Source organism: Lolium rigidum, chromosome 2 (genome assembly GCF_022539505.1).
Source record: "Lolium rigidum isolate FL_2022 chromosome 2, APGP_CSIRO_Lrig_0.1, whole genome shotgun sequence".
NCBI lineage: Eukaryota > Viridiplantae > Streptophyta > Magnoliopsida > Poales > Poaceae > Lolium > Lolium rigidum.
Window position 1 is genome coordinate 245,405,388 of NC_061509.1, and position 71,548 is coordinate 245,476,935.

A 71,548-nucleotide genomic window follows, 5' to 3' on the forward strand; every position below is an offset into this window, starting at 1 on the left:
CGGTAGCCTCCCTCATCGCGATACCCGCCTCCATCACGGCGGAAATCATCAGGACGAGGCCTCTGTGCTGTGTCTCGAGCAGCGATGTTGGCAGAACTCTGGAATACTGGAGCAACCTGAGACGCTTCAGCTAGTATCCCTTCTCTATCATCAAAAGCTTGAAGTTGCGAGCACATATCTGTAAGAGTAGTATTTGGGACAGCATTCATAGATGCAACAAACGGAGTATATGGTCCCTGAAGTCCTCCTAGGATGTAGCCCTTCAGCTCGTCATCGTCCACGGTCTTGCCCGCGGCTGCCAGTTCGGAAGCAAAACCGCGCATCTTAGAGATGAATTGTGCCACTGTCAGATCATTCTTCTTGGTGTTTGCCAGTGCTCCTCTTAGCATGTTCACACGGGAGCGAGATTGCGAGATAAACAGACCTTCAATAGTAGACCAGACTTGATGGGCATGCTCAAGGCTGATTACCTGAGAGAGAAGATCTTGATCGAGCCCCTTGACAAGGAAGCTCAGCACAGCCTGATCACGGGCAAGCCAGACGCCATATGCAGAGTTGGGAACAGCAGTTTTCTTGTTGTTGGTGTCTTCCACTTCGAGGGTTTTTGGCGGAGCTTCATCAGATCCATCAAGCAGCTCCATCACCTGGGCCCCACGAAGGGCCGGAAGAACTTGCGCTTTCCAGAACAGATGGTTCTGCCTGGTTAGCTTCTCCGTCGGGGGCGCACCAAGAGCGGCCGTGAGGTTGGCAGCAGCTGATGCGGACGAGGAAGAGGCCATCGGGTGTTAATCTGGTGTTGTGGATCCCACGACGTCGAGAAGCGGCGGCTGGGCAGATTTGATCTAGGTTCTTGGGTCTTGATCTAGGGTTTTTTTGGTTTTGGTGTCTTGGTTTGTTTGGTGTAGATTTGTTTTGGCTTTGGTTTTGATTTGATCTCCGACGGCGTGAGGCAGCCGGAGAGGAGTTTGGTTGTTTTGTGTTTTGGTTTTGCACGGGGAGAAGATCCTTCACCGGCCGATCGGCGGCGGCGGGGCGGCTGCGACGCTAGACGTCCAGGGTAGGAGAAGGCAGCTCTGATACCATGTCAAACGTTTTAGGGTTGAACCGTACCCTCTTCCTGGATCGGATTGCATGTTATATAGGTGTAGAAAAGCCCTACACGTGGCAGTACAGGAGGATACAAATACCAGGTAGAGTACTACTCTATACCAGTATTTGTACATAGAACTACAAGGTTTAACACGGTGAATGTTGGTATTTACCGAAAAACAAGGTTTGAGTAAGATTTTGTTAAATCCCAGCTGTACAAAAAGGTGTATGTTGCACTTTTCTGAATTCATTAAGACCTTTAATTTTTATTATATTGATACATACCAAAGCTAATTTCCTGTTTAGCAAACCACTCTAATTCGACTGGGTGCTACAAAAGGGGTGTGTGTGGGGAGGAGGATGGTACCAATGTCGCTGGATTTGGCTCCGGCGAGGCTCTCACCAGTTTAATTCGTCGGCGTCGAGATTGGGGATGATAAGTTTGGTGATGGTGGATGTTAGTGTTTTTTTTGGAAATTTTGATGTTGCAAAGGGTGTTTCAAAATGCTAAAGATGATTGTTCGTTTTAGTTGTGTGTTCACAAGTAATATGGTACAAGGATTTGTATTATACGAGGGATGTATCCGGTGCTACGACACGTGTCTGTGTGATGTTGGATGCGTCATGCGCATATGTTGGATGCCTTGGTCTTTTTTGTTACAAACGGGATAAGTTTTTATTGTTTGGTACTATCAGATGGGGATTTTTCTTTTGCATATGCCATTGCTGATTTTGGCAAGACGAGTATGTTTTAATATCGCAAAAGTTTGATCAACATTAGAGATCAATTGAAAAATGTTGCAAGCAATATTACACACACACTAAAAGTTGTTGCGCTCAGGAGGGGGTGGGGTGGGGTGGGGGGGGGGGCTGTTGCAAAGATCGGGCAATGTAGGAGGTACTCAATTCTCCCCGAGAATCCTAGCATCGGCCACTTCTTTTACATTGCTTTTCATTTTTTTTCACAAGCACAACTAGCCATACTTACATCACACCCCGATACCCAATTTGCGATCACCCCAGGAATAATACATTTACAAATAGATGATCCAAAGAAATATATTCGATCCCTAGCAACCTTCGTTGCAGGTTACCTACAAGCACGTGAGATTCCGGGACTGTAATCTAGGTAATTATACTATGCTTTCGGTTCGGTGCCTGTTGGAAAAACTTTGCCATGCAATCAAGAATCTCAAAATACCCGTCCTCCTGCGCGCCAGCCAGTGTCCTTCCGAAACCACGCACACAACCTTAATAAAAAAGGAACTTCAACGCCCCCTTTCTCTACAACAGATCGCTTTACAAAAGTAGAATGCCGTTGGCGATTCCCTCCGGATAAGAAGATTGTTCCTCTTGAACACGCCTGGCTGCTTCGTCTATTGTTTCTGTTTGTGTGGGCATGTAGTTCCTGATTATAGACAGTTAGTGCACGAATAGTTTTACAGTATATATAGTCTCCTGTTAACATCTCGATTGGAAGAAATGCAGCTTCTGAATGGTCGATAAATAAATAAATAAGAAAAACAGATTTCAAGAAAGCAAGCCAAATGAGGCGTAGCGAGATATCCAATATTTTTTAGCAGTCTCATCATCTTATCCTTGCACCTACCAGCGCGCCGAACTTGCTGGCAAACTAGATCGTAAGAAATTCTATACTAGTCCGATATCATCGATCCCTCCTCCGTGAAAGCTGGAGGATCCATAGACGGCCAAGGATAGAATAGCAGTGCACTACTACGCTAAGGGAGGTGGCGTTTTGGCTCATAGGAGCAAATGCTCCTATTATACAAAATAATTAAAAATTGATTTTAAAAACGTTAAAAAAATTGACATAACGTTTTTGGTGTACATTGTGATATTCTATGTTCGTACGCAAGTTTCCGTGGGAAAAAACATTTTATGTGGTGTGTACAAAAAACACAAAAAAATGTGATGTACGTAGTTGTCCTACAGTATCAAAAGTTATTTTTTTTACAGGAGCCACATAATTTTTTTTCTTTTTTAAAAAATTGTGTACCAACATAAAATGTCTAGATGTACATGTAAAAATTTAGTTAGAATTTTTTAACACTTCAAAATATCGATTCACACAATGAGAGCAAATGCTCCGAGTGTGCCGGAAGTGCATTTCCCTACGCTAAGCGCCTACTAAAAACAAGGTCACAGAGGAGATCGAGGGTGGGGCTGCTGCCCATAAGGCGCTCGCGTGCATTACGGCCGTTCCCCACGAGGCCTCTCGGGAATGGGTGTGGCAATGGATAGCTCTTAAAAAAAAGAACTGTAGAAAGTAGTAGCATGTTATCGTGCTCCACCGCAACCACCATGTCGCCCGTACAGTGCTGAAGGATGAAAATAATCCGTGGTAGGGCGACTAAGCTCCTAAAAAATAATGAAAAAACTCAAAAATCGTAATTTGTTTTTTTGAAAACTCCATATATTAAGCATGCAAGCCCGCCTCATTAAAAACCTTCCAGTCCCCTTCGGTACCCTGGAAGGAAAAGAGTGCGTCTGGTAACTTGCAGCTAAAGAAAGACAGAGTCAAGTTACATCGAGGGTGAGCAGCTCCTCCACGCAGGGAGGCCCAGCATCACGGAGAACACCATTGAAACCTGACTTGCCTAACTGAGCTAATACATGAGCTACACCATTACAGACTCGATCTATCTTAATAATAGAGATATTATTGAAAACACGGAGAAGATCACGAGCTTCCTGAAAGAGCGCCCAACCTCCCGAAGAGTCTCGCCCAGTGCCCAGAATTGTTTGCACCGCTTTGAGGCAATCCGACTCAACAACGCCCGGACCACCGCCAAAGGCCAGCAAATGCTTGATCCCTGATAAAATAGCCAACACCTCAGCTTCCTCTGCACTTGCACAGGATGAGACAGATTTCCATTCAGTAAGGATCACGCCACCACTATGATCGCGAATAACAATACCAAGCCCAGCCTTCTTAGATAAATCATCCCATCCTGCATCGACATTAGCCTTGAGAGATCCCTCCACAGGAGCTGTCCACGAGGGGAAACCAAGTGAACCCGCAGAACCATTTGGAATAGAAGATTTTGGGTGTCGAGTAGCCATGTAGGAGTTATGATAGCTGTTGATAAAGGTCGCCGATGCCACTATGGAGGCTTTTCCATCACCAAACACCACATTATTACGATGGTGCCAGACACGCCAGAGGAGGAACAGGAGTTTAGGTCTGTCCTCCCTCATCGTGTTGGACAGCAAGTAGAGAAGCCATTCTTTACCACTGACTTGGAAAACCTCCTCCGAGGGTAGCCGCCAGAATTTTCTTACTTCTTCACGTAGAGCTCGGGCCAGGGTGCATCTCACAAGTGCATGGTGGTCATCCTCTCTCTCCCGCCCACAGATAGTGCAAATAGGATCCGTCGAAGGTATGCGCCGATGCAAACCAGTGCGCACCGCCAAGGTTGACGTAGCAGCTTTCCAAGCGAAAACCCGAATTTTTTGGGGAACTTCCGCCTTCCAAACCAAGTCCCAGATACTGCGATCTCCACTAGCTTCGGAGCTCGACTGACCTTGCGCCAGAGCATCGATGGTTGGCTGCAGCCCAAGTCGGTATGCAGACCGAACGCTGAAAATACCATTGCTCTCTGCGCTCCAAGCAACAAAATCCTCGCTTGCTCTAACCGGGAGTTTTATCGATAAGATAGCCTCAGCATCCCTTGCAGCACAGCAGCCGCGGACTTCATTAACATCCCAAGTATTTGTGTTTGCATCAATAAGTTCAGAAACCCATTTCTTCCTGGAATTGTTCCGTCTACCCTCCACTTTCATCGCGCCAATCCTAGGTAACCAGTTATCACGGAATATTTTAACTTTCGATCCCGAACCAATTCTCCAGATGACGCCTCGTTTCAGAAGCTCAAGACCATGGACAACCCCCTGCCAAGACTGCGACTGATTTTGAATGAACGCTGTGTCCAGGAGATCACCCGAGGGAAAATAACGTGCTTTCAATAATCGAGCACATAAACTGTCCGGGTGCTGGATAATGCGCCACGCCTGCCTAGCAAGTAGTGCTTGGTTAAAGACACGGAGGTCCCTAAACCCCGCCCCGCCTTGAGCTTTGGGTCTGGCCATACGCTCCCAGGACATCCAATGCATTCTTCTTCTGTTCTCCTCATCACCCCACCAGAAATTCCGGATAATATGCGATAACTCCTCAATTAGACCCGAAGGGAATTTGAAAACTCCCATAGCATATGTTGAAATAGATTGAAGGACAGACTTTATGAGAATCTCTTTTGCACCCGAGGACATATATTCTCTGACCAATCACTAGCATGCTTCTGGAACTTCTCTTTAGTTGGCTTGAATTTGCCTTTCTTCATTCTCCCCTCAGGAACCGGGAGACCCAGGTATTTTTCCTCAAAGCAACTAGTCTCGTATTTAAGAATTCTTTTCAATTCATCCTGAACCTATAGTCTCCTGTTAACATCTCGATTGGAAGAAATGCAGCTTCTGAATGGTCGATAAATAAATAAATAAGAAAAACAGATTTCAAGAAAGCAAGCCAAATGAGGCGTAGCGAGATATCCAATATTTTTTAGCAGTCTCATCATCTTATCCTTGCACCTACCAGCGCGCCGAACTTGCTGGCAAACTAGATCGTAAGAAATTCTATACTAGTCCGATATCATCGATCCCTCCTCCGTGAAAGCTGGAGGATCCATAGACGGCCAAGGATAGAATAGCAGTGCACTACTACGCTAAGGGAGGTGGCGTTTTGGCTCATAGGAGCAAATGCTCCTATTATACAAAATAATTAAAAATTGATTTTAAAAACGTTAAAAAAATTGACATAACGTTTTTGGTGTACATTGTGATATTCTATGTTCGTACGCAAGTTTCCGTGGGAAAAAACATTTTATGTGGTGTGTACAAAAAACACAAAAAAATGTGATGTACGTAGTTGTCCTACAGTATCAAAAGTTATTTTTTTTACAGGAGCCACATAATTTTTTTTCTTTTTTAAAAAATTGTGTACCAACATAAAATGTCTAGATGTACATGTAAAAATTTAGTTAGAATTTTTTAACACTTCAAAATATCGATTCACACAATGAGAGCAAATGCTCCAGTGTGCCAGAGTGCATTTCCCTACGCTAAGCGCCTACTAAAAACAAGGTCACAGAGGAGATCGAGGGTGGGGCTGCTGCCCATAAGGCGCTCGCGTGCATTACGGCCGTTCCCCACGAGGCCTCTCGGGAATGGGTGTGGCAATGGATAGCTCTTAAAAAAAAGAACTGTAGAAAGTAGTAGCATGTTATCGTGCTCCACCGCAACCACCATGTCGCCCGTACAGTGTCTGAAGGATGAAAATAATCCGTGGTAGGGCGACTAAGCTCCTAAAAAATAATGAAAAAACTCAAAAATCGTAATTTTTTTTTTTGAAAACTCCATATATTAAGCATGCAAGCCCGCCTCATTAAAAACCTTCCAGTCCCCTTCGGTACCCTGGAAGGAAAAGAGTGCGTCTGGTAACTTGCAGCTAAAGAAAGACAGGTCAAGTTACATCGAGGGTGAGCAGCTCCTCCACGCAGGGAGGCCCAGCATCACGGAGAACACCATTGAAACCTGACTTGCCTAACTGAGCTAATACATGAGCTACACCATTACAGACTCGATCTATCTTAATAATAGAGATATTATTGAAAACACGGAGAAGATCACGAGCTTCCCGAAAGAGCGCCCAACCTCCCGAAGAGTCTCGCCCGAGTGCCCAGAATTGTTTGCACCGCTTTGAGGCAATCCGACTCAACAACGCCCGGACCACCGCCAAAGGCCAGCAAATGCTTGATCCCTGATAAAATAGCCAACACCTCAGCTTCCTCTGCACTTGCACAGGATGAGACAGATTTCCATTCAGTAAGGATCACGCCACCACTATGATCGCGAATAACAATACCAAGCCCAGCCTTCTTAGATAAATCATCCCATCCCGCATCGACATTAGCCTTGAGAGATCCCTCCACGGGAGCTGTCCACGAGGGGAAACCAAGTGAACCCGCAGAACCATTTGGAATAGAAGATTTTGGGTGTCGAGTAGCCATGTAGGAGTTATGATAGCTGTTGATAAAGGTCGCCGATGCCACTATGGAGGCTTTTCCATCACCAAACACCACATTATTACGATGGTGCCAGACACGCCAGAGGAGGAACAGGAGTTTAGGTCTGTCCTCCCTCATCGTGTTGGACAGCAAGTAGAGAAGCCATTCTTTACCACTGACTTGGAAAACCTCCTCCGAGGGTAGCCGCCGAATTTTCTTACTTCTTCACGTAGAGCTCGGGCCAGGGTGCATCTCACAAGTGCATGGTGGTCATCCTCTCTCTCCCGCCCACGAGATAGTGCAAATAGGATCCGTCGAAGGTATGCGCCGATGCAAACCAAGTGCGCACCGCCAAGGTTGACGTAGCAGCTTTCCAAGCGAAAACCCGAATTTTTTGGGGAACTTCCGCCTTCCAAACCAAGTCCCGGATCATCGCGATCTCCACTAGCTTCGGAGCTCGACCGACCTTGCGCCGAGCATCGATGGTTGGCTGCAGCCCAAGTCGGTATGCAGACCGAACGCTGAAAATACCATTGCTCTCTGCGCTCCAAGCAACAAAATCCTCGCTTGCTCTAACCGGGAGTTTTATCGATAAGATAGCCTCAGCATCCCTTGCAGCACAGCAGCCGCGGACTTCATTAACATCCCAAGTATTTGTGTTTGCATCAATAAGTTCAGAAACCCATTTCTTCCTGGAATTGTTCCGTCTACCCTCCACTTTCATCGCGCCAATCCTAGGTAACCAGTTATCACGGAATATTTTAACTTTCGATCCCGAACCAATTCTCCAGATGACGCCTCGTTTCAGAAGCTCAAGACCATGGACAACCCCCTGCCAAGACTGCGACTGATTTTGAATGAACGCTCGTGTCCGGGAGATCACCCGAGGGAAAATAACGTGCTTTCAATAATCGAGCACATAAACTGTCCGGGTGCTGGATAATGCGCCACGCCTGCCTAGCAAGTAGTGCTTGGTTAAAGACACGGAGGTCCCTAAACCCCGCCCCGCCTTGAGCTTTGGGTCTGGCCATACGCTCCCGGGACATCCAATGCATTCTTCTTCTCGTTCTCCTCATCACCCCACCAGAAATTCCGGATAATATGCGATAACTCCTCAATTAGACCCGAAGGGAATTTGAAAACTCCCATAGCATATGTTGAAATAGATTGAAGGACAGACTTTATGAGAATCTCTTTTGCACCCGAGGACATATATTTCTCTGACCAATCACTAGCATGCTTCTGGAACTTCTCTTTAGTTGGCTTGAATTTGCCTTTCTTCATTCTCCCCTCAGGAACCGGGAGACCCAGGTATTTTTCCTCAAAGCAACTAGTCTCGTATTTAAGAATTCTTTTCAATTCATCCTGAACCTCATCAGAGCATTGGTCACCATACATTATAGAGCATTTACCAAGGCTAACCAGCTGTCCTGTGCTCTGCTCATATTTGTCCAAGATAGATTTAACCACCAATCCTTGCTCAATCGAGCCTTCAAAGAAGAGGAGGCTGTCGTCCGCAAAAAGAAGGTGAGATATGCCTCGACGGCATATGTGGAACTCATGAAGCGAGTTATTCTCAATTTCTTTCCTTATCAAACAGGACAAACCATCAGCAACAAAAAGGAAGAGATATGGAGAAAGGGGATCACCTTGGCGAATACCGCGAGAAGGAGAAAAGGGGTCCAACATATGACCGTTAAAGCGAATCGAGTATCGAACAGTGGTAACACACGCCATCACCCACTGTATCCATTGTCTGTGAAAGCCCAACTTCGCTAAAACCCCTTCAAGAAATCTCCAATCCACGCGATCATACGCTTTGGCCATATCCAATTTATACGCACAAAACTTCCTTCTGGAAACCGAGCCGGTCTGAATAGTATGAATACACTCAAAGGCCATCAGAGCATTATCTGTTATCAGACGCCCAGGGATAAACGCACTCTGTGTTGGTGATATAATATCATGTAGGACAGGACGGAGCCGATTTACCAGACATTTAGAAACAACCTTAAAAATAACATTGCAGAGGCTTATAGGTCTGAAATCTTTAAGTTCCTCTGGGTCACTTTTCTTTGGAATAAGGACAATTGCCGTGTCATTGACTCCCTCCGGCATCACGCCATCTGTGAAGAAGCGCTGAACAGCCCTGATCACTTCATCACGTAGAAGGGCCCAATTCCGTTGCAAAAACCGAGCCGGGAAGCCATCCGGGCCAGGTGCCTTGAGAGGACCAATTTGGAAGAGGGCATCGCTGATTTCTTTCTCAGTGAAAGGGGCGCACAGCCTAGTATTTGTCTCCTCATCAATACGTTGGTCCAGAAGATCAGTGATGATTTCAGGATTAATGTTTTCATCCCTAGTATAAAGGTTCTGGAAAAAATCCATAGCCAAGTCCTCCATTTCAAAAATCGTAATGAGACATTAATGACATAAATTATTGTAACACAATCATTTAGAAAATATAAACCTATTTTATTTGATAATAATTAGAACCCACGGGCATACCAAATTGTCATCTGAATGGCAAAGCTTTACATTTTATAAAAAAATCTAATTTTATCAATTAGGACTTTTGATTATCTCTCGTTCGTTGCGTAACTCGCTCTTGACGATTTTTACCATCGGGAAATATGTTTTAATTGTTATCATCGCACCGGTAAAAACAAAGCCAATTCATTGAGCCGACAAAACCGTTGGAGGAAACATGACGTTCCTTTCAAATATCAAGAAATCTCTGAAGCCACTAATTCTCCACGTATGAATAACAAATAGCAATGTTATCTTGTATGTAATAAGCTTCGAGATAAATCTATGTAATTCAAGCAATCTTATTCACGTTGAACCTAGAAAATGAGTCTATATTTCTTATACCTAATTCTTTTTTTGGTTTGAAGTCGGTTTTACGCATTGTTCATTAAATAAGCATAACTTTCTTATACCTAATTCTTATTTTCGGTTTGAAGCTGGTTTTACACAGTGTTTATTAAAATAAACATAATTTTTTCATACGAAGTTCTTTTTAATGTATGACCACTTAAATCCACGTGCATCTAAATGTAGTCATCAAAAATCACGGAAGGGCGCCCTACCTTGCCGTAAGGGGAGCTTCGCCGTCACATATGGAGGCCGTCGGTCGCTAGCTTGGTCCGATCGAGCACCCAGATCTCATGCATGATGGGTGTTGACTCTTTAATGAGTGAGATCTACATTTGTACGGATATCGGGATATGATTGGTACAGTGTGTCCTTTTTGTTACGGGTTACTGTAGCTTTCATGTGCACAATGGGTACGCGGCCATGCCTACACTACACTGCTATTATAAGTTGCACAGACATTAATTCATTTTGGTTTACATATATCTTGCTTCCATCCGAGGGAGAGACGCGCACACCCCCTCCTCCTCCCAACCCTAGCCTACCGCACCCCTCCTCCCAACCCTAGCCTACCGCACCCCTCCTCCCAACCCTCCCGCCGCCGCCGCCGCCGGCAGCGCTGCCGGGGCAAAGATCTCGGGGCGTGGCGGCGGCGGGGGCCTCCCCTCATGGCGCGTCGGGAACGGCGGCCAATGGAGCCTCTCGCGCGGCGGCGGCCCTTCCGCCTCCCGGGGCGGCGACGGCCGGATGAGGATGTAGGGGCGGCGGCGGCCCTCCCGGGGTCGATCCAGCTGCGGGCTGCGGCCTCCCCGCCTCCCATCGGCGGCATGCCGACGGTGGTGGCTGGTGGAGGCGGGCGCCTTTCCCTCCGCCTCTCGCCGGTGAGGGGTGATGATCTTGGGCTTCTCCCGCGGTACGAGGACGCCCGGGGCAGCAGCCTTGGGTTCGACGGTGGAGGTGACCCTCTTCTTCGCCGGAGAGGATCGGCTGCGGTTGGTGGTGGTGGATCTATTGATCTATCACCGCGTTCCGGCGGCGAGATGGAGGGGCTTGGAAGCCGGCGATGGTGTCGCCGGTGGAGGGTTGGAGTGGCCAGCCCAGGGTGGTCGCCGACGTGGGGGTCCGACCTGAATAAAGACGGCGATCCTAGGGCCTCTCTTGCGTGAAGAGGAGGACCTACCGAAGGCCTGGACTCGTGATCTGGCCGGAGTGTTGAGTTCCGGAAGGCTCCGCCGGCGAATGTAACAGTGCTTTTGCCTGGAGTTTGCTGGATCGGTGGTATTCGGTCGTGCGCACCCATGCTTTTATTCCGACCGATTGGTTCTGGAGGGAGCGGCGCGAAGCTCTTTTTCTATGTTGACATCAAGTGACTATGGATCCATGATGAAAGTCGGAAGAAGAGAATTTCATGAAGGCTGGAGGGGAGGACTAGCTAAGGGAGGTTCAAGTCTCCGTGTTGTTGAGGGACTTGCTTGGTGTTCCGGGTTTCACAGCAGCGGCATGAAAGTGGGGGCGACAACACAGGTGAAGTTCAGAGTCCTACCTTTCAGGGTGAAAACCCAAGGTCTGGCCTTAACTGGTTGTGCCTGGCAATGATCTTGTTGGAGGCATTGTTTTGAGAGCGAGGACTATCTTCAGGGTGAAAACCTAAGATCTTTGATCGGGCGATGACGGTGTTAGAGCATTGTTCCCTTCTTGGAGGCGTCGTTTTTGGAGAGTCTGTTTTTCAGGTGTTGTCTTGGCGGTGGATGTATTATTGTTGTTAGGCCCGAGATACTGTAGCGGGACTTTTGTTTCTTAGTTTTCTTTTCGTTTTTTGGCTGTGTGCATCCGTAGTGCCATTAGGGTGGTGCGTTGTTGCAGAAGCTGGGTGTAATTGGTATCTTTTGATATTAATATATTCCCTTTATCGAAAAAAAATCTTGCTTCCATCCTTTCCAATCCAAACATGAATCGTATGTGCATACACACCACTAAAGCGTAGTAGGGATTGCATACCGTTAAGAGCATATCCACTCGTTTGAGCTCTCCGGGGCCAAATTTCAGTCCGGATGAACCTAATCCGGATGAATATTTGCACTAGGGAGGAGGGTTTTCTCAGCCGAGCCTCGCCCAAGCCTTCACTGACATGCGGGTCAGAGCGCGGAATTTGCTCCATCCAGAGCCCCCGGCAGCACCCCGGGAAACCGAGGATGGCGGGCCCAGGATTTCAAGGGTGTGTATTCAGAATTTGACAGGGTAATTTTTTTTAGAGTCTAAAGCCTAGTTTTTGGCATGTGCTACTATGATTTATGGCTCCGTTTTTATAAACTAGCTACTCACTTCAATACCTGTAATCTGTTGATGCTCACATTAACCAAAATGGTTGTTAATATGTTGCACCTACGGCCAGTTCATATTTAACTTTGCTAGCCATAACGTACTAATCAAGTTGTTAGTTTTTCATGGCACTTTATTCCATATTTTGTTTGCGCAAAAATCACTCGTCCGTATAAACCCAGCTGCACTGTACTTCCTAGAGGCGGCTAGTTTTTTCGTTTGAAAAGACAACTATCAGCTAGCATCCTATAGTTCTACCGTATAATATACATAAGATATGTAAACAATTTGAGCATAGTATCACAGATTCATAGAACATCATGACATGAACTTGGGGACGAGGAGGCATGTAGACGACGAACCTGGTTCTAGTCGATGGTGATCGATTGGCAAGGCGACGGAAGGTCTCGCGGTTGAAGAAAGCAACAGCAAAAGAGGTGTTGCGGCGGCTATGCTGGGCTTGGTGACGGCGAGACGGGGAGCCGGGGAGGCCGGGATTCCTTCACCACCGTTTCGCTCGACACCGTCGTTGAGGCCTCTAGGGTTTAGCTGATAAACGGCTCGTTGGGGATCGGGGAATCAGGGACGATCTGCCAACTGCTATCAGGAGAAGCCAGTTACACGAACGACCTGGAGTCTGGCGCTTGGCGTCCGCGCGTGGGCAGCGCTGGGCCTGGAATCGATCTGGGCCGGAGCTAGTTAGGCCACGCGAGAGGTTCGCTCGCTTCTGTTTTGAACACAAGTCGGAATATTGTGCTGTGTCTCTTATTTTTGTTTTTTCCCATACATATATACCTCCTATACACTATATATATGTAGTTTTTTGTCAAAAAATTTGGGTATGCATTTGAATACCCTTGAATTGAAGTGGGCCCGCCCATGACTCGCATGTCAGTCCTTTTTAAGGCAAGCAGTCGCAAGGCCACTGCCATTTCTATTGTCACTTCCAGCCCACCTTGCTTCCGAGAGCACCGACAATGGAAGCCTTCTCTCCCACCATCGGCATGGACAAGTTTTAGCTAGACTAGCATGAGGTCACCGAGTTTGCCAGCGGAAGCATTTGGCACGTTTTTTTTTATATTCATGTACAATTCCTCTTGTTTCTCCATTTAGTTAATAATTTTTTCCATCTTAGAATAAAAAACGTAAAGAATATATGCATCACGCCGTTCAGTTTGCCCATGATCCAAACGGTGAACGAGAAAGACATGTCTAATCTTTTAGACTAGTCATAGTGGGAAATTATATAGAGTAGCAACATGTGCATGTTACTATTCTATGTTACTACCTTTATAGTGGTTAGTAACATCAAAGTATTATCATAGATGTCTTCATTAATTAGCTTGTAGATTCATTGTATCTTGGAAAATGTGATGTTACAGTAACTAGCTATGTTACTCTATCCTCCTCTCTCCTCATTAACTCACTGCCACATAAGCAAATTTGTTGAGTTGGACACTTAGTTACTAGTGAAGTTACTCCCACTATGAATAGTTTTATCCACTGGCTGATCTAAACAAACTAAAACAAACATATGTTGTGTCCGAAATGGGTTGGACAGCTCGAGAGGCCTCGGAGAAGTTAATGTGCTTAATTTGTACAGACCATGTCTTAAAAGCTCAAGTTCCCGTGGTCTACCATGCAGTGCAGGAATTCGTTGCCTACGTCGTGGATAGGATTTAGCATCGCACTCCAGCTTGCTCTGGACGATTCGACGTCCACCTGATCGGTATGTTATCGTCACTTGTGGAAACAGAGGATAGTGTGACAAATTATTGGTGTCTGAATCAATCATTCATGCATTCATGACCATGTGGCTCTCCACAAATCGTGGATGGGCGCGACGATTATTGGTCCCTCGCCGACGAGGAGATAGCGTTGTTGCACGGAGTGCGTTTAGTCGTTCCATTTGTTTTCTCGTCACTGTGATTCTGCGTGCAGCGTGCAGCTTACCGCACTTGGTGTTTTGGCGGGAAAATAACAAAGCTTGGGCCCGCTGGACCGTGGGCACTGGCCGTTGTTTTTTCCACGGCCGAAAGCACGGCCAGCCCAGGCGGTTCCGCTGAGCCACATGGGCTTCTTCCGGGCCTAGGATGCAAGAGCCAGTTTGTCGGTGTGGTGGGCTTACATTTTTGTGCACTGCCGGTGAAAGCTTAGGGCCCGTGGCTTCTTTTGGTCCATAGTGGAAGTAGGCCGCCCCACCTGTCACAGGGCCTCCAGCGTGCATGCGTGCGAGAGGTGCAGCTGCAGGGACGACGACGCAGAAGAATCTCATCCGAGATCTCTCGGCTTCCGGTCGATGATTCATTGATTCAGGCGTTGAAAGCGCCCGTCCCGTCCCCTGCACTGCTGCCTTCGACCTAGCTTCAGTACATGTCTGGTTGGTCTGATGGTCTCTGTCCTATGCAAATGTTAAACCGAGGAGCCAGTATCACGGCAGCTAAAGGGGCCAATCCTCTTGTGGCTGACTGGCTGCACCGTGGATTCTTGCAAGCCTGCAAAAGAAACTTAAACTAGCACCCGAGGTAGGCTGTGCCATTGGAGGACGCAGCGCAGGATAAGGTTGTTGGAAATGGCATGGCAACAGGCGAGAGATAATGTAACATACTGCTGCCGTTGTTGGCCACTTACCGAGCAGACACCACCGTCCACCGGCACAGCAGCTTTAATCTCGTTTCGATCAAGCTTACGAAGCAATGATTAAATGCCCGTATAAGCCAGTAGCTTGAGAGTTGAGACTGCTTCAGTCGAGTAATTTGACTGTATGAACAGCACAATTAACCTGCATTTCATGCTGTGATCATTCTCTGTCAGGACCCAATGTGCCCACTTTGTCTCTGCTTTCCCTCGCATCCTATTTCAGACCGAACGCACCCGAGTTGCCCCGTCCACCCACTGGGATATGATCACTTTTTTCAAGGGACAAACTGTGCAGCCGCAGGTCGCGTCCCGTCCCATCCATTGGCCCGTTGCTCTAACTTGCACTTTTGCATCTTTGCGTGCTCATTAGCATTGCTAATACCTTTTGACAGTTTTATAGAGTAGAGATAAAACAAGGACTCAAGAGTTGGCACGCAACAGGACTCATTCTCTGTCAAAACAAACCTGTATCTTCGTTTTATGCGGGCAACGCCATGTCCATTCCTAGCTTAACGGCAAGCCTTCATCTGTTTACCTGTATATAGCAAGATTTGGAGTTCACGCAACTCAAAATCACTGGTTACCTCGCAGCTTACGGCACCGATGACGATGGATACCTTCTGCAACCAGGACTGCATGTTGGCTAAATCAAAGCGCAGAAAACGATATCTGCAGGTTAGATAAAAGTTGTGTTAATTAAGTGCAAAACATGTGCACCAGCCACCAGGTAGTACTTCTCTTTAATCTTGCAATTGTCTTTCGATTGCCTTTCTTTTTCTGAAACGAACTGATGAACAACCGTTTTAGGTTGGATGACCAATTGTTCAATGAGAAGCTCACACACACGAACATGTTACAAAGTTAAATGGGCCGGAAAGCAAATAGGGATTCAGCAAAGAGGAATCCCTTTGCCCGGCTACAAATTAGTGGCTGATGCAGCGGCGGCGGCAGGTTTGCATCCAGGGAGGTTGCTTCTATCTGCTCTGCACTATACTCGAACGCCACTGGCAACGCGCGCGCGCACTGCCCCCTGACTTGGCCTAAACCCAACCTAACAAATGGGAAATATCGATTGGTCCTGCAATCGCTTAGAAGAGGACTCTGCCATAATAATGCATTTTTTTTCTTTTTGCTCGTTGCTTTGCCTGATTGGGGAATGCACATTGCAGATAGCCTTTTCCTTTATTCCTTATACCGTAAAGAGATCAGATAACCCACCAAGAATAGGCCATGTCTTGTCATTAGATATTGTTCACGTTATGTTTCGTTGGTGGAGCCTGTAGCCATACTATAAAAGTTGGTCTCGCTACAGGTCTCGCTGCAATTGGTGTCTTGTTTTGAAATGCACGAGATTTATGAGAGCAACAACTTTAGCATGCGCCCAAAAATTTAGGCCTTCAAAAATGTCATGCACACTCTTCTTACAGTTCCGGGTTGTTTATACGGACTCTAAAACTGTGTGCAGAGTTAGATGCCCTAAACTAGGCCTCTATATAACTGTACCCGTTAGGGTTTCTGTTCTCCGGCCCGCTGGCGACCCAGCGGCGAGTCCCTGTGAATCCGATCTCCGATTGCAAGGTTCGTCTCTCCGGCTAGATCCCGTGAAGTAATCCGTCCCTAACTCTTCCTTTTGGGCTGCCTTGTTTAAAACGAGCTTGGCGAGTCTCGACTGGTGTTGTTTCGCGTTGGAAGCTAGGGTTTCTGGTTTGATCGAGCATGTCGGCGACAAAGTTAACCGAGAGTATTGGCTCTGATCGTGTTGGGCGGAGAGAAGGCATGGCCTCTGATAACTCTCCCGTGGAGATGGGTGCAGAGGCCTCGGCTAGTGCGGAGTCGAGGAAGGAGGTGGGGATCGACGCCATGTTCGACCATCTGGCCATTGATGAATTGGAATTTGACGACTTCGTCATTGAGGAAGACAAGGCTACCATCGAAGCATATACCAGGTGGATGGCCGTGGCTAGGGTCCTCTGTTGGAAGAAGTTCAGCCATGAGGCGTTGTTCCGGCAGATGCAGATTGCATGGAATCCGGCGTGTGAGATCAACATGCGGCCGGTGGGATAAAATAGATTCGTAATCCAGTGCTTCTGCCTTGGTGACTGGGAGAAAGTAATGGAGCGAGGACCTTGGCTGTTTAGAGATTGGCTTCTGATCATTGCTGCATATGATGGATTTTCTGACCCGGAGTCGGTGGAGCTGAACTTCTCATTGATGTGGATACATGTGCATAAAGTTCCAGAAAGGTTTAGGAAGGAAGAAGTGTTGAACCCGCTTATCACCCGTAACTGTGGGAAGATTGTTACCTTGGAGATGATACCGTCAGGTAGCTTCCGTGGCGATTTTCTGAGGGCTCGCGTACACCATGATGTTCGGAAGCCGCTAGCTCGTTTCGTTCCCCTTGTGAGAGGAGGGAAGAGGTTTATTTATGTTGTTAAATATGAAAAGCTTGGATTGATTTGCTATGCATGTGGCCTCATTGGCCATGATCATAAGGACTGCGGTATTGGGGTTTATGAAGAGAAGGAGCTAAAATATGGAGAATGGATATATGTTAATCCACCATTCTCCCGGCAGCGGGGATCAAGTGTGCTAAGAGGAGGCCTGAGAGGTCGACGGGCAGGTCCTGGTAATGGTAATGGAGGGCGTACTGGTGTCCTGGAAGCCTTTGGGCGTGGCCGTGGTGGTGGTACTGTTGGGGGTGGACGAGGTACTTACGTCGACTGGCATGATCACCCGGAACGCAACACAAAGAACAATGACAAGGATGATAAAGAACTGATGGACACTGCCACGAGCCCAGCCAAACCTGGCGATGTTAATATGTCTGAAGGTAAAAAAAGCGCGAAAAAGAGGCGTGCGGGAAGAGAATAATGCACTTGCTTTGGTTGCTCCTAATAACAATACAGAGCAGGGCAAGGAATAGGCTGGTGCAAAGGAAACTAAGAGGCATAAGAGAGATGATGGTACCTCATATTCTGGATCGGCGGCGTCCCTTGAGGACGACCGCCAGACCCAATGAATTGCCTAAGACTGAATTGTCATGGTGCCGGGAATGCTGCGACAATTCATGAGGTTGATGTCTTGGTTAAGACATATATTCCCAAAAATTGTTTTTCTTTGTGAAACTCGTCAAAAAAGTGAACGAATGGCAAGGTATAAAGGAAGGCTAGGACTAAGGGGCTTCACTGGTTTCGACAGTGATGGCATGAGTGGTGGTTTAGCCATGTACTGGCATGAAAGTTTGCAAGTTGAGGTGAAGGATATTAATGCACGTTTTATTGATGTTCTTATGCGGGAATCTGTATCTTCCCCGCAGTGGCATGCCACCTTTGTCTATGGTGAACCTCGTACGGACCAGCGTCATCTCATGTGGGACGCCATGTGTGACTTGAAAGCATCGTCGGCCCTCCCATGGTTTGCATTCGGTGACTTCAATGAAGCCCTCTGGCAGTATGACATCTCTCGGCCTCACCAAGACCGGAGGGATAGATGGCAGGGTTCAGGGATGCTTTGATGGTGTGCGAGTTGAAGGATCTGGGGTTCCAGGGCCTACCCTTCACATATGATAATAGGAGACGGGGGAATGCAAATGTTAAGGTCCGTCTGGACCGTGCTGTCGCGGATGATCGGTGGCGGGATCTTTTCTCAGATGCGACAGTAGTCTTACTCCATGCTCTGATCATTGCCCGCTCTTGATCAAGCTAGTGCGGGAGTCTCATATTGGGCAAGCTAGGAAGTACAAGCGATATGAAAATCATGTGGGAAAGGGAAAATGCTTTACCTGAGATTATCTCCAACGCATGGGTGGATGCTGGGACAAAGTCAGACCTGGGCGATATCAATAGTGCACTGCAGAAGGTTATGGATGTGTTGCATGCCTGGGGTGGAAGGAAATTCGGTAATGTGACACGGGAACTATCCCGGATGAGATGCAGGCTAGCTGTGTTGTATGAGGAGGATGCACCTGCTAAGGAAATCCGAGTAGCACTGGATGCAATGAATGAGCTACTATATAGGGAGGAGATGTTGTGGCTTCAACGCTCTCGTATCTCGTGGCTTAAGGAGGGCGACCGCAACACCAAATATTTTCATCGGAAGGCGGTGTGGCGTGCACGTAAAAACAAAACAAAATCTCTCAAGGACAAGGATGGAGTGGTACAGGATGTCCCTAGTGAGATGGAGAGGATGGCAACATCCTACTTCCGGCCAGTCTATACCCGTGATCCTTCTATAGTGCCAACCCATGTGGTCAATATATTCCAGGAGGTTTTAATAGATGAGGTAAATGATAATCTATGTCGGCCTTTTACGGAGGAAGAGATCTCTGATGCGTTGTTTCTGATTGGGCCACTCAAGGATCCCGGCCCGGATGGATTTCCAGCATGCTTCTACCAGAGGAATTGGGGAGTTCTTAAACAAGAAATTATACATGATGTCATAAAGTTCTTTGACGCAGGTGTGCTGCCTGATGGCATTAATGATACATCTATAGGGCTGATTCCAAAGGTTGAAAATCCTGAGTCACTAAAGGAGTTTAGGCTAATAAACCTCTGCAATGTTCTATACAAGATCATATCTAAATGTCTTGTGAATCGTCTTCGACCTGTCCTTGGTGATATAGTGTCTGAAAACCAAAGTGCCTTTGTGCCGGGGAGGCTCATAACGGATAATGCTCTTCTGGCCTTTGAGTACCTTCATTATATGGAGCATGGCACCACAGCACAAAACCCTTATTGTGCATGCATACAAGCTGGACCTGTCGAAGGCTTATGATCGCGTTGATTGGGTGTTTCTGGAGGAAGTGATGCATAAGATGGGCTTTTCTCACGTGTAGATACAGTGGATTATGAGGTGTGTTACCATGGTGAGGTACTCCGTAAAATTCAATGGAGCCCTATTGGAAGCATTTTCCCCCACAAGAGGACTCAGGCAAGGTGACCCTTTATCGCTGTTTCTTTTTCTCTTTGTTGCTGATGGACTTTCTGCCCTGTTGCAATCAGAGATTAGTGCTCGAGGTATCTCTCCAATCAAGATATGCAGGCGGGCGCCGGGCATCTCCCACTTAATTTTCGCCAATGACAAACTCTTGTTTTTCAAGGCAGTGTGTGGCCAAGCGGAGAGAGTAAAACATGTTATTGATACATTTGCAGATGCGACGGGTCAATTGACCAATGAGTCAAAATTCTCAATATTATTTAGTCCTTTGTGTAGTGATGAGGCGAAGAGGGGTATAAATAGTATCCTCAATGTTCAGAAAGATAACTTCGAAGATAAATACCTTGGGCTACCCACGCCAGAAGGTAGGATGAATAGGGGCAAATTCGATAGCCTCCAAGCGGACATATCCAAAAGGATCATGCAATGGAATGACCTGTCCCAGGGAGGCAAGGAAATTATGATCAAAGCTGTTGCCCAGGCACTGCCGACATATATTATGGGGATCTTCAAGTTACCCATGTTAGTTTGTGATGACCTTTCTAAGCTGATCCAAATTTCTGGTGGGGTGCGGAGAGAGGTAAAAGAAAGACACAATGGGTGAGCTGGGATGTTCTGTGCCGCTCCAAGCCTCACGGTGGCATGGGGTTTAGAGACATGCGCCTCTTCAATCAAGCATTGCTGGCTAGACAAGCATGGAGACTAATTAGCATACCAAATAGCCTTTGTGCTAGGGTCCTCCGTGCTAAGTACTATCACTTAATACAAGTTACTTTCCCCGCAAAAAAAACTAGGCCTCTATATTTCAACTGTCTTCATTTTTTATTTCGGAAATAAATTTGAAATGTTTTAAATATGTTCAAATTTTCATATGAATACTACTTCATTATATGGTCAATCATTTAGATAGGTTCTACCTTATATCCACCTCGCAACATTGCAAATATTTTTGGCAATTAGCTAAACAGGGTTGACTCTAGGTATAAAACACTTATCAGGGTGGGCACGATTGTTGTCTTATGGTCGCTTTGGCTATGTCGAAATGATAAGTTTTTTAATGAAAAAATTCTTCTCTGATGCAGGTTGTTTACCTCGCTACGACTTTGCTTCGTTCATGTTTGTCGCTCCAACATTTGGAGGATCGTGACCTCTTTACGTACACGATTAGAGAACACGGCAAAGGAGTTTATTTCCCAACATGGGTGGCTGCATAACAGGCGTATTGAGGCCAATGAAGCTTAGCTGGGATCGTCTCATGCTTTTTTTTATTTCATCTATGAGTGCTTTGTTGAACACTTTTTTTTATGAACGGCTGTGTGCATCTTAGTTACGCAGATGCTAGGTGTAATGCTTAAAAAATTTGAGCAATAAAGCACCCTTTATCGAAAAATGAATACTACTTCATGCAATTTCAAAAAAAAAAACTACTTTATGCATCCAGATAACCCTGAAATTATGATTAAAATAGAGACTAGGATAACAATCGAAACGAATGCACATAGTAGAAAAATTTCCTTCTTGGCGGCATATCTTTGATCTTCATCATCTTTATCCTAGTTGGCCTTCATCTTGTGTTGACGGATGATATCAGCCAAATATAGCTCCATTTGCATCTTTTCTTCTTCAATTGTCTTGTTTCTTCCTTGACCTTCTTCATTGCTTTGTTCATCTTCGAGGGTGCTAGCTCTAGCATCTCATCGGCCATCATTTGTGCTTCATCCGATTTCGTCTTCTCATTGATTGTGAAATACAAATCTTCCAAAATAAGCATTTTTTTATTCAATGCTTCCACTTGGCTTTAATACCTCAATTACCACATTTACGAGACGATTCCTTCAAACAAAAGTCAAATCAAGTCAACATAATTTTGCCAAAAATCCAAAAGCAAACATACCCTAAAACATTGTACATTGTCAGAATCAGAGGTTCGGAGTTGTGACCGGCCTTGTTACCAGTTGCATGAAGATCCATGTCGCTTCCATTAGGTCGATGGGATTGATCTTGGTGATGTGCTCCGACCTTTTCCGGTCATCTGTACTACCTTCTCGATGAGATATCTTGGGTTGCCCCTATCCCTCGCAAGACTAAGGAGGATCCATCTTCAATATCTCGAAGACAAAGTGGCTGCCAAGCTTATCCCTTGGTCTGGAAAACACACTACTATGGCTGGCTGAAATTGTCAAAGTGGTGCTCACAAAAGTTGTCATCTACTCCATCATCATTCTTGAAATTCCAGTGGATGTGCTGCTCAAGATTGATAGTATACAACAGGCATATGTTTGGTAGACTTGTAAAAAAGTTTCCAGAGGCAAGTGCAAAGTGAATTGGGACCTTTTTGCAAGCCAAAAGACTTGTAAAGCGTTAAGTAATGTAATGACTCGAGAGTAGTCTTGACGTTTTGTGTGTGTCTTAGCTTTTGTCATTGACGGTTCTCGTAACACTCTAAAACCTTCTTCTCTATCAATGAAACTTCATTTTTTTGCCTTTTAAAAAAGTCTTCATGCTGCCCGTGATCCTCTTGGTCATTCTACGCCCACTATTGCTGAAAACTGGAGCTCAGCATAGAAAAAAACAAGAGTTCATCGTGTGCACACCGAGGACATTGACCTAGCCGGATCATTTCGTGCGGCTGCTCCCGGTTATCCCACCTAGAACAGAGGTCGCTTTCCTGTCGGTACCAAACTACGGACCAGTCTATGGTCAAGGACACGTACAGACCATGCATGGTCCGCTGCTAACGGGGAGATGTTGCAGATTCAGAATCAATACCGATCATGGACTCACGGTGCTACTAAAGCATCAAATATTGATGGGCAAAAACCTCAATTTGATCATCTGACAGATCCTAAATAGCTACAGAAACACTTATTTTTGTAAACAAACACACAACCTCTACCTACAATCTTGCATAGATACTCTGGTTTCTAACTGAACTGGGAACCGAGCTTACTGACGGTCAGACAAACATCACAAACCAGAACTATCACATCCGGTGAAAATGTCAACTCACCACCAATTATCGCCGCGCATCGGCCGGACTCACTCGTCAGCAATATCTCGAGAGGATTCATGTCACTTTCACTTAAAATTTTCTCCTGGCCAATCACCACCCATCACATGGCCAGGCCAACCTTTCCTTCTCAATAGTTCCTACCCCCAGTATAAATAGCCAACAGTCTAGCTCACAGTCTCGTTCCACAGACGTACACACCACACTCTCCCACTCAGCAACACGGACACGAACACCTCCTGCTGCCGCGACGCAAAACGATGAAGCTGGACGCTGCGCCAAGGCAGAGGAGCCAAGAAGCAGAGCAGAAGCAGGGCATCGTCGCCATTGAGGTTGAGCTACGGAAGAACCACCCCAGAGAGCTCACCTGCTCCGTGGGCTGCGAGGAGGAGTCGCCGCTGGTGCCGCCGCTCAACTTCGCCATGGTCGACGACGGCATCTTCCGCTCGGGGTTTCCCGGCGCCGCCAACTTCCGGTTCCTAGGATCCCTCAACCTGCGCTCCATCGTGTGAGTCGCCTGCTAAAATTTGCCTGCGACAGACAGGTACTACCAAAATTCTCATCAGTTCTTAACGGTGGCGACGCTTGGTTCATCAGGTACCTGTGCCCGGAGCCGTACCCGGAGGAGAACGCGCGGTTCCTCGGGCGCAGCGGGATCAAGCTCCACCAGTTCGGAATCCAAGGGCGCAAGGTATGTACTAAATCCAGTGATCGAATGACTCTGTGGTTTTTCATTGACGCGGATGGCAAAACGATCTTCGCATCGAACTGCCTTCCTTTTTTCTTTGCCTGGTGGCATACGTGTGGCAGTAAATAATCCATGGATCAAAGCAGCTAGTGGCATGATCACCGGGTTAGTTACAGTGGATGCATAGGCTGCTTTCGGTAGAGATGCCTGCTGAAATAAATCTACAACCAGTCTCTTTCGCCTCAGTTATCAATTTTGCTAACAGTAGTAGTTATATGTATAGGTAGCCCACTATTTTGCATGTGTGTATAGGACATAACGGCGTTTTTTTGTTTCTAATTTTCTAGCCTTTCTCTAGAGCCACTACGATTGCTTAGCTCGACTTTTTACCTGCCATGCTACCTTCAACATTTGTTATCTGCTGGTGTACCGTAACTAGTAGTAGTATCCACTGCACCAATGACTCAGCAAGAACATATTCCAGTGTTGGCTCTTGTTCTTGAAGCTTTGACCTGCTAGCTAGTGGAATGCTAAAGGTCGTCCACACCGCAAAGTTGTCATGATTAACAATGTATATGATCGAGCTGACTCGCCATTTCCCGCGATCCTGATAACTCGAAAGCTAATGCTCTGTCTGAAGACATATCTGAAACGTGTCCTGTTGATGCAGGAACCCTTCGTCGGCATCCCTGAAGAAACAATCCGAGACGCGCTCAAAGTCATCCTTGGTATGTACTTCACAAATTAAGATATTTACTGAATGACACAAAAGAATCACACCAGAACACTCGAAACTGATCTCTAACACCTGCCCTTGTTTCGATTGAACCAGACGTAAGAAACCACCCGGTGCTCATTCACTGCAAGAGAGGCAAGGTACATAGGCATTGATCATTCTGCAGACATGACATTCCAGATTCTTATTACAAAATTCGACGGTTTCCTCATAATTATCATTATCTTCATGTTTCAGCATCGGACCGGATGCTTGGTGGGGTGTCTGAGGAAACTGCAGCGGTGGCGCCTGTCCTCGGTCTTCGACGAGTACCTGCATTTCGCGGCGGCGAAGGCGAGGAAAACGGATCAGAGGTTCATGGAGCTCTTCGACACGTCGAGCCTGGTGCATCTGTCGGCCTAGCTCACGATGTTAACGAGAGGGAACGGCCGTTTTTGTTCAACTTATCCCGGTCCTGCTGCCACCATGCGCGCGGCTGGAGTCTAGCAACCGGTTTTTGCTCTTGCCTTGTTGGTTGCAAAGATTCAGCAGAGAATAATGTTAGAACCACCATCATCAGAGAGATTGACTCATAGTCGAGATAACCTTTTGTCCTGTGACTCCGTGACCGTGAGAGCTTCGGTTGATTCGTATTTGAACAAACTGAGTTTACACACAAACGGTGCATGCATGAGTGACGAATCTCGCAAGAATCTTCACCGTATAATCATCTAAAATTCCGTTGGAGAAAAAACAAAGCTCGTTTCAGAAAAGAAAAGAAAAACAATTCCAAAGTTCTGGGTTGGGCTGGATAAATATGGGCCATTGCGCCAGCCTTTCTTATCCTAAGCCTCGAGATAAATATGGGCCAGATGGAGGATCTTCACCCAGACGACAGAGATAGGTTGTGACTCGGCCCATCCCGGCCCTGTAAGCCCGTAGCAGGTATCGTAGAGACCACGCGCTGACGCTTTTCTTCCCCAAATCCCTACTTTCTCCGGCAGAAAGCTCCCGAGTCCGCCGCCGCCGCCACCCACCCACCCTCTTCTCCGGAGGATTCAACCCTAGCTTCCGGCGATGGCCCCGAAGCGCGCCGCCAAGAAGGCGGCCCCGCCGCCACCTCCCCCTCCGCCAGCTGAATCCTCTGATGAAGAGACCCAGTCCCGCTCGCGCTCCGAGGATTCGGAGGACGAAGAGGCCATCGCCGAGTCCCCTATCCCCGCCCCCACCCCCGTCCTCAAGACCACGCCTGCGCCGGCGCAGAAGGGCGATGAGTCGGAGTCGTCTGACGAAGAGGAGGAGGATGATGATGAGGAGGAGGAGCCCGCCCCCGCGGCTCCCGCGGTCCCCAAGAACCAGCCTCCGCCGCCGCAAAAGAAAGCGGACTCCGACGCTTCCGGCAGCGAGGAGGAGGATGACGATGAGGAAGAGGAAGAGGAGGAGGAGCCCGCCCCCGCGGCTCCCGCGGTCCCCAAGAACCAGCCTCCGCCGCCGCAAAAGAAAGCGGACGCCGACGCTTCCGGCAGCGACGAGGAGGATGACGATGAGGAAGAGGAAGAGGAAGAGGAGGAGGAGGAGGAGGAGCCCACCCGCGCGGCCCCTCCCTCCGCTCCGAAGAAGCAGCCCCCGCAGCCGCAGAAACAGGAGGACTCCGACACATCCGGCGACGACGAGAAGGAGGAGGCGCCGCCGCCGCCGAAGCCTGCCCCAAAGAAGGCGGCGGAGGCCCCGAAGCCCCCGGCGGCGGCCGAGACCAAGAAGCCAGGCGCCTTCGAGCGCATGTGGTCCACCAACGACGAGGTCCGCATCCTGGAGGCCCTCGCCGCGCACCGCAAGCAGCACGGCGCCCTCCCGCAGCCCGACGCTCTCGTGGACGTCCTCGCCGGGAAGCTGGACAAGCGTGCCTACGGCAGCAAGGAGCTCCAGTCCAAGGTCAAGAGCCTGAGGTTCCGGTACCTCACACTCAGCAAGAGGGGCGAGGTCCCGAGCAAGGAGCACGACCGCCGGGTCCTGGAGCTCTCCAAGCTCGTCTGGACAAGCGACAAGACCTCCCCTGTTGCTGCTGCTGCTGCTGTGGCGAATGTGGCCAGCGGTCATGAGCCCAAGGGGTTCGAGGAGATGTGTGAGCTGTACCCACACCTAGCGGAGGAGGTGAAGGGGCTGGAGGCGGCGCGCCCGGGCATGTGCAAGAGGGAGTTCGGGAAGATGGACGACGACAAGGCGCGCGCCATGGACGAGAAGATCAAGAAGCAGAGGGTGATGCAGATAAAGGTGGAGATGCGCCACGCCGACCTCGTCAAGGAGGTGACCAAGGCTCTGGTCGACCTTGTCGATGCATGAGGAGCTTACCTGAAACCGGCTGATGAGAGCAATGCTGGAACTGCAAGTTGTGGCTGTCTTGGTAGTGCAGAAACGTATTATGCGTGACATTGGCGTATGGTAGAATGGCAAATTTCTCGGTGGTGCAAGGATGTTCTAGAGTTGCAATTGTGTCGATGGAGGTAAGGATGTTTTGTCGTGATGAGAGCATTGCTTGAATTGCAAACTGTGGCATCTTTATGGTGTAAGATTGTTTCTTTATGTGATGAGAATTGCAAATGTTTGGTGGCCTGATGGTGTGCTAATGTTTTTTTGTGATGATAGCATATGCAAGAATTGTGAATTTTCCTGATGGTGTAAGAATGTTCTGAAATTGCAAATTGTGGCGTCTTGATGGCGTAACAATGTTTTCTTGGCTGGAATGTTAAATTGTGGCTTGGGATGGTGTAGCAGTGTTGATGATGTAGGAGTGTGTTTTTGTGTGAGGTTATGAAATGCTGGCTGGATGTGTTTGTTCACTAGAGGTTCTTGTTCTTTAACTGTTGCAGCTTCTTTTAGTGTGTGTTTCTGAATGTGGGTACAGACTGGAGCAATGAGTCTGAAAATGCATTCACGGGTAAAATGTTATGATGACCCAGATCGCCTTAGATCTCCGGCAATCTCATGGCTTGTTTGTCGGTTGTCCTCGCCCCAGGTCACCAGTTCATCAGTGATGGCTGATCAGTGGCTGCTGCTAAATGGTAACGTTCAGTGACTTTGTCTAACAGCAAAACACCATCTGATCATGGTTTCATCGTCCTATCTTCAACTGCTAGACTTGCAAATTCGTGGTGTCTTGATGATGTTTATGTGCGACGACATCATAGAATGTTCTAGAATTGCAAATTGCGGATCATGACGAGAGCGTTGATAGAATGGCAAACTGTGGCATGTTGATGATTGTGTGAAGTTATGAAATGCTCCCTGGATAGGTTTGTTCACTAGCGGCTTCTGAAGTTTACTTTTACAACTTGTTTTTGGCAGCGTAATGATTTTTTTCTCGATGGTTGATGGTTGTTACAGTGTTGGCTTTGTGTCCTGTTGATGGTTGTAGGATTGTTCTGTGAGGTTATGAAATCCTTGGTGGATGTGTTTGTTCAACTTTGTGGCCTGTTGATGGTTGTAGGATTGTTCTTGTTTGAGGTTATGAAATCCTTGGTGGATGTGTTTGTTCACTAGAGAGGCGTCTGTTCTTTACTTTGACAGCTTGTTTCAGTGCTTCCTTCAGAATCTGGGCGCAGAGTGGAACAGCAAGTCTGAAATACTAACACACGGATGAAACATACATGGCTTAGATCGCCTCGCTCCTCCACATATCACATACTCTAAAATCTGGGTTTAGCGACTTGTCTATGCCCTATTTATTTTCTGATGATGGTAGCCCAGCGGCAGCACGCTTCGGACCACTCGCTGCCCAACAAGTTTCACCGTCATGGTGGTATCCTGAATCAATGCTGAAAATCGTGGCCCTACGCTCTGCCCGTGTGCCAGCCGGAACAACGCATTTCTGATATATTTCAGCTAATTCTGCATATTTCGTGCGGCACTGCACTATATCAATCTCCCTGTCAGAGGAAGACGGAGCCGGCAAACCGTTAAGGTGGGATCCCAGTGGGATGTCATTTTGTACTATGTAGTTCAAATTTTGATGTCAAAATTTGTACTAGAAAAGTCAAATTATACTATAAGTGGGACAAAAGTGGGATCCCACTTGACACCCTTAGCCAGCACGATTTGAGGCCACTCGTGGCAGTATCTCAGAATAAATGCTGGAAATCGTGGCCGGTTTAGCCCGATCGGGCGCTACGCTCCGACTGACGTGCCAGCGGAGAACCACACACACACGCATTTCCGGTATCGCCCTGTCAGAAGCAGACGGAGCGGCGGGCGTGAGGGATTTTGATTCATTCTGGGCCGTCGTGGACCTGCGTGCAGCGGCGAGCCGGCGACACGGGGGGGCCGCTTTGGGCCGGTGGCGGTGGCGGTGGCGGTGGGTCGGTCTTCTCGTCTCCGACGTGGTCTCCTCCCACCCATACACCGCTCCCGCTCCCACCACCCACACAACCCAATTCCTCCCCTTCCCACACACACACACATCGCACATCCCACCACCACCACCCGCCTCCGTACGCGAATCACCCCGCCGCCTCCATGGGCGACTCCTCGGTGGCGGCCGGCGCGCTGGTGCCGGCGGGGCCCAAGCCGGACCCGGCGCCGTCCACCGGCGGGGACGCCCCCCAGGTCCAACCCCAGGCGCAGCAGCACCCGTCGTCGCCGGCGGAGGACGACGCGGGGGCGGCGTCGGCGTCGTCGCCGGAGGAGGGGGACGGGGAGGAGGGGGTGGGCGAGGCCGAGGCCGCGCCCGACAGGGAGCTGCTGTGCCCGATCTGCATGGCGCTCATCAAGGACGCCTTCCTCACCGCCTGCGGCCACAGCTTCTGCTACATGTGCATCGTCACGCACCTCACGCACAAGAGCGACTGCCCATGCTGCAGCAACTACCTCACCAAGGCGCAGCTATACCCCAACTTCCTGCTCGACAAGGTTCGTTCCGCCTTGCTTCCTCCCCCTCCGTTAGCTCTAGTTGGCAACACTCCTGAATTAGCCTATCCATTGGCCGTGGCTGCGTGCTGTGTCTGCCCAAATCAGCAGGGTGGTTCGTGTAATCTGAAAACGTTAGGGCTTCTAAACAATTGGTGCCATTCGCTTAGATTTAGATGTGATTTAGGCTGTGAGCCGAGCAGTGTTGATTTCGACAGAATGTATGTAATATGCTCTAAGATGTCCGTAGGCCACAAGGTTTTTGCTATGCTTGGAGCAATTACCAGGCAGTATCTACTGTTTTCTGCTAGGCAGAGCTGTGGGGCGAGCAGAGCTGATTTCAGCAGAATGTATATAATGTGCTCTGAGGCTTTCGCAATTCACAAGATTTTAGCTATGTTTGGAGCAGTTATCAAGCAGTATCTAGTGTTTTCTTTTTTCCTACGCTTATAAGCCTATACCTGTATTGAAGAGTTGCCGTTATCTTCCGTAGCCTGCCATTTAAAACATTGCTTACGCCATTCATTGGCGTGCGCTGCTTTTGTGTTTGTTCTTCTTGCTATGTGCCCTTGCTATGGATATGATGATTCTCTGGTTCTAATAAAATACTAGGATATGTCTTTGTGTATGGTTACCGTGGTACACATTCAAGCTGCCAATCATGCTGTTTTTAATTTGCTGCCATTTGCTTAGATTTACATTTGTGGCGAGCAGAGCTGATTTCAACAGAATGTATGTAATGTGCTCTGAGTCGCGTGTAAGTCATTATATTTTAGCCATGTTTGGAGCAGTTATCAAGCCGTATCTAGTGTTTTTTGCTATGTTTAGCGTTACTTATGCAGACAAGGGAAAGAAACCCTGGTAAGATACTCTGTTTATTTTACTCGTGTCCAATGTTTTAAATAGCCCGCCATATTAAGCTAACCATTTGAGCAGGTTGCTGCTGCCAAGCGAAATAGACCGCCATATTAAGCTAGCCGTTTGAGAAGGTTGCTGTCGCCAAGCGGAAACCATGTACAAGTGGCCCCCGTTTAGCTCCGCTTTAGCTGTTTTGGAGGGTTGCCGCTATCTTCCATAACCTGCCATTTAAAACACTGCTTGCATCGTTCGTTGTAGTTTATCGTAAATGCCAGGTTTTGTCGGTGGCGAGTGTGTATTGCTTTTGTGTTTGTTCTGCCTGTCGGTGTTGCTATGTGCCCTTGCTCTATGATGCTTGTCTAGTTCTATTAAAATAGGATACGGTCTTTGTGTATGGTTTCCTTGGTACACATTCAATCTGCCAATGATGATGTTTTTATTCATGCTTATTGGATACTTGAAACTGGCATTACAGAGAGAAATCACTAAGGTTTTTTTTTGCACTTGTGCCTACATAGGTTTTGAAGAAAATGTCGGCCCGGCAAGTTGCAAAAACAGCATCTCCCATTGATCAACTTCGACATGTTGTGCAACAGGTAAGTCACTCCACATGTATTGCCTTGCACGTGTAGTATTTGCCCGCCCTGGAAATATAGTTGGAAAGTTCAGCCTCTTTAATGTTCACTGCAGTGTGGCTAATGGGTATATGCATTGTTCTGAGCAAACATAATTACTAGAACTTTCACTGTTTATGCACCCCTAGGTTTATTTTCAGGTTGCATGTGTTTTCTGTTATGAACAGGCTATATATATGCATCCACTGGCAAACGCTCAAATCTAAGTACTGCAATCCCTTACTAAGTATCGGAACAGGCCTTCCTTCTTGCATGTTACGCCACTGCCGAATCTATACAACCACCATTTCATATCTAGTCAAGGGAAGTTATCAGATCAATTTTGCCTCGTACACTTATCTACTCCCTTGGGAGACATTTATATTCCTCCCTCCTGGTACGAGAAAATCTCAGATGATAAACCAAGCACCACGGAAGATGAACTGCCACTAACATTGTCGAGCTGGCATTGTGATGCAAAAGTAACAAATTCGCAAATACCTACCAATACTCCAATAGGCCTTGCTGGTTCTCTGTTGCACATACCAACAACTCTACCACTTTGTTTTAAGTTTTCAGCACAGGACAGGGTCATCATATAGTCATGCTTTTCATAGTCACTATTTATCTTAGTATTTTAATTTATTTTCTGGCTTGCACTCTCCAACATTCTCTGTTTTCCCTTGAAAACATAACTTCCATAACTCTTAACCCCCTTACCAATGCTCATTTTATAGATACACACAAAAAAGTTACTGAAGAATGATGACATATTACTAGTGTGTTGAGTTTAATTCTTCTTATTTATAGGGAAACGATATGTCGGTTAAAGAGCTAGACAGCCTCATGACTTTGATTGCTGAGAAGAAGAGGCAAATGGAACAACAAGAGTCAGAGACAAATATGCAAATATTGCTAGTGTTCTTGCACTGCCTTAGAAAGCAAAAGCTGGATGAGTTGAATGAGGTTTGTCTCGATTCCTAAATATATAGATATAAGAGTTTATCTTCTGATTCCTCTTACCATATGCTACAAAATTTTATTCATGATCCATTAAAAACAAAAAAAAAAGTTACTGCTTTTGTTAGTACATTAGTTCTTTTGCATGAAATTATCATTGTTAATAATGTTGCCTTCTTTTATACAGATTCAAACTGATCTGCAGTACATCAAAGATGATATAAGCAGTGTGGAGAGACATAGATTAGATTTGTATCGAACAAAAGAAAGGTACTCCATGAAGCTGCGCATGCTTTTGGATGAACCTGCTGCATCAAAGATGTGGCCCTCGCCTATGGACAGACCTAGCAGTCCCTTTCTCCCCAATTCCCGGGCACCACTTAATGCATCATCTCCAGGGGGTTTAAATAATAGGAAACATGATTTGAGAGCTCAAGTAAGCCAGCAAGGATATCAAAGAAGAGATGCCCTTGTTTGCCCAGACCCTCCTAATCCCCCTATACAGTCGGGTAACGTAATTGCTCGGAAGAGGCGAGTTCAAGCACAGGTGTGTCTCCTTGAGCAAATTTTTACCTTTCTACATTCTAATTAGTTTGCTTTGTTGCACATCCCAAGTAAGTTATTGCCATACAATGATAAAAAGTAGCCAAGAACATAGACTAGGTAGTAGTTGCATATTCTTTTTGATGCTAGATGAAATCATTGGTGTCCCATGCAAATTGCTATCATCTAATATAATGAGGTAAATTGCAGTTCAATGAGCTTCAAGAATACTATCTGCAAAGACGGCGTACCGGAGGACAGTCACGCAGGCAGGATGACATTGTTGCAATGAATAGAGAAGGTTATCATGAAGGTCTTGAAGATTTCCAGTCTGTGCTAACAACATTCACTCGATACAGGTCTGCTGATTGTTATACTAATATAATGTGCTCACATTAGTGTTTATGCTTTCGTGGTGTCCATTGAGCTTATCCTGTTTTTGGTTCTTCGTCATGTATCCTACAGTCGCTTACGTGTAATAGCAGAACTGAGACATGGAGATCTTTTCCACACTGCAAACATTGTATCCAGGTGAGTATTTTGAAAAATATCTACTTCTTATTGGAGTGTATTTTATTTCCCATGCATAGTTTTATTTCCGACAAGTACTGTTGTAGCAAACCGTGCAGCTGGCATAGGGGCAGAGGAGTGAGTGGTTTGAGGAGGTGGCAGATTTACAGTGCCCCTGTTGATCAACTTTAAGAGTGTTCAGTTAGCAAAAAATTCTACCTTTTAATAGCAGTGTATTGCTAACATCACAATATATAACAAGGGACAAATCTAATAAAAATCGATCGCTGACATAATTCTAGTATTTGTTTGGCTTGAGGGTGCATAAATCACTGCATTTGTTTTCACTGTATGTAGTCCTTATGTTATGGATTACCTTCTTTGCATTAAAAATTAAGACGATTTTGATATTTGTTAAATGCAGTATCGAATTTGATCGTGATGATGAGCTATTCGCTACTGCTGGAGTGTCGAAGCGTATTAAAGTCTTCGAATTTTCTACAGTAAGTGAACTCTTTCAGGGGCATCTTTTTGGCATAAGTCCATTACTAGAATTGCTCAAATTTAACTTATGCTACTTCTTAGGTTGTTAACGAGCCATCAGATGTTCACTGTCCAGTTGTTGAAATGGCTACCAGATCTAAACTCAGCTGCCTTAGCTGGAACAAGTACTCAAAAAATATTATAGCAAGCAGTGATTATGAGGGCATAGTTACTGTTTGGGATGTTCAAACCCGCCAGGTAACCTTACTCTGTTCCACGGATCATTTTGCAAAATTCTGTATAGTTCACTATAATTAATGGTATTTGTGTATTGCTTTTTGACAGAGTGTGATGGAGTACGAAGAGCATGAGAAAAGAGCATGGAGTGTTGATTTTTCGCGTACAGAGCCCTCAATGCTCGTATCTGGGAGTGATGATTGCAAGGTATTTGTGAGCCGAAATGATTCAGTTTTATTTTGTTATTCCCAAAGGGAATTAAACTTGAGTGTAACCTTACTGGGTGGGTAATAATGGGATTTTTTTCTTCAGATGGAAATATGTGAATGTTACATATCTGCCTTGCACTTCTATAGTGCTTCTGTAATGTCTAATTGAAGTATACTGCTGTGTATGCCAGGTCAAAGTGTGGTGCACAAAACAGGAAGCAAGTGCCATTAACATTGATATGAAGGCAAATATTTGCTCCGTTAAATATAATCCTGGATCGAGCTACTTTGTCGCCGTATGTTTCTTCCATTTCCTCAACTTATATCATATGAATGATATGATTACTCACCGGATGCTGCAATATTTCAGGTCGGATCTGCTGATCACCATATTCATTATTTCGATTTGCGAAATCCAAGTGCGCCTCTCCATGTTTTTGGTGGGCATAAGAAAGCCGTTTCGTATGTGAAGTTCTTATCTAACAATGAGCTTGCATCTGCATCGACCGATAGCACGTTACGGTTATGGGATGTCAAGGACAATTGCCCAGTATGTCTCACTGTGATCATCCGTCCCTTGCTTTTATTTTATTCTTGCTTCTCGTGCTGGCACAACATAGGGATAGTTGCGTGCTTGGATGTGCTCCTATCTTCAAAATAACAAAAATGGAGATCTATGGTTCTCTAAACTTCTCCAGATCTCATCGGTCAAAATCAGAGGATTTTCTGCTATATTATCTTTTGCTGTAGAATAAGTTCCTGAAAAAATGATAAATAGTACAAGTGACATGTATTACCAAATGTCAACTTAGCAAATTGACTTTTCATGTGTCATGAAGTCATTTCCTTAGATTTGCAATTAAATTGCGATATTCATTACTAATTGACCCCATTTAAGTAAACTGATATGCCGAGTGATTGATCATAGTATTTGTTTTCACCTTTATCTTTTAGCATGTCCAGTGGCCTGGTTCAGCTATTATGGCGTGCTAGGCTTGAAAGGAAATGATATTACAAAATAATCTGTTGTTGTTGACCTTATTGCTGAACTGGTAATACTTTGCAGGTAAGGACGTTCAGAGGGCACAAAAATGAGAAGAACTTCGTTGGGCTATCGGTAAATAACGAGTATATTGCATGTGGGAGTGAAACAAATGAGGTTTTTGTTTACCACAAGGTAATTGCGAGCTTCTGACATGCTCGTCTTCCCTGTTGCATGCTTCATATGCTGTGATTTTGCTTAACCGAGCAGATAGAAAGATCTTTATCTCTGTCTAACTTAAAACCAATTGCAGGCAATCTCAAAACCTGCTTCCAGCCATAGGTTTGTATCCTCCGACCTGGACGAAGCTGAAGATGATCCTGGGTCTTATTTCATTAGCGCTGTCTGCTGGAAGAGCGATAGCCCTACTATGCTAACTGCCAACAGTCAGGGGACCATTAAAGTTCTCGTGCTTGCTCCTTGACGTGATCAAGGGCTTCCGTCAGATCCATAGGTAGCTTGTATATCCTATATATCCTGTCGCGCCATTGTGTTGTGCCGTTATATGTCCCGAAGTGGGCGTGGAGGCGTATCGATCTCCAGTGTAGGGCGCGGAATTTTTGGAGATACTCATCTGACATAGGGGTTCGAGGGCTCGGAATGTGTGCATAGTGTTGATTCTGTTATATAGGTGTAAAGCAGCCAGCTTGTCGGTTACATGTGTACCGTGAGAAATAGACCTTAAATAAAAGTTCAGCTTGGTTTTCTAAGTGGCTGTTTATTATTGGGCCAACGCTGGTTGATGTGTGGTGCTGAATTTGTGCAACTTGCATTGGCTAATCGCGCCTCTTCGGGCTTGACCAGAAGCATGGATCAAAATCACTTAGAAATCGTTTGGAAGTCAGGCTTTCATTTTGTTTGTAGCATTTTGAAATGAATACATGTATTCATTTCATATATTCATTTTATATACATTGTAATTTCGAAAATGGACACTTGTTTGGTTGCCACAGGAATTGCAAATGACAGCATAATTTAATATTGAATTTGTAAATGGTTTTCATAGAGGAATACAAATGACAGGTCTCATCTTGGAATTGTGTTTACCCATGACATCATTTTGCTGGATTTCCTAAATGAAATGCCGGCCCAATTCTGTGGCAACCAAACAGCCCCTATGGAATTCCAAAATGAATTCCAGAATTCTAGTCCCAAATGATGGATACCAAACAACTTCTTAGTTGCAACTTGCAAGATCGTACTGCCGCTGCTGCTTCATGCAGCTCGGTGGTTTTCAGCCATTTCTTTGCAGTGGTTCAAGCGAGTGGCTGCCTGGGACGGTGTTCTCTCTAGATCAACTCAGCGGCCAAAGGATGGTGGCACAAACAGCAGAAGACATTTCACGTGTTAGCTGCAGCCTATCCCTTGCCGTGTTTTCCTTGGAAACCTGGAACTAGTTTGTGTTTTATTGGTTCTATATTTCCTGTCGTCGCTCCTCCGTGGACACCTGAAACCGGAGTGCCCGAGTGGTTCATTGTGATCAGTATGTTGCTGGGTCTATGTGACGCGGGACGCCTGCTGATGTGCGTCCATTGTTCCACCGTACAACCAGTGTTTGTTTCATACTGTGATTACGGTGAGATTGCGTTCTTTTTATTTCTGCAGATCTGGCTTAAACCACGTTTTGGTTTAGTCGGCTGGATGAACTGAACCTCCTGTGTCGAGCTGGTTTGTTTTTAACTTTCTCCCAGATCTGAACTCTGAAGCACCCCAATCACCGGCTGGCAGCAGCAGGGGGGGAAGAAAGTCGCATGCCGCAGTGCAGGCAGTACGCCGCGTCGCAGTTCTCACCAAATCAAATGGAAGCCGCCGGGTCGGAGAGGAGAAAGCAGCAACAAGAGTCAGTGATGGCCTTTCGGACGCCCAACGGCCTATCGGATGTGAGCAGCCGAACCAACGGAGCAGCGCGGTCGTGGATGGACGCTTGAACAAGGTAAACCACCAATGATTTACTCCACTTTGCGAGTCACTTTGAGTAAAATAACTAGCGTATCAGCGTAAGGACGCGTCGTTGTCGCGGTTCGAATCTAGGAGCTGTCCCAGTCCCAAGATGAATATGGCGCGTAAGTGAGACATCATATGACATCTCTTAGAGAACGCGACGAAAACAAATGTTGATTATGTATTGTGCTCGTATAAAAATGTTTGGGGGCTTGTAATGATTTCCATGGTATTTTGAGCAAATAAGATAAATTTATGACGAATATAGGGTGAATAGTGACTTGGGGGCTTCCGATTTTGTTTTTTTTACCCAGGATACAATGATAGTAAACCCCTCGCGATTTTTTTATACAAATATAATACTTGATCATCTTTGTTTTTAAAAGATTTGGACTTTTTAACTTTTTAGAATTACTATTTATTTTTTGAATGTATGGGTGCTTGGCACCGTGAACATGAATGCTTTTTTCCGTGTCTTATAGGTGTATATAGAGGAAATTGCACGTACCAGCAATTCTTGGGGAGGTAGTTGCAAGGATCAGAGACTCCAAATTTCCGTTGCAAGGACCAGTGACTCTAGGTGTGATTGCTTGCAAAGAGCTTTTATTACCAGATTACACAATTAAACAACACATGATAGCCACGCTGCCTTGCACCTGGCTATTGCCGTAACAGCTATATAAGACTGCTCATAGTGGGAGTAACATAGCTAGTAACATCACACATCTCAAGACATTTTAGTGACATGACATGCTAATAAATGAAGAAAGAGATTGAGGTGGTAACTAGCTATGTTACCATAACATCACACAACTCAAGGCAAGATGAGTCTACAACATAATAAATGATACAATGCATGACACCACATATAAGTTACTACCCACTATGAAGGTAGTAACCTAGACTAGTAACATGACATATGTTACTAGTCTAAGTTACTCCCCACTATGACCAGCCTAAAAAGCTAAATAATATGCACAATATGGCTAAGCCCTATCAATGGCACAGCTTCCGAAGACCGCAAGTTTCTATGGCTCACGGTCTTGCGCATCTTCTCTTCAAAACTCATCATCTCTGTACGAGGAGTCACTCATTTGGAGGAGCTGTTGGCCAGCCTCCTCCAAGGTGTGGGCCGTGTTCCTCTAGTCGTGCGCCAGTATACAACCCTCTAGAATCGCCGCCTTTTTCGGTTCAGCCTCTGGCTGCTCCTGTTCGTTGGCCTCCTCGCGTTCTGCATCGGCACGGAACCGTGCACTGATGGAAACATCATGCTGTATTTTATAATTTATAATTGGAGACGAGGCGAAAAACGGAAGATGGGAAGCGGGGAAAAGGGCGGGAAGGAGGAGCAGCGGGGGAAGGCGTGGTGACGACGCGTGGTAATGACGCAGTGCCGACGGGACGTCTCGCCTGCCACCGCCTCGGGAACCGCCATGCCAATAAGGAAAATCTATTGACTCCTCATTGACCTAGGCTCGTGTCTGGCACACAGTCCTTCTTTTGTAGGTCGGGAACGGCCAGGGACGCAGGTAGTATATTGGGCCGCACCAGAAGCAGAACTTATTTAGGAGTCGTTACTGGGCAACTATTTCTGTATAGCGTGCCCCATAATCTTTTGGAGGCCAATTTAAAATACGCAGATGGAATGCTCTTAGCCTGTTACAACAATAGCTATGGCAAAATATAGACAACGTGACTAGTTGTTTAATTGTGTAGTCTGATGATTAAAGCTCTTTCGAAGCAATTACACCGAAAGTCACTGGTTCTTGCAACGATTATTTTGAGTCGCTGGTCCTTGCAACAATCTCTCCAAGAATTGCTGCTATGTGCAATTTCGTCGGGTATATATAGTGGAAGAGGATCCCCTGGCGTAGCATCTCCTGCCATTGAGTCTCTATTGTGTCCAGCCAGCCAGCCACCCGTGGGACTCACCTGTCAGCGACCGAAAGTCAGAGCCATGCAGGATAGCTACGTCAGAGGAGCCGCGTCCTCCAACTACTACCTCCGTTTCAAGGAGCCATGCAGCGCATGAGGACAAACCCCTCCCCAAACTCAGTTTAGGGTAATTAGCCTTAATTAATCGTGAGCCATCTGAATCTCATATCCAAACCCAGTATATTTATTATGGATAGAACAAATTGGCCATTGGTGCAAAACAGTGTGGCGTTTCACGTCCAAATATTCGTCTCTCTATCCGGCCAAGAGAAGCTCAGACAGTTCGACGCATGTCTAATTAGACTATCAAAAATAAGCCAGATATTTCGGCTAGCCTCGAGGCAGACATTCTGGCTAATCTCGCGCTAGACAGTTTAGCTAGCCTCGAGACACACCGGGCTGCTGTCCTGCTTGAATGTGGCTGCCACCCTATCAGCATGCTACTACGAAACCTTGTTGAGGCTCGTGTCGGCATGCACCATCTCGCAATGTCTCGTGACCGCCACCACCCACAAAGTCATTGCCGATAAGTCGATAACAACATACATACATACTACACGCTACATATTCATATAAGTAAGTTAGGCCATACAAGTTTTGTGCATGGTTATGTATATTTATTTAGTTTTTTTAACCATCATATTCTTAATTATAACAGAATTGCTAAATTTCAGCTAGCTGAGTAGCTTATGTACGTCTCAGTCACATGCTCCATCGTTAAATTTTGTTTCTACTTGAAGATTCGTGTTTCATTGCTTTTTGTACTTTATTTAAGCCCACATCGAAACACACTGATGTAATTTGACTGAGACTAAGTCTCAGTCGACTCAGACTTAGACACATCCTTTATTGAGCAACCTTGGCTTCTTTGTGTTTGAGTTTGTCTATGTCTAAGCTTACGGAAGGGTTCTACTCGAGCAAACGCCTCACCGCATTTGAGTGTTGGCTTCAACCGCTGGCGAAGAGATAGCTAGCGTGTTGCTCCGCCGCCGGCGAAATCGGCGGCCCGTGCATCAGCCAAAACGAGCAAAACAAAGGCATATACGCCAGACCTACTCAAAACAAAAGCGTGGCTGAGATTCCATTGGCTTTTCTCGGAGATCTGATTTGGCCGGGTCCCCAGCCTACACACCCGACGTGCTCAATTTCCAGCCTTGGATAGGATGTTTTGATGTTTACACGATCGGCACCTCTACTCGCATCATGTTCATTCTTGATACGCAATGAAAACAATCATCAGACATTCTAGAGCTGAGCATGCCGATAATTAACTAACTCCGGTAATGTCAGGAGAAACTAAACTAGTGCAATACGAAACAGATCAGCTACCTGAATCCTTATTAAACCTGCGCTTTATCACTTTCTCATGCCCTTTGCGGCGTGCATCCAGACAGCTTGGCTGCTCCGGGAGACCGAGAGGCCGTCGCCCGAGCTCGACCGATCGAGACGCCGCTTTCAGCGTCCCAGCTCCGATGTATCTCGAATTCTCGCTTCGTCTGGGTCTGGACGTCATCACGAAATATCTCTTGTGCCCAACAGTGAAAAGCGAGAATATTCTAGCCATCCCTCTTGCATAAAGAAACGCCATGACTTCTTTTTTCCTTTATGAAAATGAATCAAGTAGCTAGCTTATGTGATCGCGATGGGAAGGCCGCATGTACGCCAAAGGGCCAAGGAGTTTTTCTTAAGCGACGCTGAGCTTTCGCGGTGCGATCGAGCTGGTGATTCCTGGTCGATGGGGATGTTTCGCTTATTCTGATTCAAGTGGAATCGGTCAGTTGCATACATTGGACAAGCTCGAGCGGTGAATGTGATGTACTGATGTATCCATCCAGCCTAGGAACAATGATGTTTCGATTCTCTAATGTTACGCTAGCTGTTCTGCTCAGCCTAGGTGCATGCATGCACTCTGATAATTTGCATGTCTGAACTCATTGGCATCAAGTTTATGCCAAAAACTCGCTACCCAAATGTCAAAAAAGATAATTGCAGAGAGCTTTGGAGGAAATGCTCCGAGTGCACTGACAAGAACTTTGGAGCACGTACAAATGCCTAGCTAAATATCGGCTGGAAAATGAAATAGTTATCATCCAATATGCACACGATACCAATTTTATGTGTCAATATGATGTTGAAAGTGTTAGAAACTTGAAGTTCATTCTTCGTATCTTTGAGCAATTAACTAGACTGCAATTAACTTTGGTAGAAGTAAAGATACTCCCTCCGGCTCTAAATACTTGTGGGAGGTTTGATGAATCTAGACATATTTTAGCGTACATTTTATCTAAATCTGTGATAGGTATTTGAGCCGGAGGTAGTACCTGTTTTGGAGCTGAGAGACATGATATTTATGCATATATTCTCACTTGTAAGATTGGTGCTTTCCTTTAGATATTTAGGCACTCTAACTATGCATTTAAAAGGCTCACCAATAGTGATTGAAAGGATGCTGAAGAGAGATTCGAGAAGAAAACTGCTAGTTAGAAATTTAGTTTATATTCAATTGGAAATAGATTGATTTTTATTAGAAGTTGGTCTCAAATGTACTAGTTACATGTTTTCCTTATTTAATATTCCTAAGGGTGTATTAAAAAAAGTTAGATATATATAGAGAGAGAGACCAACAATGCAACTAGGGACGAGACCGAGAGAGATACCACCCGGTTCGATGGCTAGATGTATGTCGACCTAAAGAGCAGGGTACTTTAGGAGTTGCCAATTAAAGTTTAGAAAATATAAGTTTGTTTTGAAAATAATTTTGGAGATTAAAGAATGAGAAAGAGAATTGGCAAGATCTTATCAAATCAACGTGTTGAAAGGGAAAACAGAGAAGTCAAAATCCTACCCATTCTCATTTTTGGGTAGTCATTATTGTACTTAGTAACTTGTTTTATAGTGTTCTCAGAGAATTATCGGTGATGGTAATAAGAGCCAGTTTCGGGTTAGGCTGTTGGACATGATATTTATGTCAAGTTTTTCTACTTCATATAATCTAAGTTTCTATCAAAATATAATTGTAAAGACCGTTTTCACCAAATGACTCGTTGTCTCAAGTTAAGGAGATTTCGTAAAGAAAAGAATCTATACTAAGTGTAGAATAACTTGCAACAGGACATGTAGTAATGTTGACTCTGAAAAAGTAAAATGTGAGATCTGTCTTTGTATATTTATCTTTCTGCTAGAATACTCAATTTTTCTCCAATGCTTTCTCGGAGTTTAAACTGCCTCTTAGAGTTATTTTGTTTTGCTAATGAGAAGTTAGAACTCCAATCCTAACTAGCAATAACTTAAGCAAAAGGGTCTGGAAAGTAAATGATCTTTGCGAATTTTGTGTTGCTCATGAGATCCACAAACATCTTTTCTTTTCCTATTGTGTAGCAAAATTTTATAATGTCGTTTGTGTTGCCTTTGGGATTAACATTATGCATCGTTAGTTTTCTAAGCTATATCTGCAATGCTTTGTTGCTTTCGTTTGCAGAGACAAAGGGTAGTAATGATATGCATTGTTTTTTATGCCCGTTAGCAAAACTGAGGAATTAACTGGGCACCTCTCTCTTAATTAATGAAAATGGCAAGCCTTGTGCCTTGTTAAAATAAGATATGCATGCTGGGATATTTGGAAAAGGAGGAACAAATCGTACTTCCAAGGTATAAGATACGGGGATCATACCAATGTTATAGTTCTTGCATGTCAATTATTGAACACGTGGGCCAAATTTTTGACAGGTAAGCTTGAAAACTTCTTCAACGGGGCTAGCAAGATTGCCTTGCTGGTGCATGAGATATTCGGGCTATGGTACTGTTGGAATCCTTTGAACAGGAAATGAGCAATATAATTATTGTTGGTTTGGAAGAATTGGCATGTGTTTAAATATCCATTCTCCCACAGAACTTGCAGCGTTATTTTTTCAGAGATGTAATGTCCTCTGCTGAAGTTCGTCCACGCCATGTTTTTCTTTTCGGTTTTGCTAATTCAACTCTAGGAACAACTGATTTGTATCACGGTTGTGTGCCCTGTGAGTTGCAAGTGAGATTTTTTTTTCAATTCCATGTACAGTTGCAATTGAGATTTCTTTTCAGTTCCAAGTGGGTTGCAAGTTGCAACTAAGATTTTTCAATTGAAAATGAGTTGCAATTGAGAAAAAATATACTTCATGCGGTAAAATAACATTAACATAGTAAAAAAATCACATAGTACAAAATCATGTGATGACATCACTTGAATGGAAGTTAAGCTAATTCCTAGTCGAATGAGAATTAGTCACGTGCTGTTCTTCTCTTTGTGTTCTTCAGTTTTGTCAGTTAGAACCGAAGAACCAGGTGCTTTTGTGAGCAGATATAAGAGGGATTTGCCCTCTAGAATCTGCATATGTAACCTGGGCGCAGGAGGAGGTGTGTTGGACATCCTTTTGGAGGGCAAGAGCGGGAAGGTATGTTGGACATCTTATAATTTTCTTATAATCGAAATTGAGGATCCTTTCCGGCGCTTCTCTTCTCAAAAGAAAAAAAAAAAACTGACTAGCTAGGTTAGTCTCTCGACTGTAATGATGTGCCTGAGCCGAACGTTTTCTCTGAAGTGGCAAGCAGAATCCGCAAACATCATCACCACGACTCTATGTGAGCCACACATGCAAAACCATGACCGGCACCACGTTTCTGAAATCTGAATCCTGATGGCGACCTGAAGGTCAGAGTGAGGACCGGGAGAGGTGGTTGCAGGCAGCAGCAAAGATAGCAAAACACCAAACCCATAAAATCGAGATCTCAAGATCGCATGCCGTGCCACAGTGGCGAAGTTCGCAACCGGGGAAGGCTCGAACTCCACAAGCAGCCATCCATGGGCGGGCGGGTGTACACTGCTCACTGCAACGCATCGCGTGCGTACGTGCTACCCTGCTAGCTAGCCATCTCCGGCCCTGACCCTTGGCGTCGGCGAGAGCCAAGGCGATCTAGGGCTGTACGTACCAAGGGCTGGCGACACACTAATCAAGTATTGCTGGAAGCTGGCTGAAGGGATGGAGTGAGGCTAGCTAAGCTAGGCAGTATCATCCCTCCTGGCTCCTCACGGCCACTTCTGCTTGGCCATTGGAAAATGCCATGCGCCAACGAATCCCTGAATTGTTAATCACCACTTCTTCTCCTGATGTCCTGTTATACTGCTAGCTCCTCGATCGTGAACTCTCTGTGTTTAGTCAATCATTCTCTTATTACTTTGAATATGCCTTTCTGCAGTGGCCGAGGAAAGTATCTTTGCTGATAATCTTATGTTGCGCAGTAAGATACGGTCTCCACCATGCTTAGATTAGCATTTGTGTTGCCACTTGCCAGCCAGGTTGTTGAAGGAACTAGGAACTGGAGTAGTCCCGTGCTTGTGTGCCTTCTGCTCTTTCCTCGAGGGAAAATAGGACTTTGCGGTTTGACTTTTGGCTTGTTCTTTTTGTTTTTGGTGTGAGAAAAAATTGCGGGCATACACTGCCTTTGCGATTGTTTAAAAAGGCGTGACTAATTCTCAGTTCTAAGTCGACGGAGAATTAAGCTAATTTTTAGTATGTGTTGTTATTGAATCTCATCCACGTTGCAACTTATGATTAACACAAATCATAAAGCAATTCAATAGTTAGGTGCATTTACAACCAATGTTGCAACTCATGGCTTAGCACGAATCACAAAGTAATTCAACAGTATTGTGCATTTACAACCAATGTTGTAACTCATGGCTAGCACAAATCACAAAGCAATTCAATAGTCCAGTGCACTTACAACCAACTCATGGCTAGCACAAATTACAAAGCAATTAAACAATTGGGTGCATTTACAACCGATGATGCAACTCATTGCTAGCACAAATCACGAAGCAGTCCACCGGTTTGAGCTTTTTTTGTTGTTGGTTGCAACATATGCTAGCATGAATCACGGTGCAATTCTATGGTCTAGGAAAATAAGAATTATCAAAACCCTTGTTTAAAGGACGTGATTAATTCTTGGTCGGCATAGTAAATATAATTCTCCATGGATGATATTATCATATTTAATGCGTGTATTTGTAACCCCATGGGCAATTGCAGCTTATGTTTAGCTCTGAGATGCAAAATCACAATGCAAATCTAATTGTCCTGGAGTAGACATATCTCTAGCTTAACTCTGGTCGATTGGACGTAGAACTAGTAGCAAGCCGTTGTTTTAAAAGAAGGTGTCTGCTAGTTTTGTGGACTTGGGATTTGAAAGTTGAGACGCGACCTTGGCGAACTTACCGCCTCGGGCTAACACAAAGTCAAATGATTAACCCATTTCCCTACACGACGCGTCTAGGGCTGTTTCCTGTTGCACGCTTGGCGATGTACTTCACCAACACGCAGAAAGAAAATCCAGTAATCATCGGCAACGGAGGTCGGCTGGTTGGATTCGACGATCTACGTTGCATCCACCATGGAACGAGTGCCATAGATTACCCCCATTATACTACACCAATTATTTCGACCATCGTGTTGTTGGAAGAAGCGGAAAGGAAGCTGGGGAGAAGCCACGATGGAGAGGCGCATGGTCGACCTCCGAAAGGCCGACACTTTGCATGCATGGTGTCCGTGTCCCGGCCCCCGCACGGATGGATTCACCTGGGCAAGGTCACTTCCAGGGCGAGCTGCATTCGGGGTCGGCGCTGGCTGCGGCTGCACCGGCACGGCGCCGTCTCCTTTTCGGCGATCTTGCGTCCAAAGCCGGGACCATGGGACACGCGCGCTGCGATTTCTACGCCCACAAAATGTAGTCAGCTCGTGTCCAAATTACACGTGTCGATCGACCGCATGCTTTGTTGAAATAGTGAATAGTTCTGAATTAATTAAACACAACAAAAAGGAACAAGTATGCTGCTACATTATGATCCGAATTCAACAATATTAAATATATAGCCTTGCTTTTTTAACGGTTTGAACTTTTAGAAAACTTAGCTAATGCATCAATTTAAACCTGGCTAAAGCATTATTTAGTCTAAAATAGGTGCAGCTTTCCATCTATCTCACGTCTATGATCCTCCTGTTTTTTAGCCTAGACATGATGGGGAGTGTTGCCCACAACTCACTAGGGTTGATCGTATTTTATCATATAAGATAACCCACGACATTTGTAAACACTTCTCATATATTAAAGTTTCGTTGGCTGGCGTCCGTGGTTTTTTCCTCTCTTTGTTGAAGAGGTTTTCACGTTAAAATATTGTTTCTCCTGCTGTGATATCTTTTTCGTTCTTCGTTATTTCCCAACGTGTTTATAACAATTGATACCAGAGCCCGTGTTTGATACAGGATTTGCGTCATGGCGTCATCGAAGTTCGATCTACCGCAGCTAGACTACACCAGAAGGTTATCTTTGTAGCAAGTGAAGATGAGGGTGATCCTTGCTCAAACTTCTGATGTGGATGATGTGCTCGATAGATTTGGAGGAAATAGGCATCGACATGGACATATGAGGAAAAGAGGAAGTACTGTAAGGCTTTGTCTTTGATTCAAATTCATCTATCTAATAATATTTTGCAAGAAGTGTTGCTGGATAAATCTATAGTGACCAAGTGGTTGAAACTGGAATCGATCTGCATGCCAAAAGATCTAACCAGTAAGATGCACGTGAAGATGAAGTTGTTCTCGCACAATTTGCAAGAATGTGCGTCGGTGATGAATCACCTATCGATATTTAGAGAGATTGCTTTTGATTTTTTGTCTATGGATGTAAAATGTGATGATGAAGATCTCCCTCTTATACTGTTAGTCTGATTGCCTAGTTCCTTTACAAATTTCGGGGACACCATAATATTAAACCATGATATACTAACCCTTACCGTAGTTTATGGGGCCCTCCAGCAAAGGGAAATATGAAAACTATGGTGCATGCAAAGGGTTTGTCGTCAAAGGAAGAAGCACTCCAGGTTCGAGGAAGGACTGAGAAAAGAAACACCAACAACTACAACAATAGAGATAAGAACAAGACCGATAGAGGTTGCTCAAAGTACAAGGGTCGATAAAAGTTATGCAGGTATTGTAAGAAAACTAATCACAAAATTGATGATTGTCAGAAGCTGCAGAACAAGGAGAAAGGAAATGGTACTTACCAACCGAAAAACAAATCTAATGGTGATGATAAGGTTTTTGTTGTTTCTAGTGATAATTCTGATGGTGAATGCCTAGTTATTTTTTTTGCATGTTTTCTCGCAATGATGAATGGATACTTGAGATACTACATGTTCATTTCGTATGTGTTGTAACAAAGATTGGTTCAGTTCATATGAATCTGTGCGGACTGGAGATTTTGTGCGTGTGAGGAATGACAACCCTTGCCATGTTGTTGGTGTTGGTTCTGTTCAGATTAGGACACATGATGGCATGACATGCACATTGACTGTGGTGAAACACATACCAACCATGCATGGATATAAATTTGATCTCCCTCAGTACCCTTGATGTTGATCGGTACAAATTTCGCTGGTGGGCATAGACTTCTAAAGGTATCAAAAGTTTCTCCCATTCAAATAATAGGTGATATGAATTTCGCAAAGTTATATGTTCTTAGAGGTAGCACTTTGTGTGGTATTGATGCGGTTGTTATATATTCCCGATGAACTTGGTAAAACTAATATGTAACATATGCGTCTTTGGCATATAATTGAACATGACATTGCATAATTCATATGATATACATGATACATATCTGCAATGTGAGCAAGTTGGAACTCTGTGAGCACTAGATTTTTGGTAAGCATAAGAGGTTATATTCAATACGTCTGTTCATACCACAAAAGGGATATTAGATTATGTTAATGCTGATGTGTGTGACCTTCCCACAAGGATTCTCTTGATGGTACTAATTATATGCTTGATGTCATTGATGATTAATCCATAAAAGAGTGGCCTTGCTTTGTGATATATAAATCTGATGTATTTGTTGCTTTTAGAAAGTGGAAATTTATGATAGAGAAGCAAGCTAAAAAGAACATTAAATTGCTTTGTACTCTCAATGGCATGGAATTTTGTTCTAGTGCTTTTAATGGTTATTGCCACGAGGAAGGCATTGTCAGACACCACACTATCACATGCACTCCTCAACATAATGGTGTGGCGGAGAGTATGAACAGAACCATCATCTCCAATGCTGGTATGGACTATGGACACATGTTATTGGGCTGAAGCATCCTCCACCGCCTGTTACTTGACAAACATGTCACCTTTGCATTTCACTTGATAAGGAAACTTCCATTGAGGTATTGTTTGGTTCACCTGTTGATTATTCATAGTTGGGAGTTTTGGGTTGCACTGCTAATGCACATGTTGATAATGGAAATTTAGAGCATGGAGTTGTTAAATGTGTGTTCCTTTGTTATGAACTAGACTTAAGGCATTTAATTTATGGAATCCTGAAACTAAAAAGATCTTGATGAGCATGGATGTTGTTTTAATGATGCATTTAATTTATGGAATCCTGAAACTAAAAAGATCTTGATGAGCACGGATGTTGTTTTTAATGAAACTGTTATGTATCATGATAGTTCAACTACCGATGCTTATGATCTTTTTAATCTTTCTGATTGAGTTTCCGATGATAAGCAACCTAAGATTAGCGTGCAGGTGGAGCATGTAGAGGAGAAAGAAAATGAAGTTCCTGAAAATGATAATGATAATACTGATGTTCAACATTCATCACATGTTATGCAACTAAAAAATAATTTCACTGCTGCTAATAGACATAGGTGTAACAAAGGTACATGTCCCCGTTTAATTTAAGGGTGTAACATTATTTATTATGCTTTGAGTTGTGTTGAACAAGTGGAGAATGATTCAAAACCCTCTAGGTATACTGAAGCCGTTGCATCCGTTGACCGCGAGAAGTGGATTTCTGCTATGCAAGAGAAAATGTAATTGCTTGAGAAAAGTAGCAAATAGGATGTAGCGTATTTTCCTAAACAAAAGAAGGTTATTCGCTGTAAGTGGATCTTGAAGATAAATGAAGGTTTGTATAATGAGCCTCTAAGGTTTAAGGCAAGGTTAGTACTAAAGGTTTTAGCCAGATTCCATATGTTGATTATAATGATGTATTCTCTCCGACTGTGAAGCATAGTTCGATTCGTGTATTCTTTGGTATTATAGCTATGCATGATCTTGAGTTTGATAAGTTAGATGTTAAGACTTCTTTTATGCATGAAGAACTTGAGGAGGAGATATACATGTACCAACCTGGAGATTTTGTCGTGCCTGGTAAGGAGGATCTTGTTTGCAAGTTAAAAATGTCCCTTTATGGTTTGAAATGGTCTCCAAGACTATGGTATGAAATATTTGATTCATTTAAGTTTTCATATGATTTTAAGATATCTTAGTATGATAGTGGTGTTTACACGTTAATGGATCACCTATATACTTGTTGTTATATGTTGATTAAGTAGTGAGTTTGAGATTAAGGATCTTGGTGCGGCTAAGAAAATACTAGACATGCAAATTACAAGAGATAGAGAATCTCGTGTCTGATACGTCTCAAACGTATCTATAATTTCTTATGTTCCATGCTAGATTTATGACAATACTCACATGTTTTATATACACTTTACATCATTTTGATGCATTTTCCGGCACTAACCTATTAACAAGATGCCGAAGCGCCAGTTCTCGTTTTCTCGCTGTTTTTGGTTTCGTAAATCCTACACAGGAAATATTCTCGGAATTGGACGAAACAAAAGCCCACGGTCTTATTTTTCACGGAGCCTTCCAGAACACCGAAGAGGAGACGAAGAGGGGACGCGAGGCGGCCACACCATAGGGGGGCGCGGCCCCACCCCTGGCCGCGCCGTCATATGGGGTGGGCCCCTCGGGCGCCCCCCGACTCTGCCCCTTCGCCTATTTATTCTCTCCGTCGCGAAAACCCTATCACCGAGAGCCACGATACGGAAAAAGTTACAGAGACGCCGCCGCCGCCAATCCCATCTCGGGGGATTCAGGAGATCGCCTCCGGCACCCTGCCGGAGAGGGGAATCATCACCGGAGGGCTCTACATCACCATGCCCGCCTCCGGACTGATGCGTGAGTAGTTCATCCTTGGACTATGGGTCCATAGCAGTAGCTAGATGGTTGTCTTCTCCTCTTGTGCTATCATGTTTAGATCTTGTGAGCTGCCTATCATGATCAAGATCATCTATTTGTAATGCTACATGTTGCGTTTGTTGGGATCCGATGAATATTGAATACTATGTCAAGTTGATTATCGATCTATCATATATGTGTTATTTATGTTTTTGCATGCTCTCCGTTGCTAGTAGAGGCTCTGGCCAAGTTGATACTTGTGACTCCAAGAGGGAGTATTTATGCTCGATAGTGGGTTCATGCCTCCATTGAATCTGGGACAGTGACAGAAAGTTCTAAGGTTGTGGATGTGCTGTTGCCACTAGGGATAAAACATCAATGCTTTGTCTAACGATATTTGTGTTGATTACATTACGCACATACTTAATGCAATTGTCTGTTGTTTGCAACTTAATACTGAAAGGGGTGCAGATGCTAACCCGAAGGTGGACTTTTTAGGCATAGATGCATGCTGGATGGCGGTCTATGTTCTTTGTCGTAATGCCCTAAGTAAATCTCATAGTAGTCATCATGATATGTATATGCATCTCTATTTGTCAATTGCCCAACTGTAATTTGTTCACCCAACATGCTATTCATCTTATTGGAGAGACACCACTAGTGAACTGTGGACCCCGGTCCATTCTTTACATCTGAAATACAACCTACTACAATCATTGTTCTCTGTTGTTCTTTGCAAACAAACATCATTCTCCACACCATACGTTTAATCCTTTGTTTACAGCAAGCCGGTGAGATTGATAACCTCACTGTTAAGTTGGGGCAAAGTATTTTGATTGTGTTGTGCAGGTTCCATGTTGGCGCCGGAATCCCTGGTGTTGCGCCACACTACACTCCTTCACCAACAACCTTCACGTGGCCTTCATCTCCTACTGGTTCGATAACCTTGGTTTCTTACTGAGGGAAAACTTGCTGCTGTACGCATCACACCTTCCTCTTGGGGTTCCCAACGGACGTGTGCTTTACCGTCACAAGCAGTGTCTTATTTGTTAGTCATCAAAATTACACTAAGAAAGTTCTTCGTTTGGTTAGTATCCATGATGAAAAGTCTGCTACTACTCCTATTGCTCTTCACTTTAAGTTGTGAGCATTGCAATGTCCTAGTATTGATGAAGATTTCGAGCACATGTGGCGAGTTCCATATTTTACTGTTGTTGGCTCCTTGATGTATGGCATAGCTTGTTCTCGTCCTGATTTGCCATATGCTATGAGTTTGGGCAAGCGATACATGGATAATCTTGGTAAAGAACGATGGAAAGTTGTTCAGCGGGTTTCAAGGTACCTTCGTGGCACATCGAATGCTTGCTTGAAGTTTTGCAAGACTATTAAGGGACTCGCTGGTAATATGGACTCAGATTTTGCTGCCGATTTGGATAAGAGGAGGTCACTCACAGGTTATATGTTTACTATTGGTGGATGTGCTGTGAGTTGGAAGGCAACATGCAACCAGTTGTTGATCCATCTACTACTGGAGCTGAATACATGGCTATTGCTAAAGCATGTAAAGAGTCTCTTTGGTTAAAAGGTTGGCTTGTTGAGATTTATGGAGATGCTTCTTGCATTAATTTGTTCCGTGATAGTGAAAATGTCACATACCTTATTAAAGATCAAATGTTTCATGATAAACGAAGCATGCCAGGTACCATTATGCGAAGTAATCAAACAACCAAACCCTAGATAACAGGTGGCTTAGATGTTCATGTCGGTTTCCCTCGTCTCTTGTGGCGGATTTTGCATGAAAGGCAAGGGGAACCACGGTGGCAGATCCTTTTAGTGTAATTTTAGTTCTTGCTAGGTAAGACTCGACGGTTGAGGCGAGCCCTACATAATACGAGTCCCACACCTAATGTGGTTACTGTGACCGAGGCTATTAACATACTTGGAGTGAACTTTGATGTAAGTACGTGGGATTCAGGTTTACGCTAATATGGTTTGCTTAGTCAATTCTAACAAAAATAAACGTGGGCTATATGCATCAATCGATGCAGAAGGCAAAAGAGGTAACAAAACTTTTGAAGTATATATGCTAATTGTTAAATTTTGATTGTTCGCTAAAGAAAAAAAGAATTGCTTGTACATGTGTTGATACTTGATACAAGATTTAGTGAACATGTTTTTCTTCGATAATAAGCGTTTTAGTACATGATAAGCTGTAATGATCATCCTTGTGTTCGTTGATGGACAAGCCTAAGTCGACAAAATTGTTCTTTGAATTTCATAATGAAGCTGTAGACTTGTAGTACGATGCAATAGCCGTACAAATGGTCGCATCCTGCTAAAAAGATAGAAAATCGGCTAAACGGTGTCAGGGGCCGTGAACAGACGTTTGTTTGTAGCACGGAAGTGAAAATGAAATGCCCCCAAATCCAGAGAAAATCTTTTGCTAAGCGTGTGGTGACGCCAACTCCTTTGTTGATTGATTTGAGTGCTACTAGTTCTCCGCGTGCGTGCATCAGCACTGGCAATTTCAATTTGGCACCACACGTACGTAGCAGCAGTGTGAGCATACGTGAACGCCTCTAGCTTCCCTGCCGTTTCCATGGCTATATAAACCCCGCGCCACCACCTCCACACCTTCCAAGAGCAGAACGCCATTCTGAGCTTCTGAGCTTGCGATCCAACAACACGCCCATCTCTCACCTCGTGCCGGCGACAATGGCGGCTTCCGTCGACTACAAGCGTCAGGTGTCCACCCACCCGTGGCCGAGCAATGCGCAGCCCAAGGGCGCCTTCGACCTCTTCTCCTCCTCCAACTCCGGCGGCAGGCGCCGCCCGGGCCCGGACTCGGACTCCGACGACGAGGACAGCATTCCCCCGGACTGGCGCTCGCTCTACAGCCCGCGCCTGGACGTGGAGCCGTCCGTCAAGGACCCGCGCGACGAGGCCACCTCCGACGCCTGGGTGAAGCGCCACCCGGCGCTCGTCCGCCTCACCGGCAAGCACCCGTTCAACTCCGAGCCGCCGCTGCCCCGCCTCATGTCCCACGGCTTCATCACCCCGGCCCCGCTCCACTACGTGCGCAACCACGGCGCCGTCCCCAAGGCCGACTGGTCCACCTGGACCATCGAGATCACCGGCCTCGTCAAGCGCCCGTGCCGCATCACCATGGAGCAGCTCGCCACGGAGTTCGAGGCGGTGGAGCTGCCCGTCACGCTGGTGTGCGCGGGGAACCGCCGCAAGGAGCAGAACATGGTGCGCCAGTCGGCGGGCTTCAACTGGGGGCCCGGGGCGGTGTCCACCTCCGTGTGGCGCGGCGCGCGCCTCCGCGACGTGCTGCGGCGGTGCCGCGTCATGGGCGAGGCCGCCGGCGCCGACAACGTGTGCTTCGAGGGCGCCGAGGACCTGCCGGGAGGCGGCGGGTGCAAGTACGGCACCAGCCTCCGCCGCGCCGTCGCCATGGACCCGGCGCGGGACGTCATCCTCGCCTACATGCAGAACGGCGAGCCGCTCGCGCCCGACCACGGCTTCCCCGTGCGCCTCATCGTGCCGGGCTTCATCGGCGGGCGGATGGTGAAGTGGGTCAAGCGCATCCTGGTGGCCTGCAACGAGTCCGAGAGCTACTACCATTACCGGGACAACCGCGTGCTGCCGTCGCACGTCGACGCCGAGCTCGCCAATGCCGAAGGTACTTTTGCTTGCTCCATTCTAGTTTTGTTGGTGCACGCACCAGAGGAAGGAACATGTAACGGTGAACTAATCTGACGGTGTTGTTTTGGATGGATGTTGCAGCGTGGTGGTACAAGCCGGAGTGCATGATCAACGAGCTCAACATCAACTCGGTGATCGCCACGCCGGGACACGACGAGGTGCTACCTATCAACGCGCTGACGACGCAGAAGCCGTATACGATGAAGGGATATGCATACTCCGGTGAGTTCCCCTTCATCCTTCGCTCGTCATCTCAGAGACATCACCTTGCCGTATACGGTGCTTGTCTCATACGGTTCTAGTACATGTATTTTCCTTTCTTCAAAAGGAAAATAAGTATACAAGTTTTTTTAGCATAAGAAAAAAAAGTAGAAGTTGTTTTGGGATTTAGTTTGGGCTAGGCCCGCAGCCTGCTCATTCCAGAAGCCCAGCTTGGTTTTGGCCTTACCATGTTCAGTTGGGGATTTGTTCTGGATTCAAAAAAAGAGTTGGAGATTTATTTTGCGCCAAATCTTATGGAGATTTGTTTGTACTGATTGTGCTTCCGTGTTGTTTAACCAGGCGGTGGCCGGAAAGTTACACGGGTGGAGGTGACCCTGGACGGCGGCGAGACGTGGCAGGTGTGCGACCTCGACCACCCCGAGCGGCCGACCAAGTACGGCAAGTACTGGTGCTGGTGCTTCTGGTCCGTCGATGTCGAGGTGCTCGACCTGATGGGGGCCAAGGAGATCGCCGTGCGTGCGTGGGACGAGGCCCTCAACACCCAGCCGGAGAAGCTCATCTGGAACCTGATGGGGATGATGAACAACTGCTGGTTCCGGGTGAAGATCAACGTGTGCCGGCCGCACAAGGGCGAGATCGGGCTGGTGTTCGAGCACCCCACGCAGCCGGGCAACCAGTCCGGCGGCTGGATGGCGCGGCAGAAGCACATCCAGACGACGTCCGAGACCACGCAGGGCACGCTGAAGCGGAGCACCTCCACGCCCTTCATGGCCACCGCCTCCACGCAGTACACCATGTCCGAGGTGCGCCGGCACGCGTCCAAGGAGTCGGCGTGGATCGTGGTCCACGGCCACGTCTACGACTGCACGGGCTTCCTCAAAGACCACCCCGGCGGCGCCGACAGCATCCTCATCAACGCCGGCTCCGACTGCACCGAGGAGTTCGACGCCATCCACTCCGCGAAAGCGCGCGGGCTCCTCGAGATGTACCGCGTGGGGGAGCTCGTCGTCACCGGGCCCGACTACGTGTCGCCACAGAGCAGCCACGCCGACCTCACGGCCATCGTCGAGGCCCCCTCCGTTCCCCAGGCGCCACCCGTCTCCACCGTCGCGCTCGCCAACCCGCGGGAGAAGGTGCCGTGCCGGCTCGTGGGCAAGAAGAACGTGTCCGACAACGTGCGGCTGTTCCGGCTCGCGCTGCCGTCGCCGGACCAGAAGCTCGGGCTGCCGGTCGGCAAGCACGTGTACGTGTGCGCCTCCATCGGCGGCAAGCTCTGCATGCGCGCGTACACGCCGACGAGCTCCGTCGAGGAGGTCGGCCACGTGGAGCTCCTCATCAAGATCTACTTCAAGGACGAGGACCCCAAGTTCCCCTGTGGCGGGCTCCTGTCCCAGTACCTGGACTCCCTGCCGCTGGGCGCGCCCGTCAGCATCAAGGGCCCCGTGGGCCACATCGAGTACAACGGCCGCGGCAGCTTCACGGTGGGCGGCGAGCGGCGGTCCGCGCGCCGGCTCGCCATGGTGGCGGGCGGGACGGGGATCACGCCCGTGTACCAGGTGATCCAGGCCGTGCTGAGGGACCAGCCCGACGACGACACGGAGATGCACCTGGTGTACGCGAACCGGACGGAGGACGACATGCTGCTGCGGGAGGAGATCGACGCGTGGGCCGCCGCGCACCCGGCGCGGCTCAAGGTGTGGTACGTGGTGAGCAAGGTGGCGCACCCGGAGGACGGGTGGGAGTACGGCGTCGGGAGGGTGGACGAGCGGGTGCTCAGGGAGCACCTGCCTCTGGGCGGCGACGGCGAGACGCTCGCGCTCGTGTGCGGGCCGCCGGCGATGCTCGAGTGCACGGTGCGGCCGGGCCTGGAGAAGATGGGGTACGACCTCGACAAGGATTGCCTCGTCTTCTGAGCAGAGACGGTGGCCGGCCGGCGCGCGAACTGTGCGGCACGGTTCAGCTGTACATAGTACATACGGAGTAGCATAGTAGTCCCGGCCTCCCGGGTAGTCTGAATTTTCTCGAGTTCTGGTACGTGTAGTATAGTGGCGGTGGTCGACCGGGTGGTGATGGCCAAATTGGACATGGGGAATGTGCACGTTGTCCTTTGTCGAGTCGGTATATGTATGAATCGGTGACACGTACTGCTAGCTTGCCTGGAGCAATAAATATTCCAACATCATTTGCGAAAACATATGTGTCAAGTGTCACCAAGGCACGCTCAGCTGATGGCTCGATAGAGAGAGGATGAAAACTGAGCGAAAACAGACATAGCTGATCGCTGCCATATTTGTTTTTTTTTTAAGAAAAGTATGAAACATATATGTACCAAACACGGTGCCGACACGGATGAAAAACAGATGAGTACGCCTTCAACCATGCATAAATACTCAAGTAACTTAAGTAAACCGACAAACTTGTTCCTCAACCCTTAGCACAATTGCTCAGTGTAGTGGGGAGTAAGGGATGGGTTGCTTTGATAGTACAATTTGATAGGGACACATTCACACATATTAGGCATGCTTGATCTGGATGCAGTGACGGAAATTCCACATTACTCAGAAAAAATATTTGTTTCTATTTTCTTTTCATAAAATTCCATTTTCATATTTTCATTTCCTTTCCATGTTTATGAAAAATTCAAAATGTTTATGCTTCATTATTATCCTATTTTTTGCGAAGGAACATTATTATCCTTATTAGAACCCACCTTCTACCTTGGGGCGACGTAGCCTCGGCGGGGATGGCAACAATGATCGCTTACCGTTATGTTCTGGTGTTTGGCGAAACACAATGTCTGATTGTGTCTTAGCCAGATACTATTATACCATCTATATACCTAATAATAACGAATTTGCTAAGTTTCAGTCAGCTGAAACTTATGTTATGTCTCAGTCGTTTTTTTGTCCGTTGGATCTCTGTGTGCATCAAGATTTGTGTCATCCCGCTTTTTGGCAGTCAGCCCGTTATGTTGTCTAGTTGGGCCCAGATTGTTGTTTTGGGTAGTTGTTGGGCTTTTTTGTTGCCTACCGTTGCCTGTGTGGGTCCCGCTTGTCTGTCTCTCGTAGTTGTGAGCGTATCATTTCCTCTCTCACCGCTTTTCGTCTCCTATCCATTCCCCTGTTCAAACCACGGAGCGACACGACCGACGCAGAGGGAGAAGCAGGGGACGGGGGCGAGGCGTTGCTGCCGTCGGTGGGGAGGCGTCTCCGGCGTCGGTGGGGAGGCGTCTCCGGCGTCGGTGGGGAGGCGTCGCCGGCGTCGCAGGAGGGAGGCGTCGCCGCCGTCGCTTGATGGAGGACTCGGCGGCGTCGCAGGAGGGAGGTTTCGCCGGCGAAGAAGGATGGATGGGTTCGCCGCCTCGGAGGAGTGAGGCGTCTGCGGCGTTGGAGGCGGTCAGGATATCGACGGGGGAAGGTCAGGATATCTGCTGGTTTTTGTCTCTGTTTTTTGCTAGTTGCGGACCAAATCTGGGTCTCTATTCGTCGAATCCCTATGTAACCAGCCTTGAATATCTTGTCTATATGATGATAGTAGTCGATTATGTTTGATTTTTGAGCATTAAGGTTGGTTCATGGATAGATCTGGTGTGGTATGTTCGTGTGCGTTTTTCAGGATGGGATTTGTGTTTGCCTCGTTGTTTGTTCATGTCGTTTCACTTGCTATTTGAAACCTGGAAGGATTAGGGAGAATTTAGTTGTCCTCTTTTGTGGGTTCGTTGTCTAGTTGGTGCGAATTTCGTGGAGCCACGTGCGGTAGTGTTTTTATAGTTTTTCGAAGTGAAATTGGTTGGCTGTACTTGCATGCCTAGTATAGTGCTGTAATGACCGGGCTTAAAATATCAATAGTTCAATGAGTGTGAAGCTAATGCCGCTGATTTAACAACTCGGGATGGGTTTGTGCACAGTAGTCTGAAGCAGAAGTAGCTTTGCTGGTGTACTTCAACCTGGAATGCTGGCCTTTGGAGTATGACATGACCATCTATATTGCAGTTGTGAATTGAAGACTGGACCTGTAGAAATTATCTGTTGTGCCCACTCTGGGTTTTATTTTGAGCTATTTGTACTGAACTCTGAAATGGTTGGATTAGTTTGTCATTGTTCATGTTGGAATTTGTTCATATCTCCCCTGCCCTCTTAGATGTTATATGGTTTGTTATGGTCCATCGCAAATATTGCTCGCCTGATACGTCTCCAACGTATCGATAATTTCTTGTGTTCCATGCCACATTATTGATGTTATCTACATGTTTTATGCACACTTTATGTCATATTCGTGCATTTTCTGGAACTAACCTATTAACAAGATGCCGAAGTGCCGATTCTGTCGTTTTCGCTGTTTTTGGTTTCGGAAATCCTAGTAAAGAAATATTCTCGGAATTGGACGAAATAAAAGCCCGGAGGCCTATTTTCTCACGAAGCTTCCGGAAGACCGAAGACGAGACGAAGAGGGGCCACGGGGGAGCCAAACCCTAGGGCGGCGCGGCCCCCCTTGGCCGCGCGGCCCCGTGGTGTGGGCCCCCGTGCCGCCTCTCGACTTGCCCTTCCGCCTACAAATAGCCTCCGTGACGAAACCCCCGATACCGAGAGCCACGATACGGAAAACATTACCGAGACACCGTCGCCGCCGATCCCATCTCGGGGGATCCCGGAGATCGCCTCCGGCACCCCGCCGGAGAGGGGAATCATCTCCCGGAGGACTCTACGCCGCCATGGTCGCCTCCGGAGTGATGTGTGAGTAGTCTACCCCTGGACTATGGGTCCATAGCGGTAGCTAGATGGTTGTCTTCTCCCCATTGTGCTATCATTGTCGGATCTTGTGAGCTGCCTATCATGATCAAGATCATCTATATGTAATTCTATATGTTGCGTTTGTTGGGATCCGATGAATAGAGAATATGAAGGAGATATGCCCTAGAGGCAATAATAAAGTGGTTATTATTTATATCTTTATGTTTATGATAAATGTTTATATATCATGCTAGAATTGTATTAACCGAAACATTAGTACATGTGTGATATGTAGACAAACAAGAAGTCCCTAGTATGCCTCTTAAACTAGCTTGTTGATTAATGGATGATTAGTTTCATAATCATGAACATTGGATGTTATTAATAACAAGGTTATATCATTATATGAATGATGTAATGGACACACCCAATTAAGCGTAGCATAAGATCTCGTCATTAAGTTATTTGCTATAAGCTTTCGATACATAGTTACCTAGTCCTTATGACCATGAGATCATGTAAATCACTTATACCGGAAAGGTACTTTGATTACACCAAACACCACTGCGTAAATGGGTGGCTATAAAGGTGGGATTAAGTATCCGGAAAGTATGAGTTGAGGCATATGGATCAACGAGTGGGATTTGTCCATCCCGATGACGGATAGATATACTCGGGCCCTCTCGGTGGAATGTCGTCTAATGTCTTGCAAGCATATGAATGAGTTCATAAGAGACCACATACCACGGTACGAGTAAAGAGTACTTGTCGAGAGACGAGGTTGAACAAGGTATAGAGTGATACCGAAGATCAAACCTCGGACAAGTAAAATATCGCGAGACAAAGGGAATTGGTAATATATGTGAATGGTTCATTCGATCACTAAAGTCATCGTTGAATATGTGGGAGCCATTATGGATCTCCGGATCCCGCTATTGGTTATTGGTCGGAGTGAGTACTCAACCATGTCCGCATAGTTCGCGAACCGTAGGGTGACACACTTAAAGTTGGATGTTGAAATGGTAGAACTTGAATATGGAATGGAGTTGGAATATTTGTTCGGAGTCCCGGATGTGATCCCGGACATCACGAGGAGTTCCGGAATGGTCCGGAGAATAAGATTCATATATAGGATGTCATTTTATGTGAATAAAATGTCGCGGAAGGTTCTATGGAAGGTTCTAGAAGGTTCTAGAAAAGTCCGGAAGAAACCACCAAGGAAGGTGGAGTCCACAAGGGACTCCACCTCCATGGCCGGCCAGCCCTAGATGGGGTGGAGTCCCAAGTGGACTCCACCATAGGGGGCCGGCCACCCCCACATGGGAGGTGGGAATCCCACCTTTGGGTGGGAGTCCTAGTTGGGCTAGGATTGCCCCCTCCTATGGAAGGTTTTGGTTTCGGGTCTTATTCGAAGACTTGGACACCAACACTTGGGTTCCACCTATATAATGAGGGGCATAGGGGAGGGGGCCGGTCACACCAAAGCCACCACCTTGGCCGCACCCCTTGGAGGCCGGCCACCCCCTCTCCCCAAACCCTAGCCGCCCCACTCCTCCTTCTTCCCCGCACGCTTAGCGAAGCTCCGCCGGGATTCTCCACCGCCACCGACACCACGCCGTCGTGCCGTCGGATTCAAGAGGAGCTACTACTTCCGCTGCCCGCTGGAACGGGGAGGTGGACGTCGTCTTCATCAACAACCGAACGTGTGACCGAGTACGGAGGTGCTGCCCGTTCGTGGCGCCGAAGCGATCGTGATCAAGATCTTCTACGCGCTTTTGCAAGCGGCAAGTGAACGTCTACCGCAGCAACAAGAGCCTCATCTTGTAGGCTTTGGAATCTCTTCAAGGGTGAGACTCGATACCCCCTCGTTGCTACCGTCTTCTAGATTGCATCTTGGCTTGGATTGCGTGTTCGCGGTAGGAAAATTTTTGTTTTCTTTGCAACGTTCTCCTACAGTGGTATCAGAGCCGTGTCTATGCATAGATGGTTGCACGAGTAGAACACAATGGTTTGTGGGCGTTGATGCTCTTGTTATCTTTAGTTGAGTACTTTGCATCTTTATGGCATAGTGGGATGAAGCGGCTCGGACTAACTTTACATGACCGCGTTCATGAGACTTGTTCCTCGTTCGACATGCAACTTGTATTGCATAAGAGGCTTTGCGGGTGTCTGTCTCTCCTACTATAGTAAAGATTCAATTTACTCTTCTATTGACAACATTAGTATCAACGTTGTGGTTCATGTTCGTAGGTAGATTAGATCTATATCGAAAACCCTAAACCACGTAAAATATGCAAACCAAATTAGAGAGCGTCTAACTTGTTTTTGCAGGGTTTGGTGATGTGATATGGCCATAATGTGATGATGAATATGTATGAGATGATCATTATTGTATTGTGGCAACCGGCAGGAGCCTTATGGTTGTCTTTAAATTTCATGTTGAGTAGTATTTCAAAGTAGTTGTAATAGTTGCTACATGGAGGACAATCATGAAGACGGCGCCATTGACCTTGGTGCTTCGCCGACGATGATGGAGATCATGCCCGAAGATGATGGAGATCATGTCCGTGCTTTGGAGATGAAGATCAAAGGCGCAAAGACAAAAGGGCCATATCATATCACATATGAACCGCATGTGATGTTAATCCTTTTATGCATCTTATTTTGCTTAGATCGCGACGGTAGCATTATAAGATGATCCCTCACTAAAATCTCAAGATAATAAAGTGTTCATCCTTAGTAGCACCGTTATCAAGTCTTATCGTTTCGAAGCATCTCGTGATGATCGGGTGTGATAGATTCGATAAGTACTTACAACGGGTGCAAGACAGGTTTTGCACATGCGGATACTAAGGTGGCCTTGACGAGCCTAGCATGTACAGACATGGTCTCGGAACACGTGATACCGAAAGGTAGAGCATGAATCATATGATTGATATGATGAACACTTTGAGTGTTCGCCATTGAAATTACACCTTTTATCGTGATGATCGATTTGAGGTGCGATGGATTTGGTTCGTGTGATCACTAAGACAATGCGAGGGATATTGTTTTGAGTGGGAGTTCACCTAGATTTTTAATTATGTTGAATTAAAATTTGAACTCAATCTATTATATACTAAAAGCACAATACGTATGTTTAAAATAGAGGCACTACGTTGATCCACATCATCGGAATTATTTTAACTGTTAGATCTGTAATTTCAACGGATAAGATTTTAAACAATTACGTAACATACATGCCCACATGTTTTATAGACATACACTTTAACATTTACGTGACACCCTTCCTAGGAAAGAAAATTAAAAGGAGTAACCTGGAAACGGTTATAGTAAAAGCACTATCACGTGATCTTCAAAAGGAAAAAAAAATCACCATGGCTATTACACGTGAAAGAAAAAGTTGAAATTGGCTTTCCGTTAGGATTCTAATCTGAACTAAATGTATGTCAATAAATTAGAGGTTAAAAACATCTAGATTTTGACCGGAATGTATAGTGACCAAATATATAAAACTAATACCCGTACTGAAAGAATTGCGGAGCACAAAGTTGATCTAATCAATATAGGGAAGGAAAATTGAATTCACTCTTTATTTAAAATACAACAGCTGGCACGATATATGGTCTATCGGCATACAAGCCGACATGCTGAGCGCTCTAAGATGACCGTCAGCATACACGTAGGTATACAAGGGGTATTCTGGACAGACCATCGGCAAAATCTTGTCGTCTGCATGCATGCCTTTATGCAAAGAGTGTCCGTCGAAAAGCTATAGCTGTCGACATAGATTCTTGCCATGTGACAACGCAGTTCTGCAATACTGATGGAAGTTTGGCAGCGGTAGGTGTATGCCAATGATTCGATGACCACATTAGAGGCCCTCGGCATATACAACGGTAAGAATTTTCTAAAAATTTAATCTGACCAATATATTTATCCACGTACATATCATGTGGCTTCAAAAAATGGATTTGCTGCTCTGTTTAAAACACAAACATATGGCACAATATAGGATTGGCCTACATATATGCAGACATGTTGAGCGCTCTCAAATGGTCGTCGGCAAAACCTGGTCCTCACCATAAATCTGGGTTTTATGGAAGAGAATATCGGTATACGTGCAGTTATGTCAGGAGTGCCCGTCAGCCAAACCATAGCCATTGACATGGGTTCCTGTCACGTGGAGTGGTAGGTGGACGATGAAGGCCACGTTAGAGGCCCTCAGCGACATAACCTTTTTTTACCTTTTCATTTTAATTTTATTTCCCGGTACTTATTACGCGGGCCACTATGCTAGTTTTTAGATAAAAATGCCATGAGATCGAGATCGAATTATTGTCATGGGTCTGTTTCCTCATCAGGTAATGCCACCAACAGCATCGGCTACGCTTGCACGTATAGGATATGTCATATCTGTGCAGCACGTACATACATACTATTTTTTTGGACATAATACGTACATTCTAATTTGTGACAGTGCTTCTTCTCATCTACTCACCTGATCCCCAGATCGAGTCTCCAGCTCAGCTATGAGAAGAAACCTACAAAAAAGCTACGGCCACCAGCTAGCTTAGAGATACAACTCCATTTCTCAATGTGGGTTCGTCGGCATTTTGTGTATAAGAGACAAATTTTACCTGCCTGTCGATGGAGTACACTGTACACAACATGAGCACATGTCGTATTGCATCGCATGCCATGCGAGAGAGACGAGAACCACCAGGCAGCTCACGCCATCCGCTCCGCCTCGTCGATCTCGTGGAGGGAAACTGCACCAATCTGATGCACTACACTGCACTAGCCTACTCGTCCTCCCTTCTCTTTTCCATAAATAAGCTTGCACCCTTCCTCAAATCTCAAGTAGCCATCAGTCCGGCGATGAGGAGGCCGCAGACGCTGATCCTCTTCTCAGATGAGCCGCCCACTGCACCACAGCCGCTGCCGCCGACAGAGGTGCAAATAGAGGGGGAGGTGGATGAGGAAAAGTTGGGGGAGTTGCACTGCCCAAGCCCAAATATGGATCTCGTGGTCGAGCCGTCCTGGCTGGTATTGGCGCTACCGTTGCAGCCGCAGGTACATTCTTCTCACTAGGTACTAGGTAGATATATAGATAGAGCACTGTAAATTTTCGTTGCACCAACCGACCCCGCCTTGTTTGTCATAAACTTAGTCTAAACTATTGCAAATATATGTTGTAGAGATGGCGTCCTCAATCAATTTTAACCAGTTCCTAGAGAAAGAAAAGCTTAAGAGCAACGGTAGCAACTTCACCGGTCGGTTCCGTCATGTGAGGATCTTCCTCTCCGGCGGAAATCTGCAATATGTGCTTGATGCACCGCTAGGTGACCCTCCTGCAGAAACCGAAACCGATGAAGTAAAAGCTGTTTACGAGACTCGGAAAACTCGGTACTCTCAAGTTCGGTGTGCCATCCTGTGCGGTCCGGAATCCGATCTTCAAAAACGTTTTGAGCACCACGATCCTCATGAGTTGATGAATGAGCTGAAAGCTATTTTTGAGACTCATGCGGCCGTGGAATGCTATGAAGCATCGAAACATTTCTTCAGTTGTATGATGGAAGAAGGCAGCTCCATTAGTGAGCACATGCTCGCCATGACCGGGCATGCGAAGAAACTCAGTGATTTGGGAATAGTGATTCCTAACAGACTGGGGATTAATCGTGTCCTTCAATCACTGCCACCAAGTTACAAGAACTTTGTGATGAACTACAATATGCAAGAACATGAACAAGGAGTTACTCGAACTCTTTGGCATGCTAAAAGCTCGCTGAGATTGAGATCAAGAAAGAGCACCAAGTGTTGATGGTCAACAAGACCACCGAGTTTCAAGAAACAGGGCAAGTCTAAGGGAAAATTCAAGAAGGGTGGCAAGAAAGCTGCCACGCCTCCTATGAAACCTAAGAACGGCCCTAAGCCCGATGCTGAGTGCTATTACTGCAAGGAGAAGGGACATCTGGAAGCGTAATTGCTCCAAGTATTTGGCAGATCTGAAGAGCGGCCTTGTCAAGAAGAAGAAAGAAGGTATATCTGATATACATGTTATAGATGTTTATCTCACTAGTTCTCGTTCTAGTACCTGGGTATTTGATACTGGTTCGGTTGCTCATATTTGTAACTCGAAACAGGAACTAAAGAATAAACGACAACTACTGAAAGATGAAGTGACGATGCGCGTTGGAAACGGATCCAAGGTCAATGTGATCGCAGTCGGCACACTTCCTCTACATCTACCTTCGGGATTAGTTTTAAGCCTAAATAATTGTTATTATGTACCTGCGTTGAGCATGAACATTATATCTGGATCTTGTTTAATGCAAGACGGTTATTCATTCAAGTCCGAGAATAATGGTTGTTCTATTTTTATGAATAATATCTTTTATGGTCGAGCACCACAAAAGAATGGCTTATTTCTATTAGATCTCGATAGTAGTGATACGCATATACATAACATTGATACTAAGCGAATTAAATTGAATGATAATTCTACTTATATGTGGCAATTGTCGTCTTGGTCATATTGGAGTGAAACGCATGAAGAAACTCCATACTGATGGATTACTTGAATCACTTGACTTTGAGTCACTTGATAGATGCGAAGCATGTCTAATGGGAAAAATGACTAAGACTCCATTTTATGGTATGATGGAGCGAGCTACTGACTTATTGGAAATCATACATACCGATGTGTGCGGACCAATGAGTGTAGCATCGCGCGGTGGTTATCGTTATGTTCTAACCTTCACAGATGATGTGAGTAGATATGGGTATATCTATTTCATGAAACATAAATCCGAAACTTTTGAGAAGTTTAAGGAATTCCAAAGTGAAGTAGAAAATCAACGTAACAAGAAGATTAAATTTCTACGATCTGATCGCGGAGGTGAATATCTGAGTTATGAGTTTGGCATGCATTTAAAGAAATGCGGAATACTTTCACAATTGACACCGCCGGGAACACCACAACGAAACGGTGTGTCCGAACGTCGTAATCGAACTCTCTTAGATATGGTTCGTTCTATGATGTCTCTTACTGATTTGCCGTTATCATTTTGGGGTTATGCATTAGAGACAGCAGCATTCACTTTAAATAGAGCACCATCAAAATCCGTAGAAACGACACCGTATGAATTATGGTTTAATAAGAAACCTAAGCTGTCGTTCCTTAAAGTTTGGGGTTGCGAAGCCTATGTAAAAAAGTTACAACCGGACAAGCTAGAACCCAAAGCGGAGAAATGCGTCTTCATAGGATACCCTAAGGAAACTATAGGGTACACTTTCTATCACAGATCCGAAGGCAAAATCTTTGTTGCTAAGAACGGAACCTTTCTTGAGAAAGAATTTCTCACTAAAGAAGTGACTTGGAAGAAAAGTAGAACTCGATGAGATTAATGAATCTATACTCGTTGATCGAGTAGCGCGATGCCGGAAGATGTACTGTACCGCCTACACCGGCAACGAGAGGAAGCTAATGATAATGATCATGAAACTTCGAACGAGGAAACTGCGAACCTCGCGGATCGACAAGGGAACGTGCCACTCCTGATTGGTATGATCCTTGTCTAAATGTCATGATTGTGGATAACAATGATGAGGACCATGCGACGTATGAAGAAGCGATGATGAGCCCAGATTCCAACAAATGGCAAGAAGCCATGAAATCCGAAATGGGATCCATGTATGATAACAAAGTATGGACTTTAGTAGACTTACTCGATAGCCGAAAGGCTGTCGAGAATAAATGGATCTTCAAGAGAAAAACGGATGCTGATGGTAATATTACTGTCTATAAAGCTCGACTTGTCGCAAAGGGTTTCCGACAAATTCAAGGAATTGACTACGATGAGACTTTCTCACCCGTAGCGAAGCTAAAATCTGTGAGGATTTTGTTAGCAATAGCTGCATTTTTCGATTATGAGATTTGGCGAGATGGATGTCAAAACGGCGTTCCTTAATGGAGACATTGAGGAAGAGTTGTATATGGTACAACCCAAAGGTTTTGTTGATCCTAAAAATGCTTGACAAAGTATGCAAACTTCAGCGTTCAATCTATGGACTGAAGCAAGCATCGAGAAGTTGGAACCGACGCTTTGATAAGGTGATCAAAGACTTCGGGTTTATACAGTGTCATGGAGAGGCCTGTATTTACAAGAAAGTGAGTGGGAGCTCTGTAGCATTCCTGATATTATATGTAGATGACATATTATTGATCGGAAATGATATAGAACTATTAAGCAATGTAAAAAGTTATTTGAATAACGAGTTTTTCAATGAAAGACCTTGGTGAAGCATCGTATATATTAGGCATCAAGATTTATAGAGATAGATCAAGACGCCTAATAGGGCTATCACGAGTACATACCTGGACAAGATTCTAAAGAAGTTTAGAATGGACGAAAGTAAGAAAGGGTTTTTACCTATGTTACCGAGGCAAGGTCTTGAGTAAGACTCAAGGACCGGCTACGACGAGAAGAAAGAGAAAGGATGAATCAGATCCCCTATGCTTCGGCGATAGGCTCTATTATGTATGCCATGCTATGTACAAGACCGGATATAGCGCATCGTTGTTAGTTTGACTAGCGAGATATCAAAGTGATCCGAGGAATGGAACAACTGGACAGCGGTCAAGAATATCTCGAAGTACTTGAAAAGAACTAAGGATATGTTTCTTTGTTATGGAGGTGACCAAGAGCTCGTTGTAACAAGTTACACCGATGCAAGTTGGAACACCGATCCCGATGACTCTAAGTCACAATGCGGGTATGTGTTTATATTGAATGGTGCTTTGCGATAAGTCTGGGCAAGCTCGAAGCGGTGCACGGTGGCGAAGTCTTCAACGAGAATCGAGTACATAGCGGCTTCAGAGGCTTCATCAGAAGCGGTATGGATGAAGAGGTTCATTGTAGAGCTCGGTGTGGTTCCCAGTGCATTGGACCCATTAATCATTTACTGTGATAACATGGGTGCCATCGCTAATGCACAAGAGCCAAGGTCACACAAGAGGCTGAAGCATATCAAGCTGCGTTACCACTCGATTCGCGAGTACATCGAAGATGGAGAAGTAAAGATTTGCAAAGTACACACCGATCCGAATGTAGCGGATCCGTTGACTAAAGCTCTCCCTAGGGCAAAGCATGACCAACACCGGAATGCCATGGGTGTTAGGTATATTACAATGTAATCTAGATTATTGACTCTAGTGCAAGTGGGAGGCTGAAGGAGATATGCCCTAGAGGCAATAATAAAGTGGTTATTATTTATATCTTTATGTTTATGATAAATGTTTATATATCATGCTAGAATTGTATTAACCGAAACATTAGTACATGTGTGATATGTAGACAAACAAGAAGTCCCTAGTATGCCTCTTAAACTAGCTTGTTGATTAATGGATGATTAGTTTCATAATCATGAACATTGGATGTTATTAATAACAAGGTTATATCATTATATGAATGATGTAATGGACACACCCAATTAAGCGTAGCATAAGATCTCGTCATTAAGTTATTTGCTATAAGCTTTCGATACATAGTTACCTAGTCCTTATGACCATGAGATCATGTAAATCACTTATACCGGAAAGGTACTTTGATTACACCAAACACCACTCTGCGTAAATGGGTGGCTATAAAGGTGGGATTAAGTATCCGGAAAGTATGAGTTGAGGCATATGGATCAACGAGTGGGATTTGTCCATCCCGATGACGGATAGATATACTCTGGGCCCTCTCGGTGGAATGTCGTCTAATGTCTTGCAAGCATATGAATGAGTTCATAAGAGACCACATACCACGGTACGAGTAAAGAGTACTTGTCTGGAGACGAGGTTGAACAAGGTATAGAGTGATACCGAAGATCAAACCTCGGACAAGTAAAATATCGCGAGACAAAGGGAATTGGTAATATATGTGAATGGTTCATTCGATCACTAAAGTCATCGTTGAATATGTGGGAGCCATTATGGATCTCCGGATCCCGCTATTGGTTATTGGTCGGAGTGAGTACTCAACCATGTCCGCATAGTTCGCGAACCGTAGGGTGACACACTTAAAGTTGGATGTTGAAATGGTAGAACTTGAATATGGAATGGAGTTGGAATATTTGTTCGGAGTCCCGGATGTGATCCCGGACATCACGAGGAGTTCGGAATGGTCCGGAGAATAAGATTCATATATAGGATGTCATTTTATGTGAATAAAATGTCGCGGAAGGTTCTATGGAAGGTTCTAGAAGGTTCTAGAAAAGTCCGGAAGAAACCACCAAGGAAGGTGGAGTCCACAAGGGACTCCACCTCCATGGCCGGCCAGCCCTAGATGGGGTGGAGTCCCAAGTGGACTCCACCATAGGGGGCCGGCCACCCCACATGGGAGGTGGGAATCCCACCTTTGGGTGGGAGTCCTAGTTGGGCTAGGATTGCCCCCTCCTATGGAAGGTTTTGGTTTCGGGTCTTATTCGAAGACTTGGACACCAACACTTGGGTTCCACCTATATAATGAGGGGCATAGGGGAGGGGGCCGGCCACACCAAAGCCACCACCTTGGCCGCACCCCTTGGAGGCCGGCCACCCCCTCTCCCCAAACCCTAGCCGCCCCGCTCCTCCTTCTTCCCCGCACGCTTAGCGAAGCTCCGCCGGGATTCTCCACCGCCACCGACACCACGCCGTCGTGCTTGTCGGATTCAAGAGGAGCTACTACTTCCGCTGCCCGGCTGGAACGGGGAGGTGGACGTCGTCTTCATCAACAACCGAACGTGTGACCGAGTACGGAGGTGCTGCCCGTTCGTGGCGCCGGAACCGATCGTGATCAAGATCTTCTACGCGCTTTTGCAAGCGGCAAGTGAACGTCTACCGCAGCAACAAGAGCCTCATCTTGTAGGCTTTGGAATCTCTTCAAGGGTGAGACTCGATACCCCCTCGTTGCTACCGTCTTCTAGATTGCATCTTGGCTTGGATTGCGTGTTCGCGGTAGGAAAATTTTTGTTTTCTTTGCAACGTTCTCCTACAGAATACTTGTTATGTTGATTATCAAAGTTATGCTTATGTGTTGTTTATGATCTTGCATGCTCTCCGTTTCTAGTAGAGGCTCTGGCCAAGTTTTTACTTTTAACTCCAAGAGGGAGTACTTATGCTCGATAGTGGGTTCATGCCCGCATTGACACCAGGACGATGACGAAAAGTTCTAAGGTTGTGTTGTGCTTGTTGCCACTAGGGATAAAACATTGATGCTATGTCTAAGGATGTAGTTGTTGATTACATTACGCACCATACTTAATGCAATTGTCCGTTGCTTGCAACTTAATACTTGGAGGGGTTCGGATGATAACTCTGAAGGTGGACTTTTTAGGCATAGATGCGGTTGGATGGCGGTCTATGTACTTTGTCGTAATGCCCAATTAAATCTCACTATACTCATCATGATATGTATGTGCATTGTCATGCTCTCTTTATTTGTCAATTGCCCAAGCTGTAATTTATTCACCCAACATGCTATTCGTCTTATGGGAGAGACACCTCTAGTGAGCTGTGGACCCCGGTCCAATTCTCTTTACTTGAAATACAATCTCTTGCAATACTTGTTTCTATTGTTTTCTCTGCAAACAATCATCTTCCACACAATACGGTTAATCCTTTGTTACAGCAAGCCGGTGAGATTGACAACCTCACTTGTTTCGTTGGGGCAAAGTAGTTTGGTTGTGTTGTGCGGGTTCCACGTTGGCGCCGGAATCCCCGGTGTTGCGCCGCACTACATCCCGCCGCCATCAACCTTCAACGTGCTTCTTGGCTCCTCCTGGTTCGATAAACCTTGGTTTCTTTCGAGGGAAAACTTGCTGCTGTGCGCATCATACCTTCCTCTTGGGGTTGCCCAACGAACGTGTGAAATACACGCCATCAAGCTCTTTTTACGGCGCCGTTGCCGGGGAGATCAAGACACGCTGCAAGGGGAGTCTCCACTTCTCAATCTCTTTACTTTGTTTTTGTCTTGCTTTATTTTATTTACTACTTTGTTTGCTGCACTAAATCAAAATACAAAAAAATTAGTTGCTAGTTTTACTTTATTTGCTATCTTGTTTGCTATATCGAAAACACAAAAAAATTAGTTTACTTGCATTTACTTTATCTAGTTTGCTTTATTTACTGTTGCTAAAATGGCCAACGCTGAAAATACTAAGTTGTGTGACTTCACAACCACAAATAATAATGATTTCTTATGCACACCTATTGCTCCACCTGCTACTACAGCAGAATTCTTTGAAATTAAACCTGCTTTCTTGAATCTTGTTATGAATAATCAATTTTCGGAATTAGTTACGATGATGCTTGCTGCCCATCTTAATAATTTTGTTGAACTATGTGAAATGCAAAAATATAAAGATGTAGATGGTGATATTATTAAACTAAAATTGTTCCCTTTCTCATTAAGAGGAAGAGCTAAAGATTGGTTGCTATCTCTGCCTAAGAATAGTATTGATTCATGGACTAAATGCAAGGATGCTTTTATTGGTAGATATTATCCCCCCTGCTAAAATTATATCTTTGAGGAGTAGCTTAATGAATTTTAAACAATTAGATACTGAACATGTTGCTCAAGCTTGGGAAAGAATGAAATCTCTGGTTAAAAATTGCCCAACCCATGGACTGACTACTTGGATGATCATCCAAACCTTCTATGCAGGACTAAATTTTTCTTCACGGAATTTATTGGATTCAATTGCTTGGAGGTACCTTTATGTCCATCACTCTTGGTGAAGCAACAAGGCTTCTTGATAATATGATGATCAACTACTCTGAATGGCACGCGGAAAGAGCTCCACAAGGTAAGAAGGTAAATTCTATTGAAGAATCCTCCTCCTTGAATGATAAGGTTGACGCACCACCCTTCGATAACACTTGATACACACTTTCTGCGCCTAGCTGAAAGGCGTTAAAGAAAAGCGCTTATGGGAGACAACCCATATTTTTACCTACAGTAATTTGTTTTTATTTTGTGTCTTGGAAGTTGTTTACTACTGTAGCAACCTCTCCTTATCTTAGTTTTGAGTTTTGTTGTGCCAAGTTAAGCCGTTGATAGAAAAGTAAGTACTAGATTTGGATTACTGCGCAGTTCCAGATTTCTTTGCTGTCACGAATCTGAACCCACTGCCCTGCAGGAAGCTCAGAAAATTATGCCAATTTACGTGCATGATCCTCAGATATGTACGCAACTTTCATTCAATTTGAGCATTTTCATTTGAGCAAG

At 45.7% G+C, this 71,548-nt stretch overlaps 4 protein-coding genes across 4 annotated transcripts; all 4 read left to right on the forward strand.

The window, feature by feature from the left end:
- The first annotated feature begins 23,210 nt into the window (after positions 1-23,210).
- On the forward strand, positions 23,211-24,776 carry LOC124688456 (probable tyrosine-protein phosphatase DSP2). Its single transcript, XM_047222134.1, has 5 exons — positions 23,211-23,458; positions 23,548-23,641; positions 24,279-24,366; positions 24,471-24,514; positions 24,612-24,776. Exons 1-5 carry the CDS (start codon positions 23,211-23,213, stop codon positions 24,774-24,776), a joined length of 639 nt encoding a protein of 212 aa, XP_047078090.1.
- A 609-nt stretch (positions 24,777-25,385) lies between these two features.
- LOC124688455 (nucleolar and coiled-body phosphoprotein 1-like) lies at positions 25,386-26,840 on the forward strand. Its single transcript, XM_047222133.1, has one exon. The coding sequence runs from the start codon at positions 25,431-25,433 to the stop codon at positions 26,691-26,693; it is 1,263 nt and encodes a 420-aa protein (XP_047078089.1). The 5' UTR covers positions 25,386-25,430; the 3' UTR covers positions 26,694-26,840.
- A 2,007-nt stretch (positions 26,841-28,847) lies between these two features.
- Positions 28,848-35,418, forward strand: LOC124693213 (E3 ubiquitin-protein ligase COP1-like). Its single transcript, XM_047226677.1, has 13 exons — positions 28,848-29,255; positions 30,629-30,706; positions 31,535-31,690; positions 31,872-32,231; positions 32,438-32,586; positions 32,693-32,758; positions 33,162-33,240; positions 33,323-33,478; positions 33,566-33,664; positions 33,858-33,962; positions 34,037-34,216; positions 34,733-34,843; positions 34,962-35,418. Exons 1-13 carry the CDS (start codon positions 28,863-28,865, stop codon positions 35,130-35,132), a joined length of 2,103 nt encoding a protein of 700 aa, XP_047082633.1. The 5' UTR covers positions 28,848-28,862; the 3' UTR covers positions 35,133-35,418.
- Positions 35,419-52,347: 16,929 nt separating this feature from the next.
- Positions 52,348-55,475, forward strand: LOC124688457 (nitrate reductase [NAD(P)H]). The gene is made up of 3 exons (XM_047222136.1): positions 52,348-53,317; positions 53,422-53,562; positions 53,902-55,475. Exons 1-3 carry the CDS (start codon positions 52,348-52,350, stop codon positions 55,473-55,475), a joined length of 2,685 nt encoding a protein of 894 aa, XP_047078092.1.
- The last annotated feature ends 16,073 nt before the right edge of the window (positions 55,476-71,548 follow it).

Bases quoted from the DNA above. Each gene is read 5' to 3' on its own strand.
- LOC124688457 (XM_047222136.1), top strand. From the start codon at position 52,348: ATGGCGGCTTCCGTCGACTACAAGCGTCAGGTGTCCACCCACCCGTGG. The intron at 53,318-53,421 runs GTACTTTTGCTT...TGGATGTTGCAG, and splicing joins CGAGCTCGCCAATGCCGAAG to CGTGGTGGTACAAGCCGGAG. The intron at 53,563-53,901 runs GTGAGTTCCCCT...TTGTTTAACCAG, and splicing joins GAAGGGATATGCATACTCCG to GCGGTGGCCGGAAAGTTACA.
- LOC124688455 (XM_047222133.1), top strand. From the start codon at position 25,431: ATGGCCCCGAAGCGCGCCGCCAAGAAGGCGGCCCCGCCGCCACCTCCC.
- LOC124688456 (XM_047222134.1), top strand. From the start codon at position 23,211: ATGAAGCTGGACGCTGCGCCAAGGCAGAGGAGCCAAGAAGCAGAGCAG. The intron at 23,642-24,278 runs GTATGTACTAAA...CTCTGTCTGAAG, and splicing joins TCGGAATCCAAGGGCGCAAG to ACATATCTGAAACGTGTCCT. The intron at 24,515-24,611 runs GTACATAGGCAT...TTCATGTTTCAG, and splicing joins TTCACTGCAAGAGAGGCAAG to CATCGGACCGGATGCTTGGT.
- LOC124693213 (XM_047226677.1), top strand. From the start codon at position 28,863: ATGGGCGACTCCTCGGTGGCGGCCGGCGCGCTGGTGCCGGCGGGGCCC. The intron at 32,587-32,692 runs GTCTGCTGATTG...TGTATCCTACAG, and splicing joins ACAACATTCACTCGATACAG to TCGCTTACGTGTAATAGCAG. The intron at 33,241-33,322 runs GTAAGTGAACTC...GCTACTTCTTAG, and splicing joins AAGTCTTCGAATTTTCTACA to GTTGTTAACGAGCCATCAGA.